At 32.0% G+C, this 72089-nt stretch overlaps 6 protein-coding genes, 1 long non-coding RNA gene, 1 other non-coding gene and 1 pseudogene across 17 annotated transcripts in view; 3 read left to right on the top strand and 6 right to left on the bottom strand.

The window, feature by feature from the left end:
* Positions 1-1344, bottom strand: part of LOC110659901 (serine/threonine-protein kinase ZRK1-like) — a 2001-nt gene extending 657 nt beyond the window's left edge. The window contains exons 1-2 of one of the 2 annotated variants that reach the window (XM_021817975.2): positions 1244-1344; positions 1-398 (exon numbers count right to left, since the gene is read on the bottom strand). The exon at positions 1-398 is cut by the window's left edge and continues 657 nt beyond it. In XM_021817975.2, coding sequence (XP_021673667.2) covers positions 1-388 — 388 coding nt within the window. In that variant the 5' untranslated portion in view covers positions 389-398; positions 1244-1344. Of the gene's footprint in view, positions 412-1243 lie in introns of both variants that reach the window. The other variant, XM_058142760.1, reaches the window with a different exon arrangement.
* Positions 1345-3032: 1688 nt separating this feature from the next.
* Positions 3033-6267, bottom strand: LOC110661942 (serine/threonine-protein kinase ZRK1-like; annotated as a pseudogene).
* Positions 6268-27789: 21522 nt separating this feature from the next.
* LOC110659873 (serine/threonine-protein kinase ZRK1) lies at positions 27790-29524 on the bottom strand. Of its 5 annotated transcripts, none has more exons than XM_058142754.1 (2): positions 29355-29524; positions 27790-29000 (listed from the first exon to the last, which is right to left on the bottom strand). In XM_058142754.1, exon 2 carries the CDS (start codon positions 28977-28979, stop codon positions 27921-27923), a length of 1059 nt encoding a protein of 352 aa, XP_057998737.1. In that variant the 5' UTR covers positions 28980-29000; positions 29355-29524; the 3' UTR covers positions 27790-27920. The 5 variants fall into 5 exon arrangements, with proteins under 5 accessions (XP_057998737.1, XP_021673645.2, XP_057998738.1 ...); XM_021817953.2 differs by having other exon boundaries at positions 27790-28997; XM_058142755.1 differs by having other exon boundaries at positions 27790-28993.
* Positions 29525-36580: 7056 nt separating this feature from the next.
* Positions 36581-39698, bottom strand: LOC110659849 (cullin-1). Of its 4 annotated transcripts, none has more exons than XM_021817937.2 (9): positions 39554-39698; positions 39301-39462; positions 39067-39160; positions 38650-38835; positions 38496-38543; positions 38192-38398; positions 38028-38105; positions 36978-37061; positions 36581-36828 (listed from the first exon to the last, which is right to left on the bottom strand). In XM_021817937.2, exons 2-9 carry the CDS (start codon positions 39438-39440, stop codon positions 36751-36753), a joined length of 915 nt encoding a protein of 304 aa, XP_021673629.2. In that variant the 5' UTR covers positions 39441-39462; positions 39554-39698; the 3' UTR covers positions 36581-36750. The 4 variants fall into 4 exon arrangements, with proteins under 4 accessions (XP_021673629.2, XP_021673620.2, XP_021673612.2 ...); XM_021817928.2 differs by having other exon boundaries at positions 39301-39481; positions 39528-39697; XM_021817920.2 differs by having other exon boundaries at positions 39528-39697.
* Positions 39699-42430: 2732 nt separating this feature from the next.
* Positions 42431-46904, top strand: LOC110659835 (cyclin-H1-1). Of its 2 annotated transcripts, XM_058142762.1 has the most exons (15): positions 42431-42641; positions 42829-42879; positions 42968-43046; positions 43188-43306; positions 43427-43500; positions 43676-43796; positions 43884-43952; positions 44126-44167; positions 44859-44936; positions 45430-45465; positions 45569-45627; positions 45827-45911; positions 46100-46188; positions 46276-46356; positions 46601-46904. In XM_058142762.1, exons 1-14 carry the CDS (start codon positions 42582-42584, stop codon positions 46352-46354), a joined length of 1041 nt encoding a protein of 346 aa, XP_057998745.1. In that variant the 5' UTR covers positions 42431-42581; the 3' UTR covers positions 46355-46356; positions 46601-46904. The 2 variants fall into 2 exon arrangements, with proteins under 2 accessions (XP_057998745.1, XP_021673591.2); XM_021817899.2 differs by lacking the exon at positions 45430-45465 and having other exon boundaries at positions 42436-42641.
* A 2830-nt stretch (positions 46905-49734) lies between these two features.
* LOC110659831 (uncharacterized) lies at positions 49735-54135 on the top strand. Its single transcript, XR_002495801.2, has 2 exons — positions 49735-51855; positions 53343-54135. It is a non-coding gene; the product is annotated as an uncharacterized LOC110659831 (long non-coding RNA).
* A 1328-nt stretch (positions 54136-55463) lies between these two features.
* LOC110666087 (nuclear transcription factor Y subunit B-4) lies at positions 55464-56380 on the bottom strand. Its single transcript, XM_021826467.2, has one exon. The coding sequence runs from the start codon at positions 56251-56253 to the stop codon at positions 55795-55797; it is 459 nt and encodes a 152-aa protein (XP_021682159.2). The 5' UTR covers positions 56254-56380; the 3' UTR covers positions 55464-55794.
* Positions 56381-60871: 4491 nt separating this feature from the next.
* LOC110666099 (probable methyltransferase At1g29790) lies at positions 60872-63215 on the bottom strand. Its single transcript, XM_058142738.1, has 2 exons — positions 62889-63215; positions 60872-62422 (listed from the first exon to the last, which is right to left on the bottom strand). Exon 2 carries the CDS (start codon positions 62403-62405, stop codon positions 61008-61010), a length of 1398 nt encoding a protein of 465 aa, XP_057998721.1. The 5' UTR covers positions 62406-62422; positions 62889-63215; the 3' UTR covers positions 60872-61007.
* Positions 63216-64588: 1373 nt separating this feature from the next.
* On the top strand, positions 64589-70519 carry LOC110666088 (uncharacterized). The gene is made up of 4 exons (XR_009147034.1): positions 64589-64783; positions 64888-64983; positions 66724-67568; positions 67960-70519. It is a non-coding gene; the product is annotated as an uncharacterized LOC110666088 (transcript).
* Positions 70520-72089: the final 1570 nt, after the last annotated feature.

The raw sequence follows: 72089 nt of genomic DNA, 5'->3' as shown, positions 1-72089 counted from the left end.
CATGTTCAAAAACTAGAATAGGAATTGGGGACTCTAAGCAGCAACCTAACAGTTTGAGAACATTTTTATGTACACTCATTTGTGATGCAAACACTATATCACTGATAGAGTTCTCCAAGAAATTTTCATCATTTTCATACTTTTTCACGATTACTGGGCGATCTTGTATAAAACCCTTATACATTTTGTACATTTCTTCTTCAAAAAACATTTGATTTGGATCATAGCTATTTGTTGCATTGTTAAGCTCTTGGATAGAAAAGGAACGGATAGGATTACCTCTGCCATTATTAATGGCAATCGCCTTTTCTAATAACATTCCTCCATTTCTCATTACTGCTTTTTCACTCTCAATCTCATCCTTGTTGCCTCCGAAGCATCTCATCATCTTGCCTTGCCTGTCCATATGAACTAAACATGCTGACTTCCAACATGTATATGTGAGTGTGTTCACATGCTATAAAGTGGGATCATGCATCAGCTATAACACTTGCTCATTCAATCAAATCATCTAATTAAAGTTCAAGTCTGTAACTGCCTTTGATTTGGTCCACATTATCAAGAAACAATCATTTAAATAAACTTCAAAAAAATTAACCATAAAATTGAACCCAGGTCTAAATGGAAAATCTGTGATTTTAACACTAATTAAAGTTGATAACTTGATAAAATTAAACAGAAAGTTGATGTCCATGAATAAAAAATCAATTGAACAAAGCATGTAAATACCAGAATTAATTGAGGTTGACAAAAACCTAATTTCAGCCAAATCTTTTCTAATCCTTGAGAGAAGCAGAGTGTAGTTTTTGATATGTATAAATCAAAAACTTTATTTATTTTTAATCGATTCAAAAAAAAAAATTAACATAGCAAGCAAAACTAAAACCTGATCAAATAGACCAACCTAAAGACCCAATCTATGACTTGAATGAAATTTTAAGTGAAAAAAAACCAGAAAAACCTCACAGATGAGACATAAAAATATCAGTTACAAAGCATAACGCAGCTGCTGTCAAAACAAGTCCCCATGAAAAACCTGGCAAACTAACAAAATATAAGTAAAGTGAAACCAAAAATCAGCACCCAGCAGGTCCAACACCCAGAAGCAGAGTGTGAAGTTGCCCAGCTAAGAGATTCAAATGGAATTAACAAGATTTTTAGTAAAAACTAAAGGTGAAAATTCAATTAAACATGCTTCCTGTACCAAAACTAGATACGTCTAAGCATAACTGAGAGAAAGTACCTGCTGTGTGCAGCCAAATTAGATCTTTTCAGAGAACCAGCAGAAAGAGAGAAAAGATATGCGATTATACCTCCTATTCTGATGATAAGAATGATTGTTAATTTGTTAGACTTTAGAGATAATGATTAATTAATTAATTAATTAATTGATTACGACAATTGATGAATCATATGATCAGGCAGCTTCCAATGAGGATTAGATTTATTAAAATGATTGATGATTCATAGAAGTTGGCGTTTTTGGCATTAATTAATCAAGAGGTTAATTTGACAGCAACAAATAGTTCTGTTGATCAATATATAGAACCTTATTTTTTGTCAATTTTTTTATTCCACAGAGGTCTAAAGAAATAAATAATAATTGATGGAATGCAATATGGAAGTTAATTTTCTTTCTCACAATACAATTGATAAATAATAAAATGATTAAATGATGAGACTTAATTAAAAACCTCTTCACTCTCCACACCTTTAAAAAGTCATTTTTTTTTAATAATAAAAAAAATAGAAACAACCATCAAGAATCATATATTTTGGCGCTACTATATAGATACAAAACCCTATTCTTGATGATTACAAGTAGAAATTAAGGACTGATAAATCTATCTTAATTTGTTTGCCTACATCAGTGATTTCTGGCCTATTCTCCTTCACTTTTTCATTTTTTTCAAGTAATCAAAATATCAGAGGCAGAAATCAATTTGCTTTAGTTCGATGGTATATTGAGACCAGGGCTATAAAGCATAGAATTTAAGTTTTAATAAGAGCTAAATGAACAAAAGAAAGTTTTATATTTTTGTGGCTTAAATTTTGAATATGTTTATTATGTACTCGAATTGTGACCCGACCCAAAAGTTTTTGCGTTTTAATCTGATTAGATAAAAAGAGAGATTTGCGATGGTAGCGGAGTCGGCCCAGGCCTGAAGCCTACCGTTGATCTCCTTGGGGGGTGCAGGGACAATGCCCGCGGTATAGACCAGTATAAATATATCTTTGAGTTGAATCTTTTTTCTATATTATGTAACTGTGCGATTTATGTATGTGCTTTAGATTTACGTGCTGATTATAACAGTTGAGTTAGAGCAACATCGCAAGTCTTGCTACTCCCCACCAAGGTCACGAATGCATTTGAAGTGAAAGTCTTGCAAAAGCTTGTATTTGCTGCTCCTTCATAGGCCATGGCCCCTCTTCAAGAATTATGTGGTCCATGAGCTCGTCTAATCTTTCATTTTCCTCAATATATTTCTTGAAACAGATCGCCAATAATTGATCGTTTGGATCGTCAGCATATGTATTCAGCGCCTTTTTTTTCCAGTCAAAAGCAACAAGACAAGTACATCAAAAATATAAACATCAATCTTCTCATTAAACTTACCTTCTGATCGAATTCTGATGGTCAAAGTACGATTGTCCATTTATGCCAGCAACTGGCAATAGCTTCTTATTATTATTAATTAATTGTATTGAATTTCCTCAAAAAAAAAAAATTGTTAAATATTCGTTTTCTATCTCATCAGGCAGCTTCCAATGAAGATTAGATTCATTCAAAAAAAAAAAAAAAGAATAATCATCAGAGTTGGGGTTATTGGCAAGTCTGAATTGCTTGCGTTTTAAACAATCCTGAGGGCTAATTCGACACCATTTGTCAAAATTATTGAAAAGTTTGAAAGCCTGTGCATATAAATACATAAATATAATCTAGTCTACAAGTCCATATAAGGGACAATATTTAATAATCAACAAGAGTCATACATTTGACCACTGCTGATATAGTTGAATAAAGAAAATAACTAGTCTTGACGATCACATGTAGAAACTAGGGATTGATAAACCTGTCTGAGTTGTTTGCCACATCAGTTATTTCTGGCCTTTCCTCAACTGGGTTGAAAATGCATTGAAAGGCAAGCCTTGCATAAGCTTTGAGTTGCTGCTTTTTCCCAGACCATGTCCCTTCTTCAACAATTATAGGGTCTATAAGCTTGACTAGCCTTTCGTTTTCTTCCATACATTTCATGAAAAAATCCAACAAATGCAAATCTAGGTGGCCATAATCCAATCGATTGGACGGTCTTTTTCCAGTCAAAAGCACTAACATTAGTACACCAAAACTAAAAACATCAATCTTCTCACTAAACTTGCCTTCTAAAAGATATTCAGGACCTATATATCCAAATGTCCCCATCAACAGTTCCGTCTCTATGTGGGTTTTACCTTCTGGAATTGATATGGAAAATGAAAAATCACTCAATTTGGCCCTGTACTGTTCATCCAGCAGGACATGTCTGGATTTGATATCTCTATGAACAATAGGACTTGGGAATGCAGTGTGAAGATAATCAATCACATTAGCCACATCAACTGCAATCTTCAACCTATTCTTCCATGAAAAAGGTCGCAAATCGGCTCTATGTTCATCCTTTAAAATGTAATGATCTAGAATTCCCATCTCTGCAGGTTCATAAACTAGAATAGGAACTGGGGACTCTAAGCAGCAACCTAAGAGTTTGAGAACATTTTTATGCGCACTCATTTATGATGCAAACACTATATCACTGATAGAGAACTCCAAGTAATCTTCATTATTTTCATACTTTTTCGCGATTACCGGGCGGTCTTGCAGAAAACCCTTATAAATTTTGTATATTCCATACGTTAAAAACATTTGATCTCATTGACTATCTGAAATTATTGAAATAAATTGTTGGAATTGCATTATCAGTTATTATTTGCTATCTGAAATTTTTTGTGGATTTTGATTGATTTGTACAATTTGATTTTCTGTTTTGAATTGGTACATGTGCCTAGTATTGTGTCTAGTATCTGTATTTATCTGACCCTGCTCTGTAGACTATCACGGTATTAGGTTGTATGTTGAGTTATGCATCATTACACTTTATGGTTTGCATTAGTATCATATGCATTGAAATCTGTGAAGGAGGAGGAAGTTATCTAATATCTGGTAGCGCGCTTACCATCTGGCCTTTGGTAATGTGGGTTATCATTATCTTGGTGTACTGTACCATAAAATTTATTTGAATGATTTTTATATATTTTATGTAATTATTTTACTAATAATTTTGATAGCATGAGCATTATTTTATTGGATAGAAAATTTATTGCGAAATTAATCAAGCGTCAGTCTGTTCCTATTCCGTTGTGTACAGTAATTATCATTTATTGAGCATTAGCTCAAATCACATTTTCTTTGCCTGTTATCTGTTTCAAATCAGTAGAATTATGCAGCTGATTCAAATATTTAGTCTATTTTCTGGAGAGGGACAATTTTTGATTTGTTCTCATGGTATGTCCAAATTCATGTTTCCTCGGATTAATAATTAATTTAGTTTATTGAACAGTTTAAGTTTTTATTTGAAATCTGTTGAGAGACAATCTTTGATTTGTTCTCATGGTATGCCCAAATTTATGTTTCCTCGGGTTAATAATTAATTTAGTTTATTGAACAGTTTAAGTTTTTATTTGAAATCTGTTGAGACTCCGCAGTTTACTTATAGGATATTTATGATGTTTATTCAGTATTTTGTTTATTTAGATTTTATTTTATTTTTTCGAGATTAGTAAGTGACAATATATTTATTCAAGATACTCTGATAAGGCTTGCATAATTTAAAAATACTTAAATTATGCACCGGTCAAGACATAAAATTTTGGATTGTGACAAAAATAAAAATACAAAAGAGTGAATCCTAAGTGAAAAATTTTGGATTGTGACAAAAATAAAAATACAAAAGAGTGAATCCTAAGTGATTATAAAAGATGGTGCCCAGTGCACTCAATCTATTTTTGTGTTGTTGATTTTTTTTTCAAATTTTAATTTTGTGGAAGAGTAGTTTCCTTTTGCCACAAAAGTAAAATTTTATTAACTAGCTAATATCATTAAAATTATGTTTAATTTTTTCTGACTATAGCATGAAAAAACCGAAATTAAAAGTTTTTTTTAATTTTTTAATAAAATAAAAAAATTAATGATTATATTCGAGTTTAATTAATTCTCAATTTATTTTTTCAATTTTTTTTAATATTTATAGTTAAGATATCGTTGGACTAATTTTGACACACTTAAATTAAATTTTTTCGCCAACAATTTAAATACTAACATCCACCACATCAACTAACATGATATATATATATATATATATAAGAAAGTTTACCTAAGGCTTAAATTGTATAATCAAGTTTCTAATAGGTAAATTACAATTTAATATTGGAAGTTTAACAAAATTTATAATTTAATTCCTATATTTTCAAAATTAAGTAATTTATTTCATGAAATTTGAAAAACTTACAAATTACTCCCTTTATCTGATTGACAGTTAATTATAAATAAAAATGATGAAAATACCTTTAACTCTATATATTTTTTAACTCACAAGTTCCCTATCTATGTGAGTTTCACCTTCTGGAATTGATATGGATAATGAAAAAGCACTTGATTTAGCCCTGTAGTCGTCATCCAGCAGGATTTTTCTGGATTTGATATCTCTATGAACAATAGGCCTTGGGAATGCAGCGTGAAGATAAGCAATCACATTAGCCACATCAACTGCAATCTTCAACCTATTTTTCCATGATATAGGTTGAAAATTTGCTCTATCTCTATCCTTAATAATGCAATGATCAAGAGTTCCCTTCCCAGCATAGGAATCGGGGACTCTAAGCAACATCCCAACAGTTTGAGAACATTTTTATGCACACTCATTTGTGATGAGAATACAATATCACTGATAGAGTTCTTCAGGTATGGTTCATGATTTTTATACCTTTTCATAATTACTGGGCGGTCGTGAAGCAAACCCTTGTACAATCTGTAGATTCCGTCTTCAGAAAACATTTGATTTTGATCATAGTTATTTGTTGCATTGCTAAGTTCTTGGACAGAAAAGGAACGGATAGGATTACCTCTGCCATTGTTAATGGAAATCGACTTTCTAATAACATTCTTCCATTTCTCATTACTGCTGTCTCTCTCTCAATCTGATCCTTGTTGCCTCTGAAGCATCTCATCATCTTGCCTGTACATATAAACTGAACATGCTGACTTCAAGCAATTATATGTGTGTGTGTTCAGCCATAACATCAACGAGTTAGCCAAAAAAAAGAAAAAGAGAGAGAATTAGTTGAGGGTGATAAAGAAGAAGTACCTGCAGCTTGCACCTAATTTCAGCCAAATCTTTTCTAATCCTTGAGAGAGATAGGAGAAGCAGAGTGTAGTTGCCCAGCTAAGAGATTCAAATGGAGAATTAACAAGATTTTTATTAAAAACTAAAGGTGAAAATTCAATTATACATACACCCTGTACCAAAACTAGATATATTACAACACAGAAGATGTACGTGCAGCTTGCAGCCAAATAAGATCTCCACAAAGAATCGGCTCAAAGAGAGAAAAGAGATGCGAATAGCCTTATTGGCAAGTATGCATGATCTCGAGGGTTATTTTAACACCATTTGTCAAAATTATTGAAAATTTTGATTTCTTGTCTATACACACACATATATATAAGTCCAAATAAAAGACATTGTTTAATTTGGTTCGACTTTATTCTTTTTCTTGCAATATAGTTTTTTTTTTCTAATTAAAGTTTTGATAAAAATATATGTAGTAAATAGCAAGTACTTGTTAAACATGGATTTCACCATATGAAAGAAGCAAATAATAAATTACAATAAAGAAATTAAAATCATTTCTAATTTTATATATCATGTAAAATCAAAATAAAGTTTAATTTGCACCCTCATTTGCTAATAAAGGTTGTCTAGTTGGTCTTTCAAAGGAGAGGAGAGATCTCAAGTTTCAATTTCTCTTTACCTATTATGAAATAATTCATTTTTATATTGAAAAAGAGATATGATTAATGTCCATTATATCTCTATTAAATTTAAAAAAAAATTATTCACTATATATATGTATATAAAGTAAAAAGGTATTCTCAAATGAATGTCAAGTGACACTTTTCTTAAAGAACTTACTACGTGTCACTTTCAATTAATAATACTATTTTACACTAATTATTATTTATTTTTTCTTTTAATTATTATTATTATTTATAATATTACCTTAATATTTATGATTTAAATTATTATTTTGTGTAAAATTTAATTTTTAAAAATTAAGACACTTTTATGATTAAATGAATATTTAAAAATTATTTATATTGTTTTTTATAAATTCATTTATGCAAAAATATTATTTACCACATGTCACACTCTATTATAATAATAATAATAATAATAATAGTTTAAAATAAGCAATAATTTAAAATATGGCGATGATAATGACAATAACAACAATAATAAGAAGAAGAAAAAGTCACTAATTGCCATTAATTTAAAGAAAATTGATCATTAATTTACGATCTCATAATCAACTATTATATAATTTAATCAATTTTAAATTATTTCATATTTTTAATAAATATTTTTACTTTATTGTTATATTTTCTATTATTTTTATTATAAAATTTTTATTGAAAATTTTGAAAGACAAAAATGTAGTTCACATAACAGATTATAAAAATAAAATATAGAGATTTGATTTATTTATAATTAGTATGTATTATTTTTTATGTTAATAATTTAATATTTTTTAATTTTAATTTCCTAATATTAATTAATATTTGTTATTATTATTGTAACACCCCTAAGTTCGGTAGTGCGTTCTGCTGTTCCGGTGACCAGTGCTGTCCGGACAGCTAGGATGCCTAGAACTACACCTTGATATGAGAGAGGAGACATAAATAATGAAATACAAGAAAAGAAAATACAAGAAAAACAAAGAAAAAATCATAGCAAAGAAATGTAACCGAATAAGTGAGCCGGGAAACCTAGCGATGGGTGACCGCACCGGGAAGTCACGGCGTGGACCGTTGACTGGCCCTGGACTGTGGGGAACCCTAGAAAACATTTTTAGGACATAAATAGACCCTTATTGAAGTATAAATCTCATTAGAAAGATTAAAGAAAAATTAAATAATTAGTACAAAGAAAAGTGAGAAATCGAAAAATAGACAAAACCCGGTAATACCGAAAAATCGGGAATGCCACCTGAACAGGGGCATTATGGTCATTTGACATCCCGAAGTGTCTTTTGACCTAAATGTCCATTAAAAATAAATAATATTACACTTAGAAAATGAAATGAAAAATTAATTTGGTGGTACATAAAGTAAATAGCCAAAAATGAAGTGAAAAATGTGTAAATAACACATTTAAGCATTATTATATAATTAAATGAGTAAGTGGACCACTAAAGGATTAAATTAAACATAAAATGTGGCTGATGTAAGTCCACTAAACCCATCAGAATGTTCATCTTCCTCATTTCATAAACATTGCCGAATTGAAGAAAATGGGAACCACCATGGCCATTTTTCATGCAAGCTCATCTAACCACTCATTTCACTTCTAATCACTTGAGTTCCTTCATCAAAAATGGTCTACACATCACAAGGAAGATATTGATACCAAATTTGAGAAGTTTGGTGAAGGTTTAGCAAGTTACAATCAAAGGTAAGTTTACATTTTTGAGAATTCCTTTGTTAAACTTTATGTTCATGTAATGGGTGTTAGTTTGGTGAAGGAAATTTTAAAGTTTAAATAGTTATTGAGATAGCCATTTTTGGACAGCCATGGGGTCACGCATTTAATGATTTATTATGCATATAATTGATGAGAAATAATGTTGATCTTGGTGATTTAATATCCTAGTGAATTATTTCACATATATATGGTGATTTATGCACTTGGATGAGAATTGGTAAATTGTAGGGCACTTTGATGTTGAAGGACAATTTTCGGCAGCTTGGGAACACTTGAGTAAATGTATGTATTCATGGAAGTGTAGGCAGAATATTGACTTAGAAGGATTGATGGATATGTATGTAGATTGATATTGTAAAGTGTATGTAAGATTTATAATGGTTAGGTGTGTATGTAATGGTACTTAGAATTTGTAAATGTGAATTATATTTGGTGTGTTGAGGGTAATTGTAATCTGCCCAAAGTAATGTTAATGTAAAGTAGAATATGCTTTTGGTAATGTACCAAAACAGATTGGTAGGGAAGTGAACAAATTGCAAGGTAAATGTGTGTGATTGATGTGTGTTAAGCAAAGTAACCAAGGGCAGTGTACATTTTAGCTAATAAGTTTAAATGTGTAACCTCAATTGGTATGAGACCAATTGGAGGTGGAACTAGGCACCAATTGGAGGTGGAACTAGGCACAAAATGTGCCAACTTTCATTGAGAAAACATACCAAAATTCTGCTTGCAATGTGACCTAAGAAAATGACCAATTCGGATTAGGTGCAATTAGGACCTGAAAAATGACCAATTGGGCAGCAGTGAGTGTTTAGGCCATAACTCACTCAAAACAGGTCCAATTGACCTGAAATTTTAACCATGAATAGTTAAGACCCATACCTACAAGTCTTATGAAGACACCAAAGCCCAAAAATGACTATAAGCAAGTCAAACAACTTGCACAAGTTCGGGTCCAAAAACTGGCCGAACCAGAGTTGACCAAATTGACCCAAAATTGACCTAATTTGATACCAATTGACCAGCAATAGTGTTATGACCATAACTTGGTCTACTTAACTCGGATTGACCTAAAATTTTGCACCGCGTCCATAAGACCTAGATCTACAAGTTTGTAGTTTCGACCGAGACCAAAAACCGAGGGAACTAGATCGTCCGGCTAGGTCAAACCAAAGGTCCCTAATCCAAAGAATTTGCATTAAAATGCACTAAACAAGAAAATGACTTTGGTAAAACGTACCAAACCTAAAACCCTATCGAATGTGACATATTAACGACACTAAAACCTAATTTACCTAAAACGCAACGAGTCGGTATATTAGGTGATTAAGTGAATAATTGAGTTCATGCATTATTTACCAAACACCATCGATAGAGACAGTTTAATTTAGTCTTGAAACACTTCAAATTGTGTTTCTCGATTAACAAGGACTCAAAGAAAAGGGAAGGAAACACTGAGTCCAGACCAGGGGGACAGTCATCAGAGGTTTGTGCACAACGGCTATTTCTTTTGAATTTTTCAATTGAAATAAATTATGACTATTTGTATATTATTGTTTTAAATTGTGGAAATGTGTTTGGTGGACACTTATTGATTGAAAAACATTGTGAATGGTTTGAAACTGTGAAAAATTGTTTGAATGATATTGATGGATACTTATTGATTGAAAAGCACTGTAAATGGTTTTTGTGGAAATTGAAGTGAATTACAAATTGTGTTGCCATTTTGTGAATGAAATTATAACTTTGAAAATTTATTGGATTCTTACGGATCATTTGAATAAAATGTTTGGAATTGTTTTGACTCACAATTGGCATAACACGGATATTATGTTCCTCCTCCATTAATGGGGTGAGTGTGATTATTCCTCCCTCTTTGACTTATCAGTCTGGGGTGAGTATGATTATGTTCCTCCCTTTTTGACTTCCCAGTCTGAGGTGAGTATGGATGAGTACTCATTAGATAGCTAGCTTCCTCCCTCATTGATTTCGATTATTGGGGTGAGTATGTCTTGTCGTGGTGTACAACACGGCATATATGGAAAAATTTGTGTCATGACCTAAATTGTGTTATTGATTGGCAACATTGTATTGTTCAATTATTTGATCGAATGGTGTTATTGATTTGCAAAACGATATTATTCAGTTATTTGATCAATTGTGTTATTGATTTGCAAAACGATATTATTGATTATTTGATTGAATTGTGTTATTGATTTGCAAAACGATATTATTCGATTATTTGATCGAATTGTGTTATTGATTTGCAAAAAGGTATTATTCAATTATTTGATCAAATTGTGCATGAATTGGCAATACGGTATTCTTAAACTATTTGACTAAATTGTGTTATTATGAATTTTGATAATTTGTGAATTGGAGTTTAAATTCCTTATGACATTCATTGTCTTGAATTTAACTATGGTTTTAAGTATCCACTATTGATATGATTTATGAATTGTGAATTAAAATTGTATTTGGTTAATGTTGTGCACCACTGAGACATTGTCTCAAATGATAGCTTTTATTCTCGCCGCAGTAGAGAGACAGACAGGGCAGCAGACTAGGCTGCTAATACATCCAGTGAGGGATTACCTGGTATAATGAGTATACCAATATTTTGCATTTTGTCTCAGAATGTATGACATCGTATGTACATTTTGTTTTTGGTTTTGAGCAGTTGTAAATTCAAATTGTACCTTGAAGTTGTAAATTTATTATGAGTTATTTGACTTATAAAAATTGTATTATATTTCCTTATCTCAGACTTTGAAAAATTTCTATGGAATTGAGTTGAGAAATGTGTTGTATTGAGAAAAATGTTGGAGTTGAGATTTGGAAAATAATTGAAGTGCTTTTTACAGGTTTTCTGAAGAACTGTTTTGTCCAAAATACAAATGGCACCTTGCCAAAATTTTTACAGATATTCCAAATAAATCAAATGAGTTAGTTGTTTCACTTCAGTTCACCAAAGTCTTTAACACCTGTAAATAGTGCTCACCACTGTAAAAGAAGTAAGAAAAGTTTTTAAAATCCCTTGTAGTGTATTTAATGGGTTATCAGTAGACGGAGTTGGTAATTTATCAGGTATACTACGGGATCATGTCATGCCTTGCAGAGGGGTAGGGTGTGACAATTATCGTCAACTTATAGCCATTGAATTGAACTGGCCAAGGAAACATTTACTCTTATAAAAATTGAATTTAAATATTTTTTTCTATTTTATAATTAAATAATATTTAATTATAAAAGTAAAATTTTATTTAAATGGTTTCTATTTATTTATCTATATATAATATGTTATATGAAACATTTGGTGCATATCAATCACTCTTTTCTTACTAAATATTTTTATTTTACCTGAATGCTCTTAATTTTTTTTATTTACTATATTTTTTTATTATTTCTTTCAAAAGTGATTAGTTATTATTCTCAAAATTTATTTATTTAAAGATATTTAATTAATATTTATTAAATTACTAATTTTTTATAAATTTTTATTTATTAATCATATATCAAATTTAATTATAAATATTAATTATAAATATTTATTTATATTTTATTATCATTAATTTTTAAGAGAATTATTTTTAAATTTTAATTAAATATCTAAATTTTTATGTATAAATTATCTCTTAACTATATTTTTATATAGAAGTAGAATTTCAAAAATAAATTACAAATATGATTATATAAAAAATTTAGTTAAAAAATGATTAAAAAAATTAAAATTATAATATTAAAGTTTTGAGATCTGTCATTTGAAAAATAATATGTATTTTTAACATTTATTATATTAATAAAAAAATGATGATATTTTAAAACTTTAATTTTTATTAAATGTATTTATCTTATATCATAAATTTATGTAAAATGATAACCATTTTTATGAAAATTTATTTTATAAAAAATATATCAGATTAATAAAAAAATTTACACTTTATAAAAATTTAAAGATATAGTATTTTTAAAAAATAATATAATACAATATTATTTTTAATTTATAATAATTTCATGCATTTTCATTATTATTAAAATTAAATAATTCAATTCATTATTAGTAATTTAATATATTTTCTTTATTATATTACTAATAAAAACTATTGTATTTATATATTTTTTAAATAATATTATTTTTCATTAATTTAATATATTTTTATATAATCTAAAAAAAATAAATATCAATTTACATAAATTATGAGATAAAATATAAAAATTTAATAAAATTTGAATTATTTTTTAAATAATGTAATTTTACTAGAAGTACTCATGAAAACTACTATTGATATATGTATAGAATGAATTAAATATGTATTTTAATTAATTACATAATAAATTAATTAAAATTTTATATTATAATAGATAAAAATATATTCAAATTAAATAAAAGAAAATTTTAATTAAAAATTAATTTAATAGTAATCATTTATCTTATTTATAATATAATTAAAATTGACACGTGTAGACCCTTATTTTGTGATAAGTATGTGCATTGAGGCCGTGGGAAACTCGATGATGAAAAATTATATGACTGTAAGATGTAATTGGAGGCATGGAGCTGAATTATTAATTTCGTGGCATGATCTTGAAAAAATAAAAATAATAATAAAGTTTTGAGAAAATTAATTTAATTAAATTTAAATAAAATTTTATTTTGTTTAAATTTAATATGGGTAGTTCTTTTAAATGGATCTAATTAAGTTTAATTAGGCTCCATGGGCCTAAGAAAGCCTAGTTAGGAATTTTAAATGGGACCCATTTAATTATTTTCTAAAAATTAAAATAACAAAATATCTCTCTCCTCCTTGGCCCCACTCTCTTCCTCACTCCCTATTGGTGCCTTCCATTTTTTCCTGTCTTCCTATTGGTTGAAACACCTCACCCATATCCCAGTCTTATTCGAATTCTGCAATCGCAGTTGTTTAAGTTATCTAAACTTTATCACCCTAAGACTCCAAATCCTACCACACCTCTTCCTCATTCCCTATTGGTGCCTTCCATTTTTTCCTGTCTTCCTATTGGTTGAAACACCTCACCCATATCCCAGTCTTATTCGAATTCTGCAATTGTAGTTGTTTAAGTCATCTAAACTTTATCATCCTAAGACTCCAAATCCTACCACACCTCTTCCTCATTCCCTATTGGTGCCTTCCATTTTTTTTCTGTCTTCTTCTTGGTTGAAACACCTCACCCATATCCCAGTCTTATTCGAATTCTGCAATTGTAGTTGTTCAAGTCATCTAAACTTTATCATCCTAAGACTCCAAACCCTATCACACCTCTCTCCCAAAACCCTATAAATACCCTACTAGAGAAGAGAAGAAGGGGATGATGGGAGGAAAGAGGTAGAGAAAATTCAGAGTTATAAGAAATTTAGAGATATTTAAGACTCTTTGAGTTCTTCCTTATTATTTTTTTTTCTTCAAGAAGATTTTCATACAAGTTTTCTGGAAGGTCAGTTTTTATTGTTTTCTTTTCAAGATCTATGCCACACAATATTTTAATTCTATGCTCTTTGTCTTCAATTTATTTTATATGTTCATATAGATCATGTAATCATGTTTAATTTGAGGGGATACACAACTCTGCACATATTTAGTTTCTGTCTCTCGTACTTTTATTATTTTTCTTTATTTTCTTTATTTTTTTATTTACAAACAAAATTGGTAAGTAGCCCTAAGGTAAGTACCAAAGAGGGCATTTGCGCGGAGTTTATATGGAGCTAAACGGGAGTAAGCCAGGGATATCATTGCCATACTAGAAGAGAAGACCCTTTTTTAAGGGTAGCTTGCCCCAATGACAACTGCATTTACCAACAAGTAAGTAGCTCTAAACTTCTCGAATAACTATTGGCATGAAATTGCAGTAATAATAGAACTTTCATTTGGTAAATTAAAAATTAACTTTGTTTTTAATTTAACTGACTTTTGCATGTAATTAATTTAAATAAATACTTTATAAATTAAAATTAATCTTGTTTGTAAATTAAACTAATATTGGCATGTAAAATAAATTTAATTTAATACTTGGTAATTGTAAAATAAATTTGCATGTTAGAAATCTTTATTAGGTTGTGATTGTTTGGGACTTATGTGATATTAGAATAAATTACACATGTACATAATTAACTTAGTTCAATTATCCTTAGGGTAACTTGGTGAAAATTAATTAATTAGGTTAAATATAAACATATGGTTATTTGAAATTGAATTTGTTTGTAAATTAAATTCCCAATAATAAATTAATTTTAGTCATCTGGTAAATATCATTTAAATAATTAACAACCCCATAGATAGGAATTACTTGTGTGTGTAGGATTAGAATTGCATTTTTTAGGATAAAGTTTAATAAAGGAATAATAAACAAGACTTCTAGAAACATTAGTAGAGGACTGGCACTCGAATTAACGAGGTTAGACCAGGCGTAAGGGGTGCCTAACACCTTCCCCTTACGTACCCACTATCTCGAACCTAGACATTGGGCTATGGTAATGACGGTTGTGGAAACTCTGCAAGGAGTAAGTTGCCATCCATGACCCTCGGAAGAAACACTGAATATGTTCCGGTTATTACCCGGGTGGCTACTCCTGTCTATCTATGCCTTCGTGGCATAAATCCTTAGTATCGTGATAGTGTTATGGGAAGACGGTACTTACCAGTGGTTTGATTCTATTAGGATTGTATGAAGTGCATGTCGAGGAAATGTTGCCTAAGGAGGTGGTACTTAAGTGAGACCATTGTGACTCCACCATCTTTCCTGGGCATTACCTGGTGCATTTTATATAATTCCAATGGATGATTTTTCGCCTCACGCCCCCACCCCTACAGTTTGGCGACTCCACTGGGGACTAAATGGATAGTTACTCCAATATGTTTCTATTAGTCTAATATTATTCCTTTGTTAAACTTTTTGCATTGCACTACACTATCACACGGATCACCCTTACCCTTTTAGCCTCGTTAGTACTAGCCAAGGAGACCATGGTTCTACTCGAGCTATGATGAATTAGTGAATGCTAGCACCCCATGCCCGTACCTTCGAGTATATAAAAGAGCCACAGCTCCGGCCGTTGTGCTTAATGGACAAGCTCTCGCATGGGTGCCCTTTTCCTACCCAATAAAGCCCATGAGCCATAGATTTCAACCGTAGGTACCCCGTAGATTTTTGTTGTGCTAGATTTATAACCTTACTGTTCAAACCATAAGTTCTAGTGGTAGTTGAGATGAACCTAGGCCTATGCATTGGCCCAATGTGTGTATAGGCCCAAGTCCATTTCAAAACCCTTGTTAAGCAAGTGGATGCTTACTTATGGTTAAACTTTAAGGATATAAATCATTTGTTTGTGAGGGGAAGATCGTCCTGGACCACCCCCTGTTGGTGTGTCCAGTGTACCGTAGCCTAGGATAGAATTTTTTTCGTACCCTGCACGTGAGAGTTGAAGGTATAAGGGGGCAAAGATTCAGTTCTGGAGATTTTTTTTCGGTTTTGATTCAGTCTTTGGTTCGATTTTAGTTCAGTTTATATGGTCTGGTTTTGGTTCAGTTTTGGTTCTATTGGTATGGTTCGGTTTTGGTTTTATAAAATAAAGGCAAAAAAAAAAGAAAAAAAGAAAAAAATGGTCCATTCATGCATTGCATTCATGTACATAGCATGCTTAGGTTAATCCTTAAATCCTATTTTTTTTTAGCAAACATAGCCTCAAAACACACCAAAGAGACTTTCAATCAGGTCACTTGGGTTAGGGAAGGGAAGAGACTAGTAAGGATTTCACCTGCACTACTTAAGATGGAAGAAATTATGGCCGTGCTTGATGAAATATTGAATGCCAAGATGTTTGAGCTAGAAGAGACAATTGTGGTCAACTTTAGAAAGAGGCCCCAAGGTAGGCCAATTAAGTGGCATTAAAGTTATTGAGGTTCAAATTGTGTCTCACACCCCAAGGAGATTTTTCCAATTCAGCCAACCCTTATCCGAAGTTTTGGAGTATCTCAAAGCTCAAGACCTCCTATAGCTCTTAGCACCCAGACCACTACCAAATCCACTCCCACCTAGCTATGATATCAACCAATGTTACCGGTCCTACCAAGCCCACAGTCATGACACCGACTGATGCTTTCAACTTAAGCATGATAACTAAGACCTAATTGATGCCAAAAGGATGATTGACCCAGAAAATCAACCCAAAAGCCCCATGCCTAGGCAAAATTTCCACCTACACCAGGTCTCTACATGATCTCCATCACCCCAAAAAACCCTAACAGAATTATTGACTTTATCCAACCCATCCAAAAGCCCAATGAACCTATCCAACCCATCCAAAAGCCTAATGAACCTCAGTCTATAATGGTTGTTGACATTGGTGATAATTCTAGCTATGATGAGGGTCCTTTGGATGTCTGGACTAATTCTGATGAGGAGATAGTTACATTATAACTAGATGGTTCAGTTCCACTAGTGTCTGATTTTCAAGTTGTTGGGATCTATAAAAACTTGATGGATCTAAAAATGGCTACTATGAAGAAAGGGATAAAGTTTTTTCTTAGCATAGGCCTAGGAGAAAGTGTAGATGGTCTAGTGACTTTTCTTGAGATGAAAGGGCAGATTATGAGTCATGGTTTGGGCTATGAGCCAACAGAAGAGGAAGAAGAGCCAAAGCCTCCTAAGTTCTTGAAAGAGGGGGCAATTACCTTGACATATGATTAGGGGTTACCACATGTGAAAGAATTAGAGCAGAAAATCAGCACCATTAATTTAAAGACTGCGTGGAAGCCAAGAACCTAAAGTTACACTCTAAAGTTTGAGTTTGTCTTTTGTAATGCTCACAGTAGTGATACTGATGTTTCCAATTCTGATGTACTTGATAAAGATTTTGAGGCAAAGATCAATAACATGACCAGTCCTTTTGCTTACTTGTTTGATGTTTATTCTGATGGGCGTATGCATGGCATTCATAATCATTTAGAATTTATTTCTATTAATGCATCAAAATTGATCTCTATTAATTTGGGTACACCAAATAATCCTAAAGACATTAAGTTAGCTGAAGATTTAACCCAAGAAGAAAGAGATAAATTTATAGCCTTGTTAACAAAGTACCAAGAAGCACATGCCTCGAGCTTAAAATTAGATGGCCAATTCCCAAGCCAAGCTAGTGTCTCCATAGTAAAAGAATGATCAAAAGTTGACTTAGCTAGTTATCCTAATGAGGAGAAAAATTTCATGCTATGAAGGATTAATAGTAGCACATGTGGACCTAGAGGGAGAAGAAAAATGATGTGAAGGAGATCTCTGGAAGTGAGAGAATACTCGCAATAAGCCTACAAAAGAGATAGAGCAACAATTCATAGATTAGCCACCCAACTTACTTTAGCTGAGGGGCAATTCTACAAACTCTTATGTGTGATAAAAAAAATAGGCTGAGCAAATAATGAAAGGAGTACATGCAGAATGTGTGATCCCCATATGAATGGAAAGGTTTTAGTTGAAAAAAAAAATATTCAAAACATATAAGGATTGGCCTGAAAAATTCCTTATGTTCTTTAAGGTTATCATAGTACGGCAAGGACATCCACGGGGGCAACCCATTCTCTTTAGTAGATGGGACTAAAGTAATGCTATCCATTAGTAAGAGGTCAAATTCTTGAGGGTGATGCTAGAAGCTAAGATCCTAAAAAATGAGTGGGCTTAGAAGATATATGAAGAACTAGCTTTGATTGATGAAAAGAGAATGTGAGCCTTGTATCATATGCAGGCTTATTAGAGGAAGATAGCTAAGGCCTTTAATAAAAAGGTGAAGCCAAGAAAGATCAAAGAGAGAGACATGGTTTTGAAATAAGCTCAGCCCGTCCCTTTTGATTTAAGAGGAAAGTTTAACCCAAGCTAGGATGGTCCATACATAGCCAAAAAGATCTTGCTACGGTAAGAATATCATACTTGGGTGGGAATGAATTTCAAGAACTAGTCAATTTAGATAGGCTCAAATGGTACTTTGTGTGAGATAGGCTCGCTAGGCTGAAAACCTACAAAAGGCGGTCTAGGCAAAAATAAGGGGCCAAAGAAAAAAGAAAAGAAGAAAAAAAAAATGTTAGATTGAAAATCTGCAAAAGATGGTCTAAGCAAAAGGAGAGATGAGAGAAGATCTGGATGGAAAACCTAAAAAGGCCATTCAGCAGGTTATAAAGCTTATTTCTAACTTTGGAAGGTTGAAAATTTGGTAAAACTAAATGTAAGAGGGAGTAATGGTGTACCTAAATAGATAAAGAAGTTTTTGTTGCATTAACTAGGAATATGTTTTATTTAATTATGATTGTAAATGTTTGTGTCTTGAGGGATACATCAAAAGATTAAGTAATTGAACTGCATTGTTTTGATTTAACCTATTGTCTTGTGAGCACAATAGAATAGGTGCTTGATATGAATATCCTGGTGATTGTCTAATTTCAAAAAAAAAAAAAAAGAGAGAGAGAAAAAGAACAAGAAAAAGAAAAGAAAAAAAAGAGAGCTCGCTAAGTGGAAAACCCGAAAGGGCCGCTTAGGCAAAAGTTAGAGCAAGCCCGCTGAAATGAAAACTCAAAAGAGCATTTCAGGCAAAAGTTAGGGCACAAAGAATTGAGTTCATGGAAGAGAAAGGATTCAAGGCAGAAAAAGTTTTGAAATAGCTGTAAAATAATGAAGCATGGGGGAGAGAAGAAAAAGAAAAATCAGAGAGAAATTGTATTGTGACCTTAAGGAAGTCTTTTTTGGTGAACAGTTATTCTCAAAAATTTTGAGGTTATAAGAAAGTTTTTGCAAGAAGAGGTCCCCCAAAGGACTAGGTTTTTTTTAGAATCTCTAGTAAAATCAGCATGCCCATGATAGGAAGTAGCATACAAGAAACACAAAAAAGTCAAAAAGAATTTTGAAACCCTGTCATCCCAATTTTTTCAAATCATGAATTAGATATTTTTTGGTAAGTCCTTAGACGTTGTTTAGGGCGCACGACATAGTTGTGTAAGGCGTAGAAGAACACGCATCAACATGTCACCTGTAGGTGTGTAAGGCATAGAATAACATGCATCACCACAGTTTCAAGTGTCGAACTACGAGGGGATCTGATTCTTCCTTAGGATAGTGAGGGGGATACGTAGGTAGTTTAGGATCGTGGTCCTAAATACGAACCCATAACATTTTATGACAGATGTTTTTTGGTAAGTCCTTAGACTTTGTTTAGGGCACATGGCATAGTTGTGTAAGGCGTAGAAGAACACGCATCAACATGTCACCTGTAAGTGTGTAAGGCGTAGAAGAACATGCATCACCACAGTTTCAAGTGTCGAACTACGAGTGGGTCTGATTCTTCCTCAGGATAGCGAGAGGGATACGTAGGTAGTTTAGGACTGCGGTCCTAAATACGAATCCACAATATTTCAAATCACACAGTTGCCACTGTCATGAGACCGTAGCTAGTCTCATGACACAGAGTGTATCGACAGAGTAAGATGCACTCAATTTTCATATGACACAGTTATCACTGTTATGAGACCGTAGCTAGTCTCATGACGCAGAGTATATCGACAAAGTAAGATACACTCATTTTTCACATGACACAGTTATTACTATTATGAGATCGTAGCTAGTTTCATAACATAGAGTATGTCGACCGAGCAAGATATACTTGATCCTCATAGCCAATGTTTCATAGTTATTAGAAATTTGAGTTTCACTTTGACGAAACTTGAGCAATGCTTTCGCATTGATTTCAACTTTCGCCAAAGTGGGGGGCAAACTGTAAACCCTTATTTTGTGATAAGTATGTGCATTGAGATCGTGGGAAACTCGATGATGTAAAATTATATGACTGTAAGATGTAATTGGAGGTATGGAGCTGAATTATTAATTTCGTGGCATGATCTTGAAAAAATAAAAATAATAATAAAGTTTTGGGAAAATTAATTTAATTAAATTTAAATAAAATTTTATTTTGTTTAAATTTAATATGGGTAGTTTTTTTAAATGGATCTAATTAAGTTTAATTGGGCTCCATGGGCCTAAGAAAGCCTAGTTAGGAATTTTAAATGGGACCCATTTAATTATTTTCTAAAAATTAAAATAACAAAATATCTCTCTCCTCCTTGGCCCCACTCTCTTCCTCACTCCCTATTGGTGCCTTCCATTTTTTCCTGTCTTCCTATTGGTTGAAACACCTCACTCATATCCCAGTCCTATTCGAATTCTGCAATCGCAGTTGTTTAAGTCATCTAAACTTTATCACCCTAAGACTCCAAATCTTACCACACCTCTTCCTCATTCCCTATTGGTGCCTTCCATTTTTTCCTGTCTTCCTATTGGTTGAAACACATCACCCATATCCCAGTCTTATTCGAATTCTGCAATTGTTTTTGTTTAAGTCATCTAAACTTTATCATCCTAAGACTTCAAATCCTACCACACCTCTTCCTCATTCCCTATTGGTGCCTTCCATTTTTTTCTGTCTTCTTATTGGTTGAAACATCTCACCCATATCCCAGTCTTATTCGAATTCTGCAATTGTAGTTGTTCAAGTCATCTAAACTTTATCATCCTAAGACTCCAAACCCTATCACACCTCTCTCCCAAAACCCTATAAATACCCTACTAGAGAAGAGAAGAAGGGGATGAGGGGAGGAAAGAGGTAGAGAAAATTCAGAGTTATAAGAAATTTAGAGATATTTAAGACTCTTTGAGTTCTTCCTTATTATTTTTTTTTTCTTCAAGAAGATTTTCATACAAGATTTCTGGAAGGTCAGTTTTTATTGTTTTCTTTTCAAGATCTATGCCACACAATATTTTAATTCTATGCTCTTTGTCTTCAATTTATTTTATATGTTCATATAGATCATGTAATCATGTTTAATTTGAGGGGATACACAACTCTGCACATATTTAGTTTCTGTCTCTTGTACTTTTATTATTTTTCTTTATTTTCTTTATTTTTTTATTTACAAACAAAATTGGTAAGTAGCCCTAAGGTAAGTACCAAAGAGGGCATTTGCGCGGAGCTTATATGGAGCTAAACGGGAGTAAGCCAGGGATATCATTGCCATACTAGAAGAGAAGACCCTTTTTTAAGGGTAGCTTGCCCCAATGGCAACTGCATTTACCAACAAGTAAGTAGCTCTAAACTTCTCGAATAACTATTGGCATGAAATTGTAGTAATAATAGAACTTTCATTTGGTAAATTAAAAATTAACTTTGTTTTTAATTTAACTGACTTTTGTATGTAATTAATTTAAATAAATACTTTATAAATTAAAATTAATCTTGTTTGTAAATTAAACTAATATTGGCATGTAAAATAAATTTAATTTAATACTTGGTAATTGTAAAATAAATTTGCATGTTAGAAATCTTTATTAAGTTGTGATTGTTTGGGACTTATGTAATATTAGAATAAATTACACATGTACATAATTAACTTAGTTCAATTATCCTTAGGGTAACTTGGTGAAAATTAATTAATTAGGTTAAATATAAACATATGGTTATTTGAAATTGAATTTGTTTGTAAATTAAATTCCCAATAATAAATTAATTTTAGTCATCTAGTAAATATCATTTAAATAATTAACAACCCCATAGATAGGAATTACTTGTGCATGAAAATTGTGTGTAAACAACAACCCTTTTTGTGAATTACTTGCGTGTGTAGGATTAGAATTGCATTTTTTAGGATAAAGTTTAATAAAGGAATAATAAACAAGACTTCTAGAAACATTAGTAGAGGACTGGCACTCGAATTAACAAGGTTAGACCAGGCGTAAGGGGTGCCTAACACCTTCCCCTTACGTACCCACTATCCCGAACCTAGACATTGGGCTATGGTAATGACGGTTGTGGAAACTCTGCAAGGAGTAAGTTGCCATCCATGACCCTCGGAAGAAACACTGAATATGTCCCGGTTATTACCCGGGTGGCGACTCCTGTCTATCTATACCTTCGTGGCATAAATCCTTAGTATCGTGATAGTGTTATGGGAAGACGGTACTTACCAGTGGTTTGATTCTATTAGGATTGTATGAAGTGCATGTCTAGGAAATGTTGTTTAAGGAGGTGGTACTTAAGTGAGACCATTGTGACTCCACCATCTTTCCTGGGCATTACCTGGTGCATTTTATATAATTCCAATGGATGATATTTCGCCTCACGCCCCCACCCCTACACACGTGACATCCTCTTTTACAATATTGTCAAATAACTAAAACGTGACATTCTATATAATGTAGAAAGGTATTCCTAAGAGTTTAATATATGATATTTTCTTTTATAGTATTACTATATAGTTAATATGTGGCATTTTCCTTCTCTTTGTGCTTGGGTTATTTAGATTAGGTATGGGGACTATCTCTTATATACAGGTCATGTCATACTCATTTTACTCTTTAATGAATTTATATTTGTGGCTAAAAAATCATTGTTGTTCAATAATTACGGATATTAACGTGTAAATTTAAAAGTGTTAACTGTGATAATAAGGTTAAATTTGCGTATAGTCGTAAACAAAAATGAAATTAAAAGTTCAATCGGTAAAAATTAAATATAATTAGAATAATTTTTTAAGTTATATATATATATATATAAAATAAGAAGGTATTTGTAGAGCTATTAATTTAATAGTTACCTAATAAATAGCTATTATTATAAGATAACTTTTAATATATTAACGTTTATTAATTATATATATATTTATATCTATATTACATATAGATAAATTGTAATTATTTTTATTATGAAATATTTATTAAAAAAATTTGAGAGATAAAAATAATAAAAATAAAATTTAAAATAATTAATTAAAATTTTAAAATATTACAATATTTTTATATATTAAAATTAAAAAATTTAAAATTATTAATAATTATGTGTATTAGCATAACATAAAACTTTGACGAGTCAAACGCTAATATTGACAAACCGGATCAATTTGCCAACAAACATATATTAAGCGCACGAGGGCCAAAAAATTGGAAAATGAAATGAATTATATTATGTCCCTTAAATAAATTATTATTTAGTTCTTAAAATTATAAAAAAGCAATAAGTAAGTCCTTGTATTTTTTAAAAAATACATTTGGCCATAACTTGGGCTAGACCGGTCTAAATGACCTAAAATTTTACCAGTGAAAAGCTGAGATATAGACCTAAAACTTTCATGAAAAACACAAACTCAAATTATGCCCTTAACCAAGTCATTTAGCCACCTAAAGTTTGTGACCTAAAACTGCCAGAACCCAAAAATTTGCCCAGAAATCTGGGTAAGTCCAATTCGGCAGCCATGATTCAAATGGCTATAACTTGAGCTACAAAACTCCAAATAGAGTGATTCAAAAAGGAGAATAAATTTAAGACAATAAGGAACAATTTCTTTGAAGAAAACTTAGTCAAATTCTAACAGCAAAATGACCAATGGAACAGTGCAACATAAGACACCAAAACTGAAAATTTGCAAATTTGCCTAAAAGACTTAAGTTTTGAGAAAACAACCAAAACCAACAAAATTGGTGACCAAAATGTGATATGTGGGTGAAATTAGAATTCTCATATCTATTAAGCCCTAGAAAGTTAACAAATTAACTTGAATAGTGTAGTAAATAGTAACCCCGAAACACAAAATTTAAATAACGCCAAGTTTAGCATATTAAAGCTAGGTATAAGTAAATTTGAATTTATTTTTGTATTTATGATGAGTTATGATACTGAAACACTGTGAAACTGTGTGTTTCAGTAGAAAAGAATACCGGGAAAGAACCTGAGGGATCGAGTCAAGGCCAAGAGGCGACTCACTTAAGGTTTGTGCACAACATTAATATGCTTTAAAATTCATTTACAAAGTGCATGAAATGTGTATTATGCTTTTGCTTTGAATTGTTGAAAGTTTATTTGTATATGTTTGAAATGACAATAAATATTTAGTAAATTATTAAGATAAGTTTTGAAACCACAGTGTCATGACCATATATTTGAACACCTCACTAGCATGACTAGTGGGGGAAATCAGTTTTGAATTTTGATTCCTTCTCTGGCTAAAGTGTTGAGGTGTGTGCTAGTAGAAGAAGAAAAATAATGGGTTCCCATATATTTGAGCTAGCTAGCCTTGTGATGTGACTTCTCATTAGCCTCTGGTTATTGAGATGATATTTGTTTCGAATGGCATGATATAACTGTGTGTTTTATGAAATTTGTTTTTAGACTTTTGAAATGAAATTGTTTGGATTAAAATTTTATAAGTCATGTTTTGAATATATTGCTCATGTTCAATTTAAATTTTGAATAAATATGATTTAAATTCCGCATAAAGTTTTATTTTAGTATGTTGTGCACCACTGAGTCCTAGTACTCAACGATGACTGTTATTGCTGTCGCAGATATAGAGACTAGAGGAACAGCAGAGTAAGCTGCTGAGGATTGAGGAGTTACCTGCCTTGAAGTCTATCGGGTATATATTATACCCTGATTGTAAAAACTATTTGATATATGTAAATGTATGTAACTGTATGGACATGTAAAATTGGTTATGAGCAGTTGTATAAAGTTGTATAAAGCTTGTAATAAATTTTTGTTTGGATTTTTCTTACTATAAATCTTTGTAATGATGTATATAAATTGTTTTATCTTTAATGAAATATGAATAGAAGTATTTGTTTTAATTGGAATGAAATTGATTAATAGTATTTTGATGATTGTTGAATTTTGGAAATTGAGAAATGATGTTGAAATTGGCTGGGATGGTTGTGGAATTGATAAAGTTGTTGAGATAAATCTTTGAAAGTGCTTTTTTTCAGGTATTTGAAGAACTGTTTTATCAAAATACAGACGACACTTTGCCGAAATTTTTCTAAAATTTGCGGAAAAATAAAAAGGGACAAAAATTTTAACTAGTTTTCAAACTCTAATTAAATGTTTTAATACCTATTAAAAAATGCTCACCACTTCTAAAAAGTAAGAAAATGATTTTAAAATCCCTTGTAGGTACTTAATGAGTTATCGGTAGGTGAAGTTTGGTAGTTCATTAGGTATTTTACGGGATCATCTTATGGCTTACAGAGGGGTAAAGTGTGACAATTATATTTATATATTTTTTGAATAATATTATTTTTCATTAATCTAATATATTTTTTATATAATTAAAAAAAATAAATATCAATTTACATAAATTATGAGATAAAATATAAAAATTTCATAAAATTTGAATTATTTTTTAAATAATATAATTTTACTAGAAGTAATCATGAAAACTACTATTGTTATATGTATAAAATGAATTAAATATGTATTTTAATTAATTACATAATAAATTAATTAAAATTTTATATTATAATAGATAAAAATATATTCAAATTAAATTAAATAAGAGAAAATTTTAATTAAAAATTAATTTAATAGTAACCATTTATCTTATTTATAATGTAATTAAAATTGAGAGCTGACATCCTCTTTTACAGTATTGTCAAATAACTAAAATGTGATATTCTATATAAGGTAGAAAGGTATTTTCAAGAATTTAATATGTGATATTTTCTTTTATAGCATTGCTATGTAGTTAATATGTGACATTTTCCTTTTCTTTGTGCTTGGGTTATTTAGATTAGATACGGGGACTATCTCTTATATACGAGACATGTCATACTCATTTTACTCTTTAATGAATTTATATTTGTGGCTAAAAAATCATTGTTGTTTAATAATTACGGATATTAACGTGTAAATTTAAAAGTGTTAGCTGTGATAATAAGGTTAAATCTGCGCATAATCGTAAATAAAAATGAAATTGAAAATTCAATCGGTAAAAATTTAATATAATTATAATAATTTTTTAAATTATATATATATATATATATATATATATATATATATAAAGCAAGAAAATATTTATAGAGCTATTAATTTAATAGTTACTTAATAAATAGCCATTAATATAAGATAATTTTTAATATAATAACGTTTATTAATTATATATATTTATATTTATATTACATATAGATAAATTGTAATTATTTTATTATGAAATATTTATTAAAAAATTTGGGAAATAAAAATAATAAAAATTAAAATTAAAATAATTAATTAAAAATTTAAAATATTACAATATTTTTATATATTAAAATTAAAAAATTTAAAATTATTAATAATCATGTTTATTAGCATAGACAATTCCCTACTTTAACATAAAACTTTGATGAGTCAAACGCTGAAATTGACAAATCGGATCAATTTGCCAACAAACATATATTAAGCGCAGGAGGGCCAAAAAATTGGAAAATGAAATGAATTATATTATGTCCCTTAAATAAATTATTATTTAGTCCTTAAAATTATACAAAAGCAATAAGTAAGTCCTTGTATTTTTTAAAAAATACATTTTAAAAAAATTTGTTTTTGAAATATTGAATGTTAGTTAGATTTATTGATTATGATTTTCAACTTGAGGTGAGATTGAGAGAGATAAAAAATAAATTGACAGTATTTTATACTTGAATTATAATTTAATTTATTTTTTTTAATCATTATTGTGGTTTTTAGGGAGGAAGGGATAGATGAAGGTGTAAGGAAGAAAGATTAGAAAGCATAGAGAGAGAAGTAGCAATTTGTATCTTTTTATAAACTTTGAGAAGCAAATTGTAAAGTGTCAAAAATATCGTTTTAGTCCTTTCCCCGTGCGCACATGCCAGAAGTTAGAGAAAATCAGCTAATTTCAGGATTTAATTTACTCAACTTTTATGTTTTGTAATTAATTAAACCTTTTAATTTATCCAACCTTTATGTTTTATTTAATTAAATCTTACTGTCAAAACGAGGAATAAATCGGCATTTTTTCCATATAAAATCTAGAAAAAATATTACTTTTATTGTTGTTTATTTTTATTTATTCCATAGATGTCTAAAGAGTTGAATAATAATGGTGAATTGCATAATCGAAGTTGATTTTGTTTTTATTATATAATTAATAAATCTTAAAATGATTAAATGGAGAGAATCGAATTAAAAGCATATACTTTAAAAAGTTATTTTACATTAATAATAAATAATAGAAAATTAGAAACAACGTCTCATTTGACTGCTACTGATATAATTGCATAAAAAAAAAAATAAAAAGCTAATCTTGATGATCAACAAGAAGAAATTAGGGATTGATAAATCTGTCTAAGTTGTTTGCCAACATCAGTGATTTCTGGCCTATTTTCACTTGGGATGCAAACGCACTGAAGGGCAAGCCTTGCATAAGCTTTGAGTTGCTGCTCTTTCCCAGACCATGTCCCCTCTTCAATAATTATAGGGTCCATAAGCTTGTCTAACTTTTCATTTTCTTCCATACATTTCTCGAAAAACTTCACAACAGGCAAATCTTGGTCATTATCCGGTGGATCGTACGGAGCTTTTCCAGTCAAAAGCTCTAGCAGAAGTACACCAAAACCAAAAACATCAGCCTTCTCATTAAACTTACCTTCTGAAAGATATTCAGGATCTAGATATCCAAGTGTCCCCATCACAGGTTCCGTCACTATGTGGGTTTTACCTTCCGGAATTGATATGGATGATGAAAAACCACTCAATTTGGCCCTGTAGTCTTCATCCAGCAGGATATTTACGGATTTGATATCTCTATGAACAATAGGCCTTGGGAATGCAGTGTGAAGATAAGCAATCACATTAGCCACATCAACTGCAATCTTCAACCTATTCTTCCATGATAAAGGTCGCAAATCGGCTCTTTGTTTATATTTTAAAATGTAATGATCAAGAATTCCCATCTCCGCATATACAAAAACTAGAATAGGAATTGGGGACTCCAAGCAGCAACCTAAGAGTTTGAGAACATTTTTATGCGCACTCATTTGTGATGCAAACACTATCTCATTGATGGATCTCTCCAAGAAATTTTCATTATTTGCATACTTTTTCACGATTACCGGGCGGTCTTGCAGAAAACCCTTATACATTTTGTATGTTCGATACATTGCAAACCTTTGATTTGGATCATAGTTATTTGTTGCATTGTTAAGCTCTTGGATAGAAAATGAACGGATAGGATTGCCTCTGCCATTATTGAGGGCTATCGACTTTTCTAACAACATTCCTCCATTTCTCATTAATGCCATCTCTGTCTCTCTCTCAATCTCATCCTTGTTGCCTCTAAAGCATCTCATCATCTTGCCTTGCCTGTCCATATAAACTAAACATGCTGACTTCTAAAATGTATTAAAGTGGAATGATACATCAGGTACATATATAACACTTCCTTTTTCAATCAAATCATCTGTTAAAGATTTAAGTCTGTAACTGCTTTTAATTTGGTCCTCATTATCAAGAAACTATCATTTAAAATTTAAAATTTGGGATTTGAGAGTATAAACATCAACAAATGAACTATATATTTGACCCCAGATCAAAATGGAAAATTGCGATTGTAACACTAATTAAAGTTGATAAGTTGATTTGATAAAATTAAACAGAAAGCTGATGTCCATGAATAAAAAAATTCAATTGAACAAATTAAAGAATGCAAAAACCAGAATCAGTTGAGGGTGACAAGGAAGAAATACCTGCAGCTTGCACCTAATTAATTTCTCCCAAATCTTTTCTAATCCTTGAGAGAGACAGAGAGCAGCAGAATGTTGTTGCCCAGCTAAGAGATTCAAATGGAGAATTAACAAGATTATTTTTTCCCCTTCCTCTCTCTTGTCTATGTGAAGATGAAATAATAATTTTGATTACTTATTCATATACTTAACAAGTCAATGATGATCGTCAATGCCTTATCCTCCAAGTAGTCAAGAAGATGGACCCCTCAGAAATTTCAATGAATATTTGCATATGGGAAAACTATTCATATACTTTACAAGTCAATGAAGGTACGTAGGATCTTTGTTTTTTCAGTGCAAGATTTTTTTAATTTTTTTTAAGAAATCAAAAATTCATTGATTAAAATCTAAATAACATGCATTGAAAAATTTAAGAAAAATTCTAAAATAATTTTAAAAAAATTTTAACATAAAAATAATTAATTTTAAGAAGAATAATATATTTATTATACTATTTAAATGCAAAGTTTAAATCAAAGGATTAAATTGTAAGTTTTGCCAAATCCACGGGACTAAATTAATTGGTTTGGAAATATAGGGACTAAATTGTAAGGTTCACCAACTTTAGAAACTAAATTGCAATTTACCAAATTCAAATTGAGTGTTTAATAATTTTTTTTTTAATTTTGATTTAATTGTTTAAAATTAAAAGATTTAAATAAAATAAGCAATAAACGTGTTTGGATTTAAGTTGATAACTTGATTAGATAAGATTAAACAGAAAGTAGATGTCCATGAATAAAAAATATTCAAAAGAACAAAAGCATGCAAAAACTAGAGGCAGTTGAGGGTGAGAAAGAAGAAATACCTGCTGTTTGAACCTAATTTCTCCCAAATTTTGAGAGAGACAGAGAGCAGCAGAGTGTAGTGTAGTTGCGCAGAAGAGATTCAAATGGAGAATTAATTCCTGTCTCTTGTCTATGTGAAGATGAAATAATAATTTTGACTGCTTAATTATTCATATACCTTACAAGTCAATGATGATCGTCAATATCTCATCCTCTGAGTAGAAATTGAATTAGTTTGAAATTGAAAGTTAATTGTTATTATTGTAAATACTAATAGAGAAGAAGATTGTATTAGGAAAATCCTTTACCATTTGTAAAGGATACTTATGAAATGTGAAAACCCATATACAATTATTATTTATTATTATTTTTTTTTAATTAGTTAACAATAATTTAATATATTTATAAAAAATATATATTTTTTATTAAATGATCTGCTTATTTATTTTTAGATATATATATATTATTTTTGAAATTAAATATATAATATATATATCTATCAAATACTGGTAAAAATTCTCATTCTTTATTCAATAATTGGTGAATTTAATTTTATTTTCTTTCATTAATTTGTTACAACTACCCTAGAAATTTATCTTTTTTTTCTTTGATCATTAGTATTGAATTGGTTGATCATAATTGCTATTAAACAATAATTAATTATATATATATATATATATATATATATATATATATATATATATATATATATATATATATATATATATATAAACTTTCATCATATATATATATATAAGTTATTATATTTTATTATTATTTAATATTTTTCTTTAATATTTTGGGTGTGTAGGAGATTTGAATATTCAGAAATTGTCTCTCTTCTATTGAAATAACTATTGTCTTGGAGGTTCCGGTGAGTGGTAATTATAGTACATAAAATTTCTTAGCATTAAGTTTGTTATTAAATGAAATTTTAAATCAATATTTTAATAATAATTTTATATGTGATTTTCTAGAGTTTTATTTTATTATTAAATTTTATCTCGATTTTGATTAAATAATTGATTTTGCCAACTATCTAATGTATTTATATTGATTTATATTTGACTATAAAATTAATTGATTTGAGATTGATTTGATTTTATTGAATTGATTTGAGATTGATTTGATTTAAACCATTGAAATATACTATTGAAATTAAAGTTTTTATTGATTTTGATTGATTTATACAAATTGATTTTCTATTTTGAATGCATTGCGAGTCATGCATCATTGCAGTTTATGGTTTGCATTAGTATCATATGCATTGAAAAAGGAGGAGGAAGGTATTTAGTATCCCATAAAATTTTTATTAAATGAATTTATTTTATATATATGTTTAAATTATTTTATTAATGATTTTGACAACATGAGCATGATTTTATTGAATAGAAATTTATTGTGAAATTAAGTGCTATAATTATCATTCATCGAGCATCTAGCTCAAACCATCCAAATATTCACCATTTAGAGGGACGACTTTGATTTGTTCTCATGGTATAATTCATGTTTCTCGGGCTAATAATTAGTTTAGTTTATTGTTTAAGTTTTTATTTGAAATATGATATTTATGATGTTTCATTTTATTTATTTGGATTTTGTCTATTTTTGGGATTAGTAATTGACTATATATTCGCTCAAGATCACGATAAGGCTTGCATGATTTAAGAATACTTAAATTATTATCATTGCTTTAGATATATTTGGCTCATATTTTCAATTTAATACTTGTTTATTAAAATGAATAGGTAAACCTTAATCCAAAGGGAGTACACCTCAAACTATTAACATTCCTTTGTTTCCCATACTTTTCCATGATATTTAGTACACCACCTAATTTGTTAGAGTATCCTTAATATGGTGTATAGGAGTATAGTTCACATGGAGATAGAGAATTAGCTTGTTTCTTTAGATATATTTGAGTTTGATGTGATTTTAGGCATGGATTGATCACATTTCATGGGATTGTCATAGTAAAGTTGTACTCTTTAAAATTAGTAATCTTATCGAGAGGTAGAGTTTAGTATAGACTTAAACTTAAAGAGTTGAAGGCTAGATAAGGGGTTTTTTCGCTAGTGTTTCTCCATGGGGTGCTCCTGTGTTATTTATATGAAAAAAAGGATGGGTCTTTGAGAATGTGCATTGATTATAGGCAATTGAATAAGGTAATTGTGCATAATAAGTATCCTATTCCATGCATAGATGACCTGTTTGACCAACTTTAAGGTGCAAAGTATTTTTCCAAGATTGATCTTATCATCAATTGAGGGTCAAGACGCATAACATACAGACGGCCTTTTAGGACTAGGTATGGACACTATGAATTTCTTGTAATGTCTTTTGGTCTTACATGGATCTCATGAATAGAGTTTTCAAGCTTTTCTTAGATCAATTTGTTATAGTGTTCATCGATGACATTCTAGTGTACTCAAAGAGTAAGGAGGAGCATGTTTGAGAATTGTCCTTGGACTTTACGAGAACACAAGCTATATGCCAAGTTCTCAAAATGTGAGTTTTGGTTAGATAGTGTGGCTCGTTGATAAGAAAAGGTTTGTTCAAAATTTCTCTTTAACTAAGTTAGCTTAAGACGTTAGCCCTTCCATCGATCGGGGTTATGTAGTATATTGCTAGAATTGGTTTGGGATGTGTTTTGATGCAGCATGGACGGGTTATTGCATATGCTTCAACTCATGATTTGGAAATATGGTGAGACTTGTGAAATCTTACAAAAGTCTCAAATACATATTTGACCAATGTGATCTTAATCTTAGGCAAAGGAGATGGGTAGAATTCTTTGAAGGATTATGATTGCATCATCATCTGAAAAGTTAATGTAGTGGTGATGCTCTAAGTAGGAAGTCTTAGTTTAGCCCATATATCTACCAAGATGAGGCCTTGAATTACATGGGTTGCTAGATCAAGGAGTAGAGTTTGAAATCATAGCTGGATCATTCTTAGCACATTTTCGAGTTAGGCCTATCTTGATTGATCGAATTAAAAGAGGGATTCTGAGATTATAGATAATATTCATCAAGACCAAGCTCAAGGATTCATGTTGAATGATGATGGAGTTCTTCGTTATGACACTAGACTTTGTGTCCCCAATGTTGATGAGTTGAGAAGAGAAATCATGGAGGAGGCACGTTCAACTAAGATGTACCGTGATTTAAGGGAGCATTATTGGTGGGGTGGTATGAAGAAATTTGTTGCTAAATGTTTGACTATTCCCAAGTGGAAGTGGGAGCATATTGCCATGGACTTTGTTGTGGGTTTACCGTGGTGGTTACAATGCAATATGGGTGATAGTGGGATTAACAAAATCGCTCATTTCCTTCTGTGAAGACTACATATGACTTTGCTAAACTTGCGCTTGTATATAAACAAGATTGTTAGTCTTCATAGAGTTCAGTTTCCATTGTCTCCGATCGTGGTACTTCTCGATTTTGGAAGAAATTCCAAGAAGCTTTAGGAACACGAATAGACTTTAGTATTGCTTTTCACCAAAGGACCATACAGACATTAGAGGACATGCTTCGTGCATGCGTTATGGATTTTGGGTTGGGATCATCATTGGCCTTTAGTGGAGTTTGCTTATAATAAGTATAGAGATGGCTCCATATGAGGCATTATATGTTTGTTGGGATGAAGTTGGAGAAAGAAGGCTGAGTTGATACAATTAACAGAAGGTTCGGTGATCGACTTTCAAAGTCGATAGAGAAGTTATGTTGATCCTAAACGTATAGATGTAGAATTTATGATTGGTGATCATGTATTAATTTCTATGAAAGGAATCATGAGGTTTGGGAAGAAAGGGAAGCTTAGCCCTCGTTTTGTTGGTCCATTTGAAATTTTGGAGAGAATTGTTAGCTCTTCCACTGGTTTTGCACATGTACATCTAGTTTTCCATATTTCTATGCTTAGGAAGTATGTAGATCCATCTCATGTTTTACAACCTCAAACCATGCAATTTAGGGATGATATGTCATATGAGAAAGATTTTAGATCGACAAATTAGGAAACTCCGATCTAAGGAAGTGGCTTTGATCAAAGTCTTGTGGCATAATCACTCAAGTAGTGAGGCCACATGCAAATGCGAGCCAAATATCCTCACTTATTTGATTCTTGAGTTAGAATTTTGTCTATTCAAATTCGGGACCGAATTTTTAAAGTATGTGAAAACCCATATACAATTATTATTTATTATTATTTTATTTTAATTAGCTAACAATAATTTAATATATTTATAAAAATATATTTTTTTATTAAATGATTCTTATTTATTTTTAAATATATATATTATTTTGAAATTAAATATATATTTCAATAATAATTCTTATCCCATTCTACACCTAATAGAACTCTTGAAATATATATATACCCTAATCATCTCTTCTGCTAAACTTCACTCTCAAAACCTGTTTGTCACCTCCTTTTTCTATCAAATACTCTCAACAGAGAATCCCTAAATTTTTACTTCTCTATTCATCACATTCGATTCTGTTTTTAAGGTAAAAATTCTCATTCTTTATTCAATAATTGGTGAATTTAATTTTATTTTCTTTCATTAATTTATTACAACTACCCTAGAAATTTATCTTTTTTTTCTTTGATCATTAGTATTGAATTGGTTGATCATAATTGCTATTAAACAATAATTAATTATTATATATATATATATATATATATATATATATATATATATATATATATATATATATAAACTTTCATCCAACATATATATATATATATAAGTTATTATATTTTATTATTATTTAATATTTTTCTTTAATATTTTGGGTGTGTAGGATATTTGAATATTCAAAATTGTCTCTCTTCTATTGAAATAACTATTGTCTTGGAGGTTCCAGGTGAGTGGTAATTATAGTACATGGCACAATTTTTGTTCCTTTTAAAATTTCTTAGCATTAAGTTTGTTATTAAATGAAATTTTAAATCAATATTTTAATAATAATTTTATATGTGATTTTCTAGAGTTTTATTTTATTATTAAATTTTATCTCGATTTTGATTAAATAATTGATTTTGCCAACTATCTCTGCATTAGACCCATTAGGATTCTGGAAACAGGCCTTTAATGTATTTATATTGATTTATATTTGACTATAAAATTTACCGATGTGTTACTGAATTGATTTAAGATTGATTTGATTTTATTGAATTGATTTGAGATTGATTTGATTTTATTGACTCTCTGTTGCATTGTCGAGTCCTGCATCATTGCAGTTTATGGTTTGCATTAGTATCATATGCATTGAAATCTGTGAAGGAGGAGGAAGGTATTTAGTAGACCTTTGGTGATGAAAATTTTTATTAAATGAATTTATTTTATATATATGTTTCTGAAATTATTTTATTAATGATTTTGACAACATGAGCATTATTTTATTGAATAGAAATTTATTGTGAAATTAATCAGTGCTATAATTATCATTCGCATCTAGCTCAAACCACGATCCAAATATTCAGTCCATTTTACGGAGAGGGACGACTTTGATTTGTTCTCATGGTATGCCCGAATTCATGTTTTCAATAATTAGTTTAGTTTATTGTTTAAGTTTTTATTTGAAATATGTAAAGACTCCGCAGTTTACCTATGGGATATTTATGATGTTTATTCAGTATTTTATTTATTTGGATTTTGTCTATTTTTGGGATTAGTAATTGACTATATATTCGTTCAAGATACTCTGATAAGGCTTGCATGATTTAAGAATACTTAAATTATGCGCCGGTCACGGTTCAGAATTTTGGGTCGTGACATAATAAATGTTGTTTCTGGATGTCCTTCCATGATTTGCTTTTTGTCTTCCTGATTGCTTCTTCAAACATCATCTTCCGAAATTTTTTAAAATATGTTTCTTTTGATTCTTGAATTTTATAACCAACAGAATAAATACCATAATTGAAGCGCATTCACAGATATTTAAATTCTTGATGAAAATTTCATCAAGCTTCTGGATTTTCCAAGATTTTCTTGCCAACCAAACAGAAGCCAAGAGCAAAAACAAACGTTATCCCATAAATATATACTTTAGTAAGATACACCTCTCAATTAGTTTTACTTATATTTTAAATGATTTTATTATTAGAATAATTGCCTTAGCAGCAAATTGATGAAAATTTTCTCTTCTGGTTGCAAAGAATACCATCCCTTCCTATTTGAGGCCACCAAGATGAGAGTTACTATAAGTGTATCAAATCATTCATCTTTAGTTTGCATTACAAGATTTTATATATTTTAGGCTTATCGTAGTGTGTTTTCTCCTATTTAATCCAAGTTAAAATTTATTTTATCTTTGCTTCTCTTATCTTATGCCTTCAATGGAATGAACATTTCAGTAAATAAATAAATTCAACAAATAGCATGCTAGCAAAATGTAGGGCAAACCAGAATTTAAATTTAACCTATACACCATTGTATCAGTAGCTCGTTTAGTTATTACAAACCATATGTACTTGCACTAATACATAAACTACCAGAACCATATTCCACACAAGGCCTGCAGCAAAAAGATGCTCTGCAATAAAAACCCTTTTAAGTGCAAATATCAATGGTCTGTTGCTGTGGCCACAGAAGCACTGCTACCTATATCAAGGCTTAAGCTAGCATACTTCGACAGAAGTTCCTGCAGCAAATAATTGAGCTGATTTAGAAGTAAAGAAAAAAGATTGAAATAGTTAAGAACAAAAATTAAAATTAACAGTCACAAACATTGGGAACTACAATATGGAAAGTCATCATCATGAAAAGCCTAAATAGATGGTTGAAGCAGACCTGATCTTCAGCTGCTACCCCATTAGCCTTTTGCTTCTGAGCCCATCTCTTGGCATTTCGTTCCAGCAATATATATTTCATAACCTGCAACGTATGCAAAACAGAGTAATTTTTGGGAATCCAAGTCCCACATCAGGAATGAACAAAAAATTAAAAGGGTGAATATAAGTAGTTGGGTTGCAAGATTGAATTGGCTAGTTATTTTGATGTGTAAAACAACTTAATTACTTATATAAATTCATCTTAAAATCAATTAATATGTAATTTGACCGGTACACTCACTAAATTAAAGAGTAATTGATTTGATCAATATCAAAATATCTTCCATTTTGACATGATCTAAATTTGATTTTATATTTGTATACATTTGCATGATACCAAACTTCTGCGCTACCAGTCCATGATATGTTATAGCTCGGCAAGAATATTAAGCTTTACCTGGGGCAACTACACCACAAGTGTAAATATTCAATGCAAAGGTTGTAATTTTACTAAATTTTTAAAGGGAAAAGCATGATCATCAGAAATGGTCTGCACAAAGTATTCTGGAAGTAAAGAAGGGTATACATTAATAGTAACTAAGCTTAATCCCAAATTAATTGAGGTCGGCTATATGATTCGTAATGAGTTAATAAATAACACAACATTGCAAGTTTTACTTGAATGTGACAAACTCTGTAGGAGAATTTGCCCCAAAATGCTAGCCAAAACCCTATTGGACTGGAGTAGCACTATTGGTACAAACTAGCCCACATATATATGGTCCTCCTATCAGTCTACCAGACAAAAACCAATTAGAGTAAGTACCCACAAGTTTCTACAAGGCTTTGATATCAAGTCATAAATGACTTGATAAAAATACCCCTAAAAGCAAGGCTCTAGAAGGAGAAAGCCCAATACCTTATTTAATTGCATCAATCTCTCCATTTAAGCCATGTGGAACCATAGGATACTTAGAAATCATCTAGGGCATTTCATATAGAAATAGAACATAGTCCTTCGAGAACATTCTGAGAAAGAGAACAAGACAATTTGCATGAAAAAAACTACCTCCAGTAATTTTGTTTTTGTTGTCTTGCAAGGATAAACTTCTGCTCTGGCTTCCTCCTGAACTAAGCACCAATCAACCTGAGGGACAGAAAGAAAATAACTCATTTGTTGTACAAATTACAATTCAAACTTCAACAAGCTACCAAAGGTCAAGCAATAGTGACCTTGCGCAGGTAGGAAGTTAATGAATCGCGCCAAAACCACCACTCCATGGACAACTCAGAGTAGTAAGCTGCAGTTTCTGCCAGCATTATCTGCTCAAATTTTTCATAATAATTTGTGGTTCCTTTGCCTCCTAATCCTATAAATAAACAAAGCACAGCTTTGAGCAGATTTCGATCAATATCCTTCCCCTCACGATCTTCAATAATCTGTGCACAATGTCACATGCTCCAATTACCACCAACTTAATCAAATGCAATAATCAAACAAAAAAAGAACACCAACACTAAGCAAATGGCAACAGACCAAGCTTATCGCAGCTTCCTGAATTTTTCCACATAGCCTCTCGCAAACCTGAAAATCATAGTTGAATTGAGCATTTTAGACAATACAAAAAGTAAAAGAGCACAAAAGGAAATACAAAAAAGTGATCTACTTCAAGACCATGGATGTTGCTAACCTGATTGCCATAGTAATGTTTTGGGGCATCAGCAAGTAATAAAAGTCCTTTACTTGGAGCATAGAAACGATCCAAGTATTCAAACAACTTATATATAGAGTCTGCAAAGGCCTTAAACTCTGACCAAGATTGTGTTACTTCTTTCAACAGCGCTACCCCATGTTTGCCCAACAATCTTGGAATTACCTAAGCGCAAAATGGTTAAATATCAATGCACATGATAAGATAAGACACCAATTAAACGAAACTATGCGCTTATAAATTTGAGATTGGCTCAATTGAAACATTTGAGTCGGTTTATGACAACAGGTGGGGTGAAAGACTCAAAAAACTAAACCATTTTCCATAAAGTAAAATTCATTTGAACCAAAATTCCAACAAAAAAGAGAAATGTAGATTGAATCACACAACTCTAACCTTTTCCATAATTCTCTCTTCTAAATAGCTCACATATTTCTCATAAATATGCTCTGCGTAGTTACGCTTCTGGGTGCACAGCTTGTAAACACAACTACCACAAACGTTAAGGATACTCGATTACCCACTAATACCCACATCACTACCATCTCCCACTCTACTTTAAAACTGAAAAAGCACAGAAATTATGGAATTTTAGCCCAAAAAATAAAATGCACTTCATATTCAGGATACTCGTATATCAGCATATTTTCTGCGGTAGTAAATGGAGTGACACACTGGGCATCAGAGATCAACCTCTTCCTTGCAATGGCATCTTCTATTTTCTTCAACCCTTCTTCCAACGTCAAGGGAGTATTCATCTCGCTTTTCATCTGAACCCAAAAGAGGATTACCTGAACAATCAAGTTAAACTCTTCAAATTAAAGAAAAGAATTGGGAAAGATACAACCAGATAGTACCTGATAAGCAGGGCAGAGATAATTACAACTTGGGAAGAGGGAAAGCAAACGAAAGGGGGATAAAGAGAAGGAAATGAAGAGAAATGAGGAGTTTCACACGTATATAAAGGCGAAACAAACTTGCAGAAGAAGGGGAAGAGCTTGTTTGCCAAGTTTAGTGACGCTTTGCTGGATCATGCGGACAGTTACAGTTTAGAATCTACTTCTTTGAAAAGCAGAATTTTGCACTTTTATTGGATAGATGAAAAATAATGGGGAATGAAGAGGAAAATGATTTTATTTTTTATTTCTTTGAAAGATAAAAAATATATGTATATAAAGAGAAAAAAAATTGGGAGGAAAATATATTCTTAAATATTATGGTTACTTTTTAAAATTTGAAGAGTAAAATTGTAATTTTATTATACATAAAATAATTTTTAAATATTTTTTTTCATATTTAATTATGCAAAAAGTTTTCATTATTATAAATTTTTATTTTTTCTTTCTTTTAAATATTATGGAAAAATTAATTTTTTAAAAGTTATTTAATTATAAAATTATTATATCATATTAAATTCAAATTTTAATTTTAATTTTTAATATTTCACACTTATTTAACATCAAATAAATCTTTTAATATATCCTAAAATTAATATAAAAAAATTAAAATAATTTCTAATTAATATATTTAAAATAATATTTTTATAAATAATAATTCAACTGATAATATTAAACAAACTCATAATTAGTTTCTCTCTCATGAGCAAGCCACAACTTTCATTGTAAGCTATGTTTTGGCTCTGCAAAATAGGCCTTTCCTTGACTTTTCATGGGCCTTTTTCGGATTTTTAAAAAATATTTTCTGCACTTTAAAAAAACTATTTTGCCGTTAATTAAAAGAAAAAGACTAATATGCCCTTCATTAATATTAGAAGTGCAGAAAGTCCACAAATGGAAGAAGCCAAGCCTCTCTTGCACGCCTCCATCGGTCTCCCTTTCTCTCTGTACGTCGAAACTCAACCAGTCCATTGTCAAGTCCACTCACTCTCTTTTAACTCAGTTTTGCTGGGCATCAATTGAATAAGTTTTTAGCTAGCTTTAGAAGATTTGTTAGGGTGGATTAATCCAGGTAAGTTGATGTTGATGATTCTGCTTTTACTTTCACATTCTTTATGAAATTGGGTATAAATTCAAGGGCGTTGATAGTGTATTTATATGTTTATTGGTTTACGTTGGTTTTTCCTTTTGATTTTAGTATCAGGTTTGCTATTGACGTTGATTTCAAATCTGCTGTTGCATTTCAGTATCAGGAGTAGTGTTTGAAGTTGGTGCAGTAGTAGAAGTCCCCCATCGTCAAGAATGTCGTAGTTGCTGCCATTGTGTTGAATAGGGGTGGCCACGGTTCAGGAACCGCCGGTTACGTTTCCTGAACCGCCGGTTCAGGTTCAATGAAATCATGAACCTGAACCAAACCGTTATGGGACGGTTTGGAAGACGGTTCTTGAACCGCCGGTTCCGGTTCGAGCCCCGGTTTAAAACGGTTTAAAGGACGGTTCGAAAAATGACAGTTCAAGACGGTTTGAAAGCGGTTTAAGAGCAACTTAAAGGAAAAAATTATAGGAAAATTTTATTGATTTATAATTTAAGTTATATTTGTAAAAAATATTTTAATTTTTCTTAAAAATCTTTCAATCAAAATAAAATAACTTATTTTTAAGAAAAATTTAATAAGTAAAGGCTTGAACTTATTAAAAAATTAGAGATAAAATTAATTTAAAAAAAAATTAGAAAAATGTACATGAACTTAATTTTACCTATATATCCCTTATATATCCCTTAAGGATTTAGAGTAATCAAAATTTTCAGTTATAAGTTGAGAAAAAGGAGATTGAGGTAGTTTGGTCATGTGAAGTATACATATAGGAAAGCTCCAATTAGACAAGTAGAGCATATTGAGTTGAGGATAGAAAGAAAATAATAGGTAGACCTAAACTGACTTTGAGGAGAATAGTACAACATGACTTAGAAGCATTACACATTTCCGAGGATTTAACCCAAAATCATTTAGAGTGGAGAAAGAGAATCCATATAGCCGATCCCAATAAATTTTTGGAATAAAAGTTTAGTTGAATTGAGTATTACTTGCCATTTTTAAAAAAATTATATGATAATTGATAATTAAAAAACATAAAAGAAAAAAAAATCAAAATAGAAGGTATTGAAAATTTTATTGAAGATATAAAATAATAACAGAGTAATTGAGATAGTATTAAAAATTTCAGTGAGCATAAAAATAATAAAGTAGGGGAATTGTGAAAGTATGAGAATTAAAAGGAGTGTAGAAAATAATTATTTAGAAAATTTGAGAGAAATTGAAAGAGTATTAAGAATTAAAGAGAGTGTAGAGAATAATTGTGTAGAGAATTAATTATATATATATATATAAATGAATTAGGAGTAAAGTGAAGTATTTATTGAATTTTTTTATTTAAATCATCGGTTTGGTTCGGTTTGGAACCGCCGGTTTAATCCGGTTCGAAACCGTCGGTTCACGGTTTCTAAAAAGTATGAACCTGAACCAAACCGTAGAATAACGGTTTCGGTTTGGTTTGAAGCCGGTTCCGATTTTGATCGGTTTCGGTCCTATTTTGATCGAACCGGTTCCGGTTCGGTTCCGGTTTGAAACCGAACCGTGGCCACCCCTAGTGTTGAAGGTAATTTAATATTCAATTAAATATTACTGATGAGCATATTGTGGGTTCCATTTGTGATCGACATTTTGAGAGCTTGCATGTAATTTTTTTTCTTTAAACCTTTAAACCTTTTTTTTTTTTTCCGTCTAAATTGAGGGGCAGTTTTGGTATTAAAAAAATTTCTTACATTGAACTGTACAAATGGGTGAGTTTTAAAAATACAGGGGTTAAAGTGTAAATTTTATTAAACCTTAGGGATGAAATTGTAGAAGTGAGGATTGAGGGAAGTATTCCCCGTTCTCTCTAAAAAGTTCGAAATTTTTAGCGCATTGATTCGCCAATTCTCGAAGGCAGCTGAGTTAGGGTTACTGAGTCAGTAATGGCCGATTTTCAGACATCGACTCACAAAGCCAAGTGGATCTTCACCTCTCAACTGCTGGTAAGTGATATTTCTAACTTGTTTTCCTAATAAACACTACCAGTCAATTGTAATTTTGCTCTTTATTCAATTATTACTTTTTTTTTTTTGTGAATTCGATTTTAGCTCGTCAGATGCTTTAGTTTCATATATGTGTTTCATTTTTTTTTCTTTTAATTATAGTGATCGGATTTAAGTTTCAATACAGGTTGAGAAGCACAAAGTTACTAATCAAAGAGCCAAGCAAATGCTGGAGAAGGTATGTTGCAGCCTTTGTTCCCTCTTTTACTCATTCTAATGACAATAATATTTAGTGTTTTTTACCTTTCAATTTTCATATTTTGAAGTATGGAACAACAAGAATGGAAGTAGATGTTGATGGATCACTGTCATACCCTGAACCTCAAGTTAACGCAGCAGACAATGGTAGATGTTTTTTTTTCCCTTTTTATTTATTATTTCACTCTTTAATTTTCCTTTAGATTACGATTATGGGTTTATTTGATATGATCCCTTAATCTGATTTTTTAAAAATTATTCTGATGGTATCATCTTTTTCAATATCAGCTGATAAGCATTCTCGTCCAAAATTGCTCAGTGTTGAAGAAGAACAATTTATGCGAGTATACTATGAATATAAACTTCGAGAAGTGTGCAGTGCCTTTTACTTTCCTCATAAAATTCAGGCAAGTCATTCTTTTTGCTAAGTAACCAGGATGATGATAGTTGCCATGAAACGAGAATAGATATGTAAATAAATGGCTTAGTGGATTTTACTGACATTATTGGAATTTCATGCACTGCAGGCAACAGCACTCATATACTTCAAGAGGTTTTATCTTCAATGGTCGGTCATGGAACATGATCCAAAACATGTAATGTATGATTTGTTGAGATCTCATTTTATATGCATGCACATAAAAGTTGGTCAATGCCTATCAGAGTTGGTAGAAATCATTAGGCACTATATGTTCTTATTATCGTAAATCACACTTGCATAATGTTCTTGTTTGATAATGTATTAATAACTTGAAATTACTTCTTTGCATCCACAGGTTAACCTGTATATATGCAGCTTGTAAGATCGAAGAAAATCATGTGTCAGCAGAGGAGCTTGGTAAGGGGATTTCACAGGATCATCAAATGATTCTCAATTATGAGATGATAGTGCTCCAGGCATGGATATGGCTCTTACATTTACTGCTTTCCCATCTTGATTTTTCTTCACTTCATATTCTATTAAACATACTCTTTATTATGCAGAGCTTGGAATTTGATCTTATTGTCTACGCACCATATCGCTCAGTTGAAGGTTTTATCAATGATATGGAGGTAACTGAATTTGGTTAATTATATTTTGTTGTGATTCCTCCAGCTCTTGCAAAAGAGTTCTACCTTTTATTCTTTTTCTTATTCACATTGAGAATTTTTGTTTGGTTTGATTGTAAGCTCTCTTTTCCTTGAATTCTTGTTGCAATTATTGACATTTAGCTTTGGCTCAACAGGAATTCTGTCATGCAACGGATGACCAAATTCAAATGCTGAAGGTAATTTCCCTTGTATTCTTATGATTAGATTTCAGGTTTGAGTACTATTTCCGTTTGATCATTTTAGTTCATTTACCTTTAAAATTGAATATTGAAAAAAGTTCTCTAAATGTTTGAACACATTGATAGAAATGAATTTCTATAAATGGTTGTAAATGATGCTTCTCTGGTTTATTGGAATGTGCAACAGTTCTATCTATTCTTATGGGTTTAAATCATAGGTACTAGATTCACTCACCTCCCTGGGTGCCACTATCTGGGTTGCACATTCCAACTCATGGCACATTTGCGTCCCAAACTGCCATGGTTGCAATTTGGGTCGCCAAAATAGGGGTTCAGAAGAATAAGAAGAGCTTGTTTTTTTGGAAATACAAACACTACTAATTACTAATTATATTTTTTGGATAATTTAAAATAGTAATAATAGAAGGACTTTAAAAATTAAAAAAACAAAAAATGATTTTTGCCTTATAAATATAATTCACATACCGAACAAATATGATTTGCCTACCGCAAGCCAAATTGGTGTATTAACAAAGCCTACCCCAATGTATCCTATATTTAGTTAAGTGGCGTACCATGCACCAAATACCCATACCACGATCTGAGGGTACTGCATTCCTGGTAACTATGTCTGGCTTTTGCTTTCTGCCATTGATTGTTGGATTTGATCTGAATCTATATTTTGTAGGATTTGCAAGCAACTGCAATAGCGGAGGTTGACAAAATCATGTTTACTGATGCACCACTGCTTTTTCCTCCTGGGCAGGTATTCTTTATAGAAACTTGTTATTGATATTGATTATAATAATCTCTTTCCATCTTGGGCAAGTGAAATTTCTATTAAAAGCAAAGAAGATAAAGCTTAGAAATAAGCAACCAGGATCAAAAGCTTAAGCCAGAAGCACCATCCTTGATCCAACATAACAAGTGGAGTCATTCTGAACATAAGCAGTGGAGAATTGCTTAATTATAATGGAAGATCTTTTTGCAAGTAGCAAATAACTTCAATGAGTGAAGCTTCATATTTTGAGAAAGCTTCCTATGAAATATTTAGTTCATTTTTTAATTGCTTTCTATGTTACACTCACTGTTTCACATTTTTTTCCGGGGCATTGCCCCAAATTTATTTGAGGAAAGATTGCGTCACACCATATACAGAATTGAATGGTTGATTACATGTAGCTTGACTTAAGCTATTTTGTCCTACCATGTAATAGCATCGTCACGTTTGACATTACTTTTTATTCAATTTGGTGCAGTCAGCTTTGGCTGCTTTAGAAAGAATTCACTCTGTGGTAATTGACTGGTTGATTTGTTGTGGTTTGGCTTAAGCTGGTTTGTCCTTTCATGCGATGGTGTCATCTTATTTGACTTGACCGATTCATCAATTTGATGCAGTTGGCATTGGCTGCTTTGCGAATTGCAAATGAGATGCACCAGGTTCTTGATTTTGAGAGGTTAGGACAGTGATGGTTATTTTTCTGCTACATTGCTCCCTCCTATTCTCCCACACGCCATGTGTGTTTTAGCAACATTTTCATTGCAGTTATGGACTTATTGGTTAGATTGGGATTTTTTTGAAGCTCAACTCTTGTTTTTGGCCAAAAAATTGACAGGGAATGGAAATTTATTTAGTACTTGCTTACTTCTTTGCAGATACCTCAGGAACATTCTTTCTCGTCAGAATTCTGTGCACACGATTTCAGATCTCATTGAATCTCTAGATGCCATAGATTCTTGGGTATAAATCTATCAATCTAGTCTCAGTTTGAATTTCAGGCAAATTTCCTTTTTATCTCCTCTCTGACAGACTGATGGTACAGATTATAGACTTAGTGATTCTAATTCAATTTTAGGGAAATATGATTCTCCTCCCGTTGCATCTAATAATTTTATCCGCTTTTGACTTTTTTCTGGTTTTGCATACAGGTAAAGAAGTACAAGTTCCCTACAGAAAAGGATATGAAGTACATAAACCGGAAGCTGAAGTCTTGCTGGGGTCATGGCTCCCATGACGAGTACTTTTCCATATACTTGCTTATATCGGTAATTTAGTGCCTGCCTCTGTTATTTTTTTACACTGTTGATTTATTGCTTGGCAACAGTAAGAAACGGGAGAAGAAATCAAAACACAAGTCCCATAAGAGTTCAAATGAAATGCAAAATGGCCCATCCCTTGCATAATTGTAAGTTCTGCCTTGTATGTTGGAGTTTTCTCTTTTCTTAAAATGAACCAAGTTGTTTTAGCACCAAAGGCTTTGTTTGGCCGCCATATTGTTGCTACATTGCTGTATGAGGAAACTTCATTCACTCCCTTAGGCAATCCTCTTGTAAAATAATTTCTTACAGAAGTTATTGACTGGTGGTTGGACCATCTTAGAGGGAGGTGAACTTTTGGTTTTATTGACTTTGATTGTTATGTGATTTCAGATACATGGACGGACCTTCAGTCTTTTGCTGGTAAATTTGCATCTGGGTTGGGAGAGGAATTATGCCAGTGAAAATGAAATTTTGATGCATTAGATGGCCTTGAATGCAAAGCCATTATTTTCAATGGATCTTCTAAATGTTTTAGTAAGGAAAATCTGTGTTTTTACTTCCAAGAAATACAAGATGCATGATCCCAGAATTCTTAGCTTGCAATTCTGTAAAATTGTAGGGATCAAAGTTCATTTCAAGTTAAAAGGACAATTTTGCACTAGGAATGATCTGAGTAAAATTTTCTCTGTTGTCATTTGCATTCTACTACCTGTGAAGAAAAAGGTAGCAATGTTTTCTTCAAGTCTTTTACTCGATTATGGCTTGTATGAGAAAAATGGACAAAAAGCATACTCTCAACTCAACTAAGCCTTTATCCCAAAAATTTGGGGTCGGCTATATGGATTCGCTTTTTCCACTCTGAACGATTTTGGGTTAAATCCTCAGAAATGTTTAATGCTTCTAAGTCATGTTGTACTACTCTCCTCCAAGTTAATTTAGGTCTACCCCTTTTTTTCTTTCTATCCTCTAACCTAATGTGCTCTACTTGTCTAACTGGAGCCTCCGTATGTCTACGCTTCACATGACCAAATTACCTCAATCTTCCTTCTCTCAACTTATCTTCAATTGGCACTACTCCTACCTTTTCTCTAATACTCTCATTACGGACTTTATCTAGTCTAGTATGGCCACTCATCCACCTTAACATTCTCATCTCTGCAACTCTTATCTTAGATGCATACGACTCTTTCAGTGTCCAACACTCACTACCATATAACATAGCCATCGTATGGTCAGATGCAGTAAAATTTTCCTTTTAATTTATTGGGAATCTTACGATCACATAAAACTCCCGTGCACGTCTCCACTTCAACCATCCGCTTTAATCCTATGACTAACATCCTCCTCACATCCCCATCTACTTGAAGGATCGAGCCTAGATATTTAAAGTGATTACTTTGGGACAGTACCACTCCATTCAAACTAACTACTTCCCTATCACCAGTTTGGCCTTCACTGAACTTGCAATGCATGTATTCTGTCTTCGTTCTACTTAACTTAAAACCCTTTGACTCTAGAGTACTTCTCCAAAGTTCTAGCTTCCTATTGACTCCTTCTCGTGTCTCATCTATCAGAACAATATCATCCGCAAAACATCATGCACCAAGGAATACTCTCTTGTATATGTTTCAGTTCATCTAAAACTAATGTAAAAGGTAAGGGCTTATGGTGATCCTTGGTGTAATCCAATTGAGATCGGAAAATCACTTGTGTCCCCTCCCACTGTGCGCACAATAGTAGTTGCTCCTTCATACATATCTTTCAATACTTGTATGTACCTAATAGATACCCTCTTTTGTTCTAACACATTCCATAAGACCTCTCTTGGAACACTATCATAAGCCTTCTCCAAATCAATAAAACCATGTGTAGATCTTTCTTCACATCTCTATATTTCTCCATCAAGCTTCTAATGAGAAAGATCGCTTCCATAGTTGAGCAATAGGGCATGAAACCAAATTGATTGAGAGAGATAGAAGTATCATGACGTAGTCGATGCTCCACAACTCTCTCCCACAACTTCATAGTATGGCTCATGAGTTTAATTCCCCTATAGTTTGAGCAACTCTGTATGTCTCCCTTATTTTTAAAAATAGGTACTAAAATATTCTTCCTCCATTCATCAGGCATTTTCTTTGAGTTTAGAATCTTATTAAATAATTTAGTTAACCATGCCACTCCCATATCTCCCAAATACTTCCACACTTCAATTGGTATTTCATCGGGTCCACAGGCTTTACCCACTTTTATTCTCTTAAGTGCTTCCTTTACTTCTAAAGATCGAATCCTTCTGGTATAATTTACATTCTTTTCTATTGTTCTATAATCTATATTCACGCTATTACCATTTTGACTATTATTAAAGAGATCATTAAAATAATTTCTCCATCTTTCTTTAATGTCCTCATCTTTTACCAACACTTTTCCTTCTTTATCCTTAATGCACCTAACTTGATTGAGATCTTGACATTTCCTTTCTCTACTCCTTGCTAATCTATAAATATCTTTCTCCCCTTCTTTAGTTCCAAGTTTCTTATATAACTTTTCAAAGGCCTGTGCTCTTGCTTGACTAACTGTCTTTTTTGCTTCTTTCTTTGCTATCTTGTACTGTTCATATGTCTCATTATTATCACATTTAGGTAATTTCTTATACCATTCCCTTTTTCTCTTCACTGCCTTTTGTACTTCCTCATTCCACCACCATCTCTCTTTTGAGGGTGGTCCATGTCCTTTAGACTCTCCAAGTACTTTTCTAGCTACTTCTCTAATCTTTGATGCCATCTGTATCCACATATCATTGGCCTCCATATCTAGCTTCCATACTTTGGACTCGAGAAGCTCATTTTTGAACTTCACTTGCTTTACTCCTTTGAACTCCCACCACTTTGTTCGAGCTACACTATTTCTTCTAACCTTACTTGAATTGTTCCTAAACTTGACATCCAAGACCACCAACCTATGTTGACTTGTTAAAGCCTCTCCTGGAATGACCTTGCAATCCTTGCATAGAGCTCTATTTGTCTTCCTGGTTAAGAGGAAGTCGATTTGGCTTCTATGTTGCCCACTTTTGAAAGTCACTAAATGTGACTCTCTTTTTATAAAGTAGGTATTTGCTAGTATTAGGTCGTATGCCATAGCAAAATCCGGATGCTTTTTCCTCCTCATTTATTTGCCAAAACTAAAACCTCCATGAACATTCTCATAACCTTGCCTATCACTTCCTACATGTCCATTCAAATCTCCACCAATGAAAACATTCTCTTCATTCGGTATGCTTTGCATTAAATCATCCATATCTTCCCAAAACCTTTGTTTACTCTCATTGTCTAGTCCTATTTGTGGGGCATAAGCATTAACTATATTTATTGTTTCTCCTTCTAGTACTAGCTTTACTAGTATAATTCTATCTCCTACTCTTTTCACAAATTACTCTGCGTCTTTCAATGTTCTGTCTATGATTATACCCACTCAGTTCTTATTTCTCTCCTTTCAGTAAACCAAAGTTTGTACCACAATTACCCACTTCCTTACTTTTCTCTCCTACCCATTTAGTCTCCTGAATGCAAGCAATATTCACCCTTCTCCTTTCCAAGGTATCCACAAGCTCCATCAATTTTCCTGTAAGTGATCCAACATTCCAAGTACCAACCCTGATCCTCCTCCTATCCTGCTCCTTCCTAATTGGTCTCCTTCTATGATATCTTCTATTGTTTTCTATATCTATCTTGTGTTCTGTTCCACTATTTGTTCTATTATCTGTCCTATGGACTAACTTCTTTACCCACACCCGTCCATGATGTGGGAACCCTTGCTCACTTAACACCACACCCGAGCGCCGGCATGGCGCGTCGCTTTCGGTGAACGCCCTACACCCTTGCATATTTATCACTACACCCGGGCTCCGATGTAGCGCGTCGTTAGTAGAGGACACTAATTCTCCGTGTGTGTGTAGCATATATATATAGACATATCTCCTTCTTTGTATGGCTTGTATATGATCCACAAATTGTAAAGCTGTTCATTTTCTTACAATGGTCGCCAGCAACATGAAGCACTTTTGTTGACTATTAGGATTGATTTATATCTTCTTACATTGGCTAATACGTAATCCAATTGTTCCTGCATTTAGCAATTTTGTTCTGCTTAGTAACAAGATTGCAACTCACCAAGGCGTTATTTATCGTAGTGCAAAATTTTAAATTTAATTGCAATTCTCTACAAGTGGAGAACCTTTAGTCCAATATGTGATGGAGCTAAGCTAAGTATCTCTGTGTGGAGGTGTGCATGTTAAGAGGTAAAATAATTGAATTTAGAGTTGATCTCCTGGACAGAAAGACGTTGCCTTCCTGATTACTTTTCTCAGGTTTTGGTCTAGTTTGGTTGAAAATGGTTCCTTTTAAGCCTTGTTCATATCATGTAGCACAGGATGTTTTCCACTTGACAACATCGTTTTGCACCAGACGTCCTCTTCTATGTAGCATACTTACATGAGGCAAACAAGTTGGATCGGGCAGATTCGGATTAGATTTTTGCAACAATTTAATTTAATTTAATTTAATTTTTATATTTATAAATAAAACAATTTAATTAATTTAACTTTAAAAAATTTATTTTAAGCGAAATAAAAATTATGTGAAAAGTAATATAATTATGTGAATTCATTTAATTTTTTTTATTGCAAATAATTATTTAAAGAAGTAATTGAGTTTTGCATTTTGAGTTATTTTGAATTTTTACTTTTTCAAAAAAAATTTAATGTAATTTTTTTTTAATTTAAATGAATCAATTTTAAATTAATCATCATGTTGACTTTTGAATTTGTAATTCATTCAAGATTTATATTTTGTGCGAGTTCAAATAAATTAAAGGTCGTTAGTAAAACTGTGAGCCCATTGATCATCTGGCCTTGCTGTCAGGATTTGAAATCTTCACGGGCTTTTTCATTGTCAAGTTACAGCCCAATTTCAATTGAAACGGCGTCGGTGCTCTCTCTTTGGTGTTGAAATTTTATCATTGGATTCTCCATGCCCCTCTGGCCCTCCGTGACCGAAAATTCAAAATCCAGGTAAATTCTCACCTCAATTATTATCAAGAGCGGCCATTCTGTATACAACAAGCTCATGTCTTTTCTGTTCAAGTATTCCTTCTTAATCAGCCAAACCATGAATTGGCATTTTTCCTTGACTATAATCTTTCTTTGGTTCCCAAGAACGTCTCTTTGCTTCCCTTTTGAGGCCTGATTTTTCTAGTTTTCTTTATGGTGGAGATAACCACCATAGTGAAAGTTAGTGAAAGTTAAAGGCATTCTACATATTGTCAGGGCATTTAAATATTTGTTTAGTTGAATTTGGTTTTGAGTCTTGTATTATCAGTATTCAGTAATGCACATTAGGAGAGCGATTTGATAGCTTTTGCAAAGTGAATAGTGAAAATTGTAGAGCTTTTACCTGTTCGTTTGGAAAGGATACCATGTGAGTCTGCTGGAAGGATGCAAAAAGGAAGAGAATTAGGAGTTATTTTTGGTGTAAGAGGAAAGTACCATTTCTCAAAGGTGTGATTTCTTTCCCATCCAGATAGGCCATGTTGTGAAGAATTAAGAGCTACACGTAAATTCAAAATTTACATCAATGCTGCCATCAGAACAGGTATTCTTTCTTAATCTTCTTGTTTTATTATCTTTATGTGCTTCCTGCCAGATAAACATCATATTCATGATATTAAGTTACAGGTTATATTTCAGATTTATCATGTTTCCATAATTTATATTTGTAGAAGTAACTCTTAATATTTGGATTTGGAATTTAGCACTTCAAAATTTGTTCTTAATGCATTGAACATGGAATTTTATAAAGTTTAATATCAGAATGACAGCCAGAAGTCCATGAAAATTTTGATGTTCATGTCCTTCATTGTTTTGAATCAAGTATATCATAGCTAGCCAATGATCAAATGCACAGAAGCACATTGGCGAGATGCCTGGGGTTTTGTTGTGTTTTTCTTTAATTCAGTTTCTTTGTTGGTTGTTTCTTGTTTGGTTTGCACTCCTTTTGCCAGATTTTTTCACTTAGCATGATTCCTTCTAGGTCGATTTTTGCGAGGAGACCTATTGGTTGGGTATAAATTGAGTATCTCATGCTAAATTTTTCCTGACATTTGATTAATAAATATTTTGTTTATAAAACAAAATCTAGTTCCAAGGTTAAAGCAAAAATCGATAGATTTCTGATGTCACTGTAAGCATAAAGAAAAGTTAATTTGCACTGAACTTCCAAGGTCTTTTATGTTTTGTTTTATAAAATGACATTTTAATTTTGTTTGCAGCAACCAACCTTCCTGCATTGTGCCAATCAAGTAGAGATATATTTTCCCCAGGAGTTGCTGTGGATATTTGACTCGCTTAGATCATTTGGGTAAACTTGTTACTGGTTGTATGAATATAAGGTCTTGTACTCGCCAAATTAAAATTGATTATTGGGTGGAACGTGATATTGATGATGGTTGGGGATATGTACAACTATTGTTAATCAAATTACTTGATTTTATGGTTAATTGCTTTTCAATGGTTAATTTGCACGGCTTAATTTGCTTACCTTATTGAAATAGTGTTGAATGTGAAACATGAGAATGGAATTTCATTTATAGATCCAGTACCAGAATTACCAAAACAAGAGTAGGTGAGGACAAATTGATGATATGAATATTTTAGAAGTTTTAGAAAGGTAATCTTGAACTCGAAAGACCCATTTCTTGATGCTAAAGACTGCTTCAGCAGCACATTTTTATGGCAAATTAATACAAAGAATTGATTTGATTGATTTGCTTTTTAATATATCCTACTGACTTAACATTTCTGGCCACATATATTAACATTATATTCTAGATTGATTAACCAGTAACACATAGTACTGCAATGTGGTGTAGACCACGAGGCATTTTAGGTAGTGACTTAGTGCGGCTTTTGAAACATCTGTGGGGGAATCTTAGTGCTGCACACACCGCATCAAAAGAGACAATTGAGCCTCACTCATCACCCCACCCCCCACCCATCATATTCTGTTACACAACCCTGAGAAATAACTTATAGACTTGCTGTTGAAGGTTTTCATGACAATTTTTGTTTCATCATGAGCAGGATGGCTATCAAATGCTAGCATTATCAAGCTATTTTGCTGCTAGCTGTTTGCACACGAAACATAAGAAGGATATAGGCTTGGTGTCATCCATTGTTGCAAGAAATTTGGCATGCCCATCCCATGCATGAAGTGAAACAACATCTATTTAATTTTTCAATTCTGCCAGAATTAGCACCTTTTTACTTGGATAAACTAAGTTCTTGGAACCATTATTATGGTTTTAAGGTCAAAAAGCTCTTTAAGTAGATCAATGCAGCTCTTGAGATGTGTCTGATGCAACTAAGCTGCTGCATTTCAACAGAAAACCCATGATCCTCTTCCCACTGTCCTGTAAAATTGGTGCATCAATTGAGGTGCAATGCAGGTTTTCTTTAAATAAATCGGAGTCTCTGTTGCCGATGTGTGAGCAGACGGTCACCAACATTCAATGCAGGATACATGAAGGTTATGAAGCTCGATGCCACAATTCCATGGTCGGAGCTCATAGAAGCAGCACGCAGAAATGATTCTATATCAAGAAACCCATCACTTTATAGCGTTGCCGCTGCATTTATACAGTACTTAATCTTGAAGTTTGCAGGTCATCACTTTCATCTTTATCAAGAAACCATCAATGTTACGCCTCATTGTTAATCATTCAGCTTTTGTCTCTCATAGTGTCTCGTATTGATGCATAAAACTTCACTCATTTTTATTGGGGAACAATTTTAGTGGGACTTTACTTACATCTCCTTTTGTATAATTTGTAAAACTCCGATTCCATTTTCTGTGGAGACTGAAGAGAGTTGAGAAGTGGTCCAGCCCAAAGAGGCACAGAAGCACTTGGTTGTGTGTTGATTGTTGAGACCCTAATCTTATTTGCTAGGGTTTTAGCAATCGCCCACCCTTTATTGGAGATTACCCAATCCATTTGCAAATTATGTAGTTAAAAAATTGCATGCTGGAGATTTTAACTGGATTTTCACCACAAATCATGTTATGTAAAGCCTCAATGTTGCGGTCCCCTATTCTAGGATTATGTAAAAACCCTAAACCTAGTACATTCACGTGTAGTATTCAAGAATCAAGAAGTGTTGCAGTAAAAGTTCAACCTCATTTTGGAACAAAATGACCGAGAGAAGGTGGTTATTAATCATTCACATCACATGATGTTGATGGAAAATTATATAATTGAAAATAATTAATTTGATTAAACTTGTGATCTGACATCTTCATTTTCCGTCTTCTTCCAGAGACTGAGGGAGAGAAAGAAAGAGGCAGGGAGGAACAGTTGCAGAGCATAGATCTGAACTACTGTGGGCTACTACTCTTTGATTCTTGAACTAGTGTAAACTATTAAACAAATTAACATGGACATGTCCAGACTAAATCCCAGTTTGATAGACCACCTCAAAACACTGAATTTAGGATATGAAATGCTAAATGAAAAAACTTGGAACGACTAAACAATCCGACACAATCAACCAGAAGAATCGAAAAGCAGTAAAGTCCATAACTCAAAGCAGCAATACCTCCGAACACAAACATGGACAATAGAGCTGTAGACACACATAGCTCAAAACAAAGAGATCCTAGACCTATGCCAAAGCTGCAAGAGGCAATCATCACCTGGTAAAACCACCATCCCGAAGAACAGCAGCAATAACCTTGATTATAAACATAAATTCCACTCTAGACTAATTTTATTTATAGTTGATTAGAAAATTCAAATTTACCAATAATTATCTGAACAGTCATAATCAAGACATGACCAGTGACTGGAAAATCTCAAGTCTTGAACAGCCACAGCAATAGTGTGTTACCCCTCACCCACACCCAGACCACATTTGAGAGAGAGAGAGAGAGAGAGAGAGAGAGAGAGAGAGAGCTGCTAAGGGAAAAAGAAACAAGAAAACATTCTTTCTTAATAGTTTCTAGATGAGAAATGTGTTAAATTAATATTTGACATCATAAGATTATATTTAAGCATCTTAACTCCAAAAATAGGGTAGCTTTTCCTGGATTCATTTTATTAATAAAATTTTTGCTCATATATATTTATATAGGGTTAGCTAAACTCTGATACATTTGGGTAACTTTTCCTTTACAAATCTATGAACAGAAAATTAAAGATGAGAGCATAACTAAGTGATTTTCTTCTTCTTCGTCGACAAAACTATGAGCTAAAACAAACCACAAGGACTGGTAGATGCAATTAAAGGAAAAACCAGTTAAAAAACAAGGATTAAAGTTACCTCAGAGTAGTAACCCATATTTGATATTAGTAGACTACAATCTTTTCATAAGTCATCACTACAACTTCTCAAGAAATTGGGGTGTTTATTATACTGGAGCTTAGTCGTTTAAACCTCGGAATTCCATACCGTTTCTTCTTCCTCTCTCCATCTTGTTCTTTTCCTTCGTCTCTCCATCTTAAAAGAGAATTCCAATTCCAGTATTACTCATATATAATCAATATCGCTTTTTAAGAGAGCTGCTGTTACCCTTCTCAAGAATCCTAAACTCTGATGGAGTAGGAGTACTCTCAGTTTGCAGCTGTTGCACTTGGGTACCTTTAAAGTTGAACTCTTCTTCATCTTTTTCTTGAGTGGAAGCAGTAGCTTTGTTTTGGTTAGCTCTCTCTCTTTCAGCCTCTCTATATTTATGTAAATACCTTATTATAGCCTCAGAGTAGTTATCAAACCCTAGAGAACTCAGAGCCCAACAGATGTCATCTCCATTCACTGTCTTGCGATTCTCCTTGTGACACTTGTCTGACGCCTCACCAGTTACAAAACTTATAAATTCTGTGGCACATTCTTGCATTGTTTGTTTTGCTTCTTTGGAAATCTTGGCAGTTGGTGGTAGGATTTGCTTCATAATCCTACCCACATTGGCAATTGGCAACAATCGATCTTGTTCATCTTCCATTTAATTTACTGCTAGCTGATGATCGATATATATGATGATCTTCTCTAACTCGGACAATATATATTGCTCTTCACTCTTATATTAAGTCGGTACATCATGACTATGATGACTATGCATGTATGAGCCAACATATATACATGCACCCAATTTGCAAATATGTTATATGTACATATAGCGCATGCACCCAATACCGTATGTGATAACACTATAATGATTTCACCTGTTGATATGCATACATATATGTATATATGCGTAGTGCATCACAAATAAAATTAACATTAAAAAGTACATTACGATTTTCAATGACAAGCTATTAATGAAATTTTTTTGTTTTCTAATAAATAAAAATAGATAAAATGTTAATAAAATTTTAGCTGGATTAATTTATGGTAAATTTTTTCTGCTTAATCTCTTTAATAATTTTTTTTTTTATAAAAAAATATACATTTTAATTTTAAAAGAAACTAATTTGTGAAATTGAGGGATTCTATGTAGTCAAAATATTATACATAACGTAACTATTCCATCAAAAATTTTCCTTGTAGTTCCAAATAACCAATATGTAGAATAAAAACAAGTGACTGCCCTCGAGTGCAAAGGGAGAAGGGAATTTGACTACAAGATCTGCCCGTCGAGCAGGGATGAAAGTCAATCTCAGTGATCCGACAATGCCAAGTGAAAGGGCTGTTATTCAACAGATAAAAGCTATAATTAATTGTTCACCTTCCATCCAATTAATCCTCTATTTTTTCATTTTAAATTTTGAGAGAATAGTTGAGTCTCCCCTCAATAAATCCTGCCAAAGGAAAGAAGAAAAAATAACTACAAATTTGATTATATTGATCCTCTAAATATAGTACTTAAATTAAGTTTACTGACATGCTAGCCACAAGTGAATTTGATATCATCAGTGTGGTTTCTATAAATGACAACAATTGTCAAAATGGAAAAAGAAAAAGAGATTTGAATTGCTGGAGAAGACCCATATTGGTCAAGCTTCTTTATACATTAATCGAATATCAATCAATTTTGAAGCAAATTAAAGTAAGGCTACTTTGCAATTGCATGTTCACTTGCTGAAATTGAGGGTATAGGTTGCAGAGAAAACCTAATCTCCTAGCCAGCAAATCATGAAGTTCCCAAGCTCAAAGGGTCTTTCATGGTCCCCCCCACAGACCATTTCCCTTTATCTTAAAATCCATCAAATTTATAACTATTCTTTTAGCTTAATAATGAAAATAACACTTATAATATTCTTTCTATTGCTCAAAGTGAGTGGACTACATTCAAACACGTTTGCATGTATTGGGATTAATTTAAGTAATAATCAACTATATTATTTTTAAATATTAGTGTGATTACCTCAAAAACTTAGGTTAATTTAGGTTTGTCTCTCTATTTGGCGGCAAAGCATTTGTATCTATCATGACTTTAAATCTCTTTTGTTGGTCAAGTTCTGAAAACCCTAAAAGAAAGGGTTTAGATAAGATTCTACCAAGATCTCCATTATTAGTTCCTAAGCTAGTCAATTAAAGCCTCTAAACTATGCATTGATTGGTTGGAATTCATTTGAATTTTAAAGGCTAACTCAATGGTGAATCAATGAGGACATTTCAATAGCTAGTGCTAATCAGTAGCTTTGATTAGTTTTTTTCACTTATAAGGTGCAGGGTGTAGAAGTATCTTAAATTCAAGTCTCCACATCTACTTATTTTAATACTATTCACCTAATGTCTACTTCTCAATTTACAGCCTACCAATTATTATTCAACTCATTGTACCTTTTTTGAATAAAAAAAATTATTGATACAATATTCTGTCAATAAAATTGGATTATACCTAATTGATCCATTCCAAAGTTTACAATGCGAGAAGTTCCAAACATTAATAAGATTTACCTAACATCTCTTGTTTATAATTGGATGAATATATCCTTAATCTTCTATATTATGAGATAAGTACTTTATTAATAATATATTCTCATTGCTCATTAAAAAAAAGTACTTAATTACCAACTACATGATTCTTTTTTCTTCAAAATCAAACCTCATGTCCCCATTAAAGTCCATTTTGTTGGTAAAGAATTTTATAGGACTACACTATGAAAGAATATATATATATATATATATATATATATATATATATATATATATATAATCTTTTATATTAATTATGGCTTTCTTTTCTTAATAATCAAACACCATGTGGTCATTTAAGTGAATTTTGTTAGCAAAGAATTTTGTAGGCCTTGGGGAATCATGATTTTTTTTTTCAATTAAGGCCACTAATAAAGAAGAATAATGATCAATAAGTAAAAATATAATCCATAAAGTGTTTGCAATTGTGCTTTTATAATAAATTAATTAGGAATGTGGTTAATTATATAAATTAACTAAGTGGTGGGGTTCCTTTAAAAAAAAAAACAAGCGGTGGAGGTCATAATCCAAAATTTTGGTGCAAACTCAAGTAAACTATAGTACGGATAATCAACAACCGTCCATCTCGGCTTACTTTGACCTAATTTTTGTTTTTTTAAACATACTTTGACATAATTTTATTTCTATATATATATATATATATATATATATATATATATATATATATATATATATATATATATTCTCATAGTTTGATGTGATCTTTAGCACTAGTAGTATAAAGCCTTATATGCCATTTAAAAGAATGAATTTAGATATGTTTTGCTATTCTTATATAAATATATTAATTAAAAAATAATTTAAAATTTAATTTAATATATATTTAATCATAAAAATTACAAAATAATTAATTTTTTTATAAAATAATATTTTTTTATCCTTCCAATCTCAAAATCATATGGGTAAATTTTTAAATCTAACTCTGTAATCAGACCAAAAGGAATGTGGATGAGAGGGATTAGCCACGAAAAATTTTTTTTTCATAATTTTTGTATAAAAGAATTAAATGAGTGAGAATTCAAACTTGATACTTGTCATATAAGTGATATACTTTTAACCATTGAACAAAGCTAAGTTAGACAATTTTTTCATAATTTGGCCATCCAAACATGTTGTTTTTCTTCTGAAAAAAAAAAATTATGCTCACATTTAAACAATCTCCATTTCTCCAATTTATTCCTCATTGGGTGTTTTTGAGTTCAATAGTTTAACTTGGCAAAGCAAAGTATGCATTAGCTGATTTGAAAGGCCATTAAACTGAATCTCCTAATATTAAGTCATTTTGCAATGCAAAATTTGCAGAAATGATCTCCAAACAGGTTCCACTTCTTGTGAAAGAAACGTTTTTTAGTTTGTTAAATAATGCCTTTTTAATATTCCATGAGGTTTGTTTAATGTTTATAATTAATTCAAACATTTTGGCTTGTGTGCTGGTTTGTGCACTTAAATATTATATATAAAGCTGCGCAAAGCTTCTTTTAGTGGGCATCTAGGGTTTGCAACTTTATTAGGGTTTATTACCATAATTAATTCACTAAAGAAATGAATAAAGAGGCTAATTATGGGCATATCATCCCCATAATTAACTATATATATCCTCCAAAAAAAGAAAAGAAAAAATAACCCTAGATACTTGGAAGTCTTTTTTTAGGACTTAGAATAAGAAGGCGTTTTTCTTTTTAATTGGCCGCCAACTTTTTTAATATTCTATTTTCTTCCTTCTTTTACCTAATTAATTATAATTAATCAAATGGGCATCTGATCTTGTCAACTTCCAGCAACTTCCTCCTGGCTAGGTTATATAATTCTAAAGCTTGAAATGGTCTGATTTGACTTGGTTCAATAGCAAAAGACATAAAAGTAATGGTGTCTCCACTCTCTCAACTCCCTAAAAAAAAATTCTAAATTTGAAATATATAAACCTTTTACATTTTTTCCCCAAACCAAGGCTTATGTGGCCTCATTCGTATATGGAATCGATATTCGACTCACGTTCATTGATTGATTGAAACCATCAGAAACTCGGTGGTTTCAACTTTTAATTCCTGGGCTTCGTGTTTTTTTTTTTTATGGTAGGCTAACAAAAAATAAAGCAACTTTTGGACTCAAAACTTGGGTTAAAAGCCATTGGCCCATCAAAGTAATTTGGTCACAGTTAGTCTATGGAACTCGAGTCCCAGTTCTTGTTTCATTTTCTGTTGCAAGATGAAGATGGTTTCTGCTTTCCATCTCAGTTTGGCCACCAGTTTTATGGATTGCCTTAAATGGCAAGTTGAGGAAGAAGTTTGCAATCGGAACATTTCACAGCCGAATCCCATCTCATGGCTATATAAAATCATATGAGGTTCTTAAGAAAGAAAACAAGTTACTTTGTACGTTTAAAGTCCTGTTGGATGGAAGGTTAAAAAAACACTTCTCGATTTTTTTTTTTTTTCATATAATTATTATGGCTAATAGTCTAACATATTTAAGGAGATATTTATCAGCAGCAGCTCTAACACCAATGTCAGACATACCCTAAAACTGGCTTTCAACTACTCAATTAAACAGGCAAGAAAGAACAAATTTCTTATTGCTTTTTTCTTAACCTTCCTAAAAGCCAAGTCTAGCATAGAGGACTCTTGCCAATGCTTATATCTGTCAAATGAACAACCAAACTGAATCAGCTGCTCAGCATAACATTTGCGCGAAAAATTGTATCAGCATTTCCAATATAATAGATATAATCAGTTTGCAAACATGTATATAAACAACTTTGGATTGACAAAATACTACAAGTTAAAGAAAAAAAAAATGAAAGAAACACAGTCTACTAGATCAGATAGCTCTTGGAGGTTTTTCTAATACTGCAGAAAGATAGACCTCATCCTTTGATTTGGGAGAAATAGCCCACTTGTGTTTCTTGTATCTGAATTGAAGAAACATGTACATATAATCATCCAGATCCTTCCTATTACAAAAGAATCTGTCAATCCATAACAATCCTCCAGGCCTTAATATCCGATCCCAGTCGAAGAGGATGAAATCCATCAACATCAAGTCAATCCAGCCATCCATAAACCCATTGGTATGAATCAAGTCCATGGTGTTGTCGAAGAATGGAAGCCGCTGATTCAATGTCACATACAAAGGAATTAGACCTCTAAGGGCAATCATCTCACTGAATGGAGCCCCAAGGTTTAGTGCAGTGGAGATAATAGTAACATTACTTTCTCTCATCCTTGCAGCAAAAGTCCCTGTTCCCACACCGAAATCCAGACCGATCCGAATCTCTCCAGGCTTGATTGCTAGAACATCTGTGATTAAAAAATCCATAGGAAGTGAGCTATTAGTAACCCACTTCAGCCTTTCCTTCTCCATCTCAAAACAACCTGTGCACTTTGAATAACCCCTCTTGTGATTCTTGCTAGATAAGCACTGAAAATTCCTGCACTGATAATTGCTCCACCTCACATTTCTATAATCTGGCAATTTCCACGAGGATTCGTTAATGGGGTATGGCCTCTGGTACACCTTGGAGGCCCTAGTTAGGCATCGTCTCCGGGGCAAGGGATCACATCCACTAACCAGAAGCTTCTGAGCTAGGTTCCAGTCGTCTTCACAATAAGATCCTACATCATAATCCATGTATTCTTCCAATTCTTTCTTCATTAAAACACAAGCATGCCCTATTGTGTTATATATCCTCTCCGTTCCATATATATTAATCTTCCCAATTCTGTTTTCTTTTGGGGTTATGTACTTGCGAATCTCCTCTACAATAAAAGTGTTGATCAAAGGCTCCTCCTTGATTGTTGAATTTGCAATCCTAGGCAGCCGAATCTGCCTAAGCGAAAGGTGAGCACTATGGAGAGGCCTAATCACCTCCTGCTCCAAAAACCTTTTATGCTCCAATCTTGTAATGCTAGTTTTATCCAACTGATCTTTGAACTTCTCCAATTCTTGCACAGAGCGTTCCAGCTTTTCTTGTAACTCTTCCATCTTGTCAAGTACTTCACCGATTCGATCTCTCAATGCTCTTACATCAAACACCTCATGAACATCATCCACACCATAAAAATGGTGGCAGATTTCTTCATTGTGAAGGAAAAACCCAGCCTTGTAGAATTTATAGAGACTTGCCAAGCTCACAATAATAACTAGGCCTCCCAATATGATTTGAAGCCAACCCATTAGTCTCATCAATTTGCATTTTGGGAAGCAGAACCTTCCCATCCTTAATCAAATAGGACCTGAAAACAACGATATTTTCCTGTTTAAAGGTCACTTCTTCCTCCTCTCTTTGAATTTCAGCCTAATTAGAGCTAAAATTCATAAAGACTACAAAAAATAAGCCAAATCTTTATAATCAAAATTCAAAATACTGTACACAGCCTCACAGTTCACGGCAGAAAACAGATAATATACTTTGTTGGGATGCTTAGAAACCGCATGAAACACAAGCAAAACAGAGTTTTCCTATGTCTTTAATGCAGTTGATGATCACTCGCAAAATCTTCACTTAAACTGAGTTTTTTTCTACAGATTTTTTTACTTGCTTAGAACAGCTAGTAATTTTCTAAACAGATTAAGAATAACTGATAAACATGGCATTTAAATTTAACTTCATTCATCATCATACTCAATTTCCAAGAAACCAAAAAGAGGAGAGAAAAATTCAAATACAAAAGCACAAAATAATCAAAATATAAGACATACCCAGATAAAAAGTTGCAGAAATGAGATTGAAAACCTCACTGAATCTCTCTTCCTTTGTGGATTTGTGTATAATTTCTCAAGAATCTTAGACTCTCTCTTCTCTCAGTGAAGTCTCAACAAGAAAACTTGATTAGCATTTCCAAGCTGAGCTTAAGAACATATCTATAGGTACCTTGGATTGTTCATTGAATTGAGGAACTTTAGAGCTGGAAAATCTTGAAACTTACTTCAGCATGATTAAGAATAAAAAAATATAGAGATTATTAATATAGAAATGCACGAATCTCGTTGTGAATTCTGGGGAAGATCAATCTCTTCATGGATTAATAATATACACATGCATAAGCTAAATTATAGTACTTGTTTAGCTGAATTATAACATTTGTTTTGTATTAAATCAGTAGTTTTTTAATTAAAAAAAATCTGTGAATTATCATAATTTAAATACCCTGTAATAAATTTTTTAAGCAGTAAATGTTTTAATTTTTAAGAATAAATTTTTATTATTTAACTAAAATAATAATGATTTACAATTATTTTTTATATTTATAAAATTGATTGTAAGGAATTATTTTATTTTTCAATATAATTATATAATTTAATTGGTTGACTTTTAGAAGGTGCGACGCTGGGATTTGGTTTACCGCGGCACCGTCAGCTAGAACTGCGGCGTCTTGGTCATTGGCTGTCAGCTTAGACGCAGAAGTGCTAGCCACAGTAGAAACGTTACATGAAAATTTTTAAAAGCTTTTATTATACTTGTAATTTGATTTAAATTACATAATTAAAATTATAAATTCTACTATTAAAATTTGAAATCTTTAATCATTACATGTTGATTTAAAAAAAAAAACTTTGGAGTAGAGACAGAAGCCGATGCAATTCAAGAAAAAAGCCAATTGAATTTTTTTTCTTAAATTATTATATATTTATATATTTATTTAAATTAATTTCTCATAAATTTAAATATTAAATTCTTTTTTTTAATGAAAAATTATATTTATAAATAAATTATGAATTTTATCTTCTTTAATTTAAGATTAAATTATTTTTATATGAGTATTAAGTATATTATTTTTAAATGCATTAAATATATTATATAATTTATTTATATATTAATCCAAAAAAATTTTTTTTTTCTAAATTCGCTACTGAGTGGAGAGGAGTTTCCCATCTAGGAGAGTTTATAGATCAATGAAGATTTATAATAGAGCTTATATATTGCTCACTCATGAGCAACTCTAATATCAGTCATTGAAATTCAAATTTGAGATACAGTGTTCCAGAATTAAATCTTTGCTCACTAAACCCATTTTTGTGATCAATTTTTAATAATTATTTAATTATAATTTTTAAACTAAATATGCCCTTAAAGTTTTGAATTTTTAAATTGATTATTAAATTTTTAAAATTTAAAACAATTAAAAATTTTATGTTATGAATTAAATGATCAAAACTTTTTCTTTTATTTTGCTTCCACTAAAATATAAAATTTAAAATCTCACAAATTTTTTTATATAATTTCACAATCACTAAATTAAACTGAAAATGTGAATTACTCAACTAAAAAAAGAAGAATTGAGAAGGATTATGCTCTAAATTTATTTATAAATGATTATTCATTATTACATTAAAAAAGAATAATACCACAAATCCATTTATAATCAACTCAAGTTTTGCCTCTTAAAGAATTTCGCAAGTGTCGAAATATTTTATACGTTTCTTTCCCCTTCTGCATAAATTTCTTAAGTACACAACACTTGAACATTTTCCACCTCCTCTCGAGCCCTCTTATCTCTCCATATTGTAATAGGACTTCGCTTTGCTTATTCTTTCTATAACCCCCCTGAATTGTCTCTGCAAACACCCCTGAAACTGAAGCTGCCTTAAACAAGGTAACTTCTTTTTCCCATCTTTATCTTTGTTTGAATCTTTGGTACTCCGTTCTTTTGTTATATATTATGGTTTTGGTGTTTCTTTCTTTTTTATTACTTCATAGTTTAATAGTAGATGTGAATTAGAGCATAACATGAAAACCCGTTTGCCCAGGCTGGGGATTTCACGTTGGATTTCATACTCCAGGTCTTCCATGGAGGTTAGTGATCAGTCAATCTATATTCAGTGTTGCTTTCTTTCATAAACTTCTTCTTTTTAATGCGGTGTATATTTGTCTGCTGTTCTTGTTATTTATATGGTTGTCTTGTATTGAAACAAGTTAATTGTTTGTGGGATCACATTAATCTTTTGTAAAGACTTTAACTTATCAATGCTTGGTTTTAACATTATTAGTTCGGTTGCTTGCGTGCTGTACTTTATTCTTTATAAATTATAATGGTACACTGCTTGCGTGGTTTCATTGGATCTTTAATTTCTATTTTCTCTAGTGTTTTTGCTGATTCTTTTTGTTTTGGACATGGTTATTTGTGTTGAGTCTTTGATGAAAATGCATCTGCAGCATGTTAATTTGATCTGGGTTGGTGTCCTCGAACCTCTAGGACTTGTCAATGTTTAACATATTTGGTGTATGGGTTTTGTTGGCTGAACAAGTATGCTAATGTCTGTTTTGGATGCTTGAGTAAATTGATCGAGCATGCCTAGCCCTGTGAGAGAAGAGAATGACCATTATGCTTCTTTCTAACAATTTTGTTTACTGATTTTTTTGGGTGATGACTGTTGTTTTTTTACAATATGAGTGGCTAATGATTTATTAATCCTCTAATTTGCCTGGAAAGCAGTAATTTCCTATTAGGTTTTCATTCATAATGTTGGATTTTCTGGTTAATTAAGAATCTGTATTCCTTTTGATATTTACCTATTTATTTATGCTTGATTTCTCAAGGACTTCCCTTCTATTTTTCTGAATTGTACTAGTTCAAACATAAAATCTGGAGATAAAAATTATGATATTTCTGATGGTTTGTTATGCTTGAAAGAAATTTGTAGCCCATACGATATGAGCTTATTTTCTGTGCCTACAGATTTGCATGCAGACTCACTCTGTTTAAATGTTTGTCTTGGCATTGTTGTATATGCATCCTCTAATACTCTCAGCAACTCTTGCATTTCATCTCTGTGTTTCATTGCATGATACACACACACACACACACACATTAATTTCCAAAACAAGGAATTTTTCCATCTTTGTACATGAGACTCTTCTCTATGAAATTTAACATGATTTTTGACAAATTGTTTCATTCCAATTCCTTGATGCTTGAATGCTACTACTTAAACCATGCAATATAAAAGCAGGCACAGTTCAAATCCAGTTTTTTCATTAGGCAGTGGCTTAATTCTATCATCATTAATGGTAGGTTAAGCAAATAATCTCCTTTGAATGGTTCAAATTTTTCCTTACAGACAATGACCAATTTATAGATGCCATCCTGTTAAACACCAACTGCTAGCCCTCAACAAATGCTTTAAAAATGTGATAAACTTTCTGCTTGCAGAGCAAGGGCAATGAAATTTCATAAAATCAAAACCTTGCAGAGCATCTCTATGGACTGAGGTGCTGGGGTGTCCTTTTTAGCCTAAACAGAGTTCCCCAGATTGGAAAGCCACTAATGCTTGGTGGTCAACATTTGAGACAAATGGATGACTGATTTTATATGACAGATTATCTCATCTTTAAAGATTGGGAAATAAAATGCATGGAACATCCCATTTATGTAGTCTGTTTGTTTGCATATTGGTCATAAATTTTGGATTTGTGTGCTCAAGTCACAAGACATCTGGTGAAAATACACCTGACCGCATGTTTTATCCATTATATGGTATCCTTTCCTAACTGTCATTTTGAGTTTATTATTCTCATGATTCTTATTGTATACAGGTGTTTCAGATAGAGCCAATTGCCATGAATAATGATGGCAATTCTATTGAAGAATCATCTTTTCAGCAGTTAATTCCTCCAAGCTCTCCTGAGATAAGTGGCATATCCGGAGATCCACAAGTGAATCCCCGAGTTGGCAATGAGTATCAGGCAGAAATTCCTCCCATGATATCAGAATCTCACCATTTTCAGCTTTCACTGGACCCTTTTGATTCAAAAGTCACAGTTGATGGTTCTCATTCCTTTCTAATAGGTTTACCTATCCCAATTACTTGGATTCATGACACAACAAATGACAGAAATGAAGGGTGCACAATGAGCAATCCTGATGATTCAATCCAAGGGACATGGTCAAGCAAATCAAGAACGACTGGAAAGAATAATATTCTGGAGAAGAAAGGTTCAAAACAAAATGCAGAACCAACAGATCTTGGATTGGACGATGGAAATGAACCAAAACCAGTAACTCTTGGGCCCATGGAGGCAGGAGAAGCTAACTTATCTTTGCTGCAGAAAAGCAACAATTCTGATCCTGTTCCTGGTTCATTAAATCATCCTTGGAGTGATGTCGATGTTGATAGTTTTATTCTTGGTTTATATGTATTTGGTAAAAATTTTGTTCAGATAGAGAGATTCATGGAAAACAAAGATATGGGGAAATATTGTCCTTCTACTATGGAGAATTTTACAGGTCTGATGGATATCGCAGATGGTCAGATTGCCAGAAGACAAAACGAAAGAAATGCATCTATGGACAGAAAATTTTTACGGGGTGGAGACAACAGGAGCTGCTCTCTCGTTTGCATCCTCATGTCCCTGTGCATTCTCAAAATGATTTTCTAGAGGTTCTCCAAATTTCATTGCTATGATAAATATCAATTTATGGCTTAGTTCCTTCTGGTTCCCTCTCTAACAATTTATGGCTTAGTTCTTCAAATATGGATTCTCCTTCCTTTTAGACCCAAGTTCTTAAAAACTAAAGGACTGCATAATTCATGCTCAAGAATCCTCTTGTATAACTGCTACTGCTGTATCAACTTCTAAGAACCTTTATGTAACAAGTTAACAACTGCCATTGTCAATGTCAGATTGGAGGACATAAAAATATTGAAATCTTTCTAATGGATAGAATTCTTTCTAGTTACTAAATATAAGCTTTGTGGGCATGCTGCTAAATGTAGTTGTCAGTGTTTGACTGAAAATTATTGTCTCACCTCATTTTACTTGTGATATCAGGTCTCTATGGCATTTTCAGAGGGGAAATTTTCTCTAGAAGATTATGTATCCAATTTAAAGGCCATTGCTGGCATTAAAGCTCTTGTAGATGCTATTGGAATCGGTAAGGGAAAGGAAGATCTAACAAGTCTTGCCATGGAACCTGCAAGAAGCAATCCTTTGTTATCTATTTGCCCAATTGGCAAAGCTTGCTCCTCTTTGACTTCCAGTGACATAATCAAGCTGTTGACTGGGGGCTTCCGTTTGAGCAAAGCCCGTTGTAACGATATATTCTGGGAAGCTGTTTGGCCCCGTTTGCTAGCAAGAGGGTGGCACTCTGAGCAACCAAACAATCAGGGTTGTATGGGTTCCAACCATCCTATAGTGTTTCTCATTCCTGGTGTTAAGAAGTTCTCAAAAAGGAAACTTGTGAAAGGTAACCACTACTTTGATTCTGTTAGTGATGTTTTGAGCAAAGTGGCATCCGAACCAAAACTTATTGAGCTTGAAACTGAAGAAGCTAGAGGCAGCAGCTGCAATGAAGAGAACAGGTGGGTTGCAGGAGTTCCATTGGGCCACAATGATGCATCCATTCGCCAATCCTTTCGTTACCTTAAACCACGAGTTTCTAATTACAATCTGAATCTTGTGAAGTTCACTGTTGTTGATTCTGGTTTGGTTGATGAAAGAAAATTATCCAGGATGAGAGAAATGAGATATACACCAGATGATTTGAATGTTAAATCCTTACTGACAAAACTTTCAAGTAGCATCGAAATGATGTTTTCGGAGAAGTCACTGAATGACAATGAGACAGAGGCTGTTGACATGTCACTGGATGGTGGAAAGAATGTCAGTAATGTTAAATGCTGTGAAAAAGGATTTGATGGTTGGGGCTCAAACCATGCAAAGTTCACAATTGTGGATACGAGTTTGATACATGCAGGGAAATCATCAAAGGTGAGAGAATTGAGATATTCACCAGTTGACATTATAGTTACTTCTGAAATAACCAAATCCTCGAGGAAAAAAGAAAGTGATTCCTCTGAGGATTCGCTGGATGGGCATGTGCGAGATGCAACCAAAATGCTGTCACGTGAGGAAAAGAATGGCAAAAAATGCAGCCACAATAAGGATGTAATTGATAGCAGTGGATCAGAACAGAAGGCACTCAATAGAGAAATCAGGAACAAATTTGTCGAAAGCCTCCAAGGTAATAACAATGTGTCAAATAAAAATCAGCCAACAAGGACTATTAAGCAGAAATTCAGTCGAAGACCAAAATCTGGTCATTCAAATAATTTAGTTTCTGTAGTCAAACGACGGAGATTAACTGCTTGCTGTAATACAGAGTTAAGTCATGTTATTGAGAATTTCTCTGTTAGCCTGGGATCCAAACAAGAAGGGTCTTACTTTGCTTTGAAATCTCCAGAGGGGGGCAGTAATACCTTTCAAGTTAATCCTCCTCAGAAGTTATCATCAAACATTTCCTTAGCTGAAGGCAGTCTAGAAGAGAACACTGGAGGTTTGGTGGGTGCAACTTGTTTTGGTGCGGAAACATCGCATGGGGAAAATGTTAAACTTCAAACCCCATCTTTGATTGACCTGAACCTGCCTCAATTTTCATTGGATTGTGAAAATGATGAACCAGCATTGATGAACGTAGAAAGCAGTCCGGGAGCTAATGCCGATCATCAATGCTTTCTGTCCAATTCAGACAAGACTGATCCTGGGGCATTGAGTGCGTCTGTTGATGATGGTCCTGCAATAAAGCAGCCTAGTTTGAACCCCAGAAGACAAAGCACAAGAAACCGACCTTTGACCACCAGGGCATTGGAAGCTCTTGAATGTGGATTCTTGAGTGTGAAGAGGCAAAAAACCTCAAAAGTTCACGCACAGGAAATCTCATTTTCCAGTTCATCCCATAGGGTTCACAGCAAGGCCAAAGTAACACCAAGTCGTGGTAATGTTGGCTCTGGCATTGTGAATGCAAAGGATGGGAATGACAGTGAGGCCTTTAACAAAAAAGATTTTGTCCAAAAGACTCCTGATAGAAGTGAAGAAAAGTGCTGACTAGTTAATAGGATGTCCAAAGCTACTACATCTGGAAGTTTGAGGACAGCTTAGTGAGCTGCTATTTGTTATTTTGACTTGAAATCAGATCCTCGGTTGTTAATTGCCAGAAGTAGCTGATATCTGTGGAGAGACTCCTTGCTATATTACCTCTAAACTGTATATGCTGTCTACTTTGGTCCTCTTTGGTATGCTTTCACCAAGCAAGCATAGAAGTGGGAGTACCTCTACTTCGACATATACAGTTTACCTACAGGCCCAATCCTTACAACACTATATAATATACTGGTCTCAGTGTACCACCTTACAATGCACATAACATTTTACTAGAAATTGTACTGGTATGCCATCAAGTCATTTGCATTTTGCCTCAGTGTTCTTCCCTTTTTATTTTTGGGTGATAATGGAAACAATGCTTGTTGCAATATATTGGTGCATCTGGGATTGGAAGCAGAAGGTGAACCCAGAATATTATATGTGAATTAAATCTCCATCATATTTTCAAATAGCAGAAGATTATATGTCCTGATAACAGAAACTCCAGATTTCCATAAGTTCTCACTGTTGTATCTCATTCGCTGTCCCAGGCCACAGGTTCTGGAAGTTGCATTAGCAACTGCAGCTGGCTAGACCACCCACATGTATTTCTACATCGATGCGCAAAAGCTGATTTGAGAATACCCACAACAACAGTAAGTCATATTACTGTAGCCTAAGAGAGTTTTTTTTCTCTCTTCTTTATTTTTCTTTGATTAGGATTGCAATGTCCAAGAATTAAATATATAGGTACTGATTTAGTAAATCATTTAATATTCCCTCAAATTTGAAAAATGGGATGTTTCAGAGGAAGGAATCAACCATACTATTATGTACTTGGGCTGCTGGTTTTTTTTGAAAAGAAAAAGTCATTAAAGTCGGTTGCAGAGACTGAAGACCCATTTCTTCAATTTTTCTATGATACCAATGATTATTTTTGGCTTCTTCTTTTCTCTCCATCAATTACTGATTGGACATAAAACTTTCTATTTTTCTTTTATATAAATTTAAATAATTTTCTTTTATTCTCCTATACAAAAATATAAATCTTTTTGGAGGAAAATGACCATTAAAAAAAACTATTTTATCTTCATTTAAGGCATATTTAATTTAATAATTATAATAAATTATCAGCAATAAGTGATCAACTGTTAAATAATAATAATAATAATAGTTAAAGAACTGTTCATTTTGAAAAAATTAATTAAAATTATATTTATAAGATATTTAGAGGATATTTGATTTTATTACTTAATTTTTAATTTAAAATATATTTTTAAACTTATAAGTTAATTTAAAAGTAAATTATTAATTATTTAATAAAATTATTTAAAATTAATTTTTAAATAATTTAAATATTTAATTAAAAGGTACTTAAAAAAATTAGTTTATCAAAATAATAAAAAATGATATATCATTAAGCGTTTTAATTATTAAAATGAGAATAGTATTGTTATTTTTAAAAATTATTAAGATAATATAACTTTTTATTAAATTGAATAATTATTTTAAATAAAAAAATAAAAGTTTCTTACTTATAACTTTTGATTTATTTTAAATAATTTTTTTAACTTATAAATTATATTAAACACAAATTTACTTATAATTTTTTACTTATAAGTAAATTTGATCGATTTATGAGCTAAACCATTAAAATGAGTGATTAAAGATTGATCTCTAGCTGACATTAAGTTTCCTACCTTCTTTAATTTGAAAAAAGAAAAAGAGAAAAATGACCCTACAAAATTTGGATAAGTAACCATATGTTTACACCTGATAGGCAAATGATATAATTTTTTTTTTCTTTGTAACCCAAAATTTGAACAATTTTGGGAGACAAAAATGTATAGAGATTTCATTTTCATGGTTTGTTTCACATCAAATTCAAAATCCAGAGCAAATCTAACTTTTTCCCAAGGTGACAAAATTTCTACATTTCCAGGAAATTTCAATGAGCTAATTAAAAAGGTTTGTGAACTTTCTTTTTACTCAAGTGATTACAACTGTCTTTGCCTCCATCAACCAAACTTCAATCATGGGGC

Source organism: Hevea brasiliensis, unplaced genomic scaffold (assembly GCF_030052815.1).
Source record: "Hevea brasiliensis isolate MT/VB/25A 57/8 unplaced genomic scaffold, ASM3005281v1 Scaf7, whole genome shotgun sequence".
Taxonomy (NCBI): Eukaryota; Viridiplantae; Streptophyta; class Magnoliopsida; order Malpighiales; family Euphorbiaceae; genus Hevea; species Hevea brasiliensis.
Note: the sequence above shows the minus strand (reverse complement) of the source record. Positions and strands in the feature narration are given on the sequence as shown.

Bases quoted from the DNA above. Each gene is read 5' to 3' on its own strand.
- LOC110666087 (XM_021826467.2), bottom strand. From the start codon at position 56,253: ATGGAAGATGAACAAGATCGATTGTTGCCAATTGCCAATGTGGGTAGG.
- LOC110666099 (XM_058142738.1), bottom strand. From the start codon at position 62,405: ATGGGAAGGTTCTGCTTCCCAAAATGCAAATTGATGAGACTAATGGGT.
- LOC110659849 (XM_021817937.2), bottom strand. From the start codon at position 39,440: ATGAAAAGCGAGATGAATACTCCCTTGACGTTGGAAGAAGGGTTGAAG. The intron at 38,836-39,066 runs GTTAGAGTTGTG...TTTTGCGCTTAG, and splicing joins AAGAGAGAATTATGGAAAAG to GTAATTCCAAGATTGTTGGG. The intron at 38,106-38,191 runs GTCACTATTGCT...TCTGTCCCTCAG, and splicing joins TAACTTCCTACCTGCGCAAG to GTTGATTGGTGCTTAGTTCA.
- LOC110659835 (XM_058142762.1), top strand. From the start codon at position 42,582: ATGGCCGATTTTCAGACATCGACTCACAAAGCCAAGTGGATCTTCACC. The intron at 43,501-43,675 runs GTATGATTTGTT...TTGCATCCACAG, and splicing joins CATGATCCAAAACATGTAAT to GTTAACCTGTATATATGCAG. The intron at 43,797-43,883 runs GCATGGATATGG...TTTATTATGCAG, and splicing joins ATGAGATGATAGTGCTCCAG to AGCTTGGAATTTGATCTTAT.
- LOC110659873 (XM_058142754.1), bottom strand. From the start codon at position 28,979: ATGGACAGGCAAGGCAAGATGATGAGATGCTTTAGAGGCAACAAGGAT.